Here is a 72,089-nt window from a genome sequence, read left to right as displayed (position 1 = left end):
ATTTTTTCTTTTTGTTTATCTTTATGTAAACTGAAAGATTTCCATTTGCACCATAGAATATCCTAGAAAAACAGTCACTCTGCTTCTCTCACTCTTCTAATCCATTCCAACATTCACAGCCACACTATCTACAACAATTATAACAAAAACAACATTACAATATATACATATCATACAAAAGATTCAACTTTAACAGCCATGGAGTCGTTTTTTAGTAATTTTCATAATTCATGACATTTATAATTAATCCTAAAGCTGTATGGAAAACAGGTCTACGATTTTCGAAATCTCTGGCTTATGGGGAGGTCTCTTCAGTACCAAAAAAGCTTATTATTCATGAGCTCAATTGCTCTAAGAGAAAGAATGTCTTCTAGGGCTGTCATTCAATTATGGATGGAGGGGAGTGGTTTAGATCAGCAAACATTTGTTAGGATGTTTTACTGTGTGTCCAAATGAAGCGGGACAGTCCTGGAGGAGAGGAATGACTACAACGCGTCAGAATCGTAGCTAAAGGTACTGACAGGACGAAGAGAGCACACTGCACCATAATTGAAGCTTGAGAAACTGGCACTGGCAAATTGATTTATTTCAGACTGAACAAAAGGTCTATTTCACATATTGTTTAGTTGTCAATACGTTCCTTTGAAATTACCTTAAATAGAGTGGCAGTACTGGCAGTTATTTTGTTTTGAGAGGTAAGTAAGAGGGGCACGGACTGACCCGAGCCTCGTTGTACTGATCGTGGGGTGCTTTAGGTTAACTTGCAAACAAAACAGGTGATGGACCGAATGTGGATCAATGTCACACATTCAACCCAGTCCAAAGATCTGGGCCCAAATCCATCGTTTTTTTGCACTCCACACCACCCTGGGTTAGACAATGGCGATATGCAAATCAGCTCTGACCCTGTGCCCCATGGGAACAGTCCAGTCCGAACTACAAAAGCCATGTCCTTCCCAGAACGGAATCAAGCATCCGAGGACCGGACCGGTTTCGAGGTAACACCTCTCATCAGCCCGGCTAGCTTGACTCCAGTGGTGTGGAGTGCCTGGGACCCACGTCTGAGCATCCCCAGCGCACTTATGGCGGCAATTGCAAACAAAACAGGTGATGGACCGAATGTGGATCAATGTCACACATTCAACCCAGTCCAAAGATCTGGGCCCAAATCCATCGTTTTTTTGCACTCCACACCACCCTGGGTTAGACAATGGCGATATGCAAATCAGCTCTGACCCTGTGCCCCATGGGAACAGTCCAGTCCGAACTACAAAAGCCATGTCCTTCCCAGAACGGAATCAAGCATCCGAGGACCGGACCGGTTTCGAGGTAACACCTCTCATCAGCCCGGCTAGCTTGACTCCAGTGGTGTGGAGTGCCTGGGACCCACGTCTGAGCATCCCCAGCGCACTTATGGCGGCAATTGCAAACAAAACAGGTGATGGACTGAATGTGGATCAATGTCACACATTCAACCCAGTCCAAAGATCTGGGCCCAAATCCATCATTTTTTTGCACTCCACACCACCCTGGGTTAGACAATGGCGATATGCAAATCAGCTCTGACCCTGTGCCCCATGGGAACAGTCCAGTCCGAACTACAAAAGCCATGTCCTTCCCAGAACGGAATCAAGCATCCGAGGACCGGACCGGTTTCGAGGTAACACCTCTCATCAGCCAGGCTAGCTTGACTTCAGTGGTGTGGAGTGCCTGGGACCCACGTCTGAGCATCCCCAGCGCACTTATGGCGGCAATTGCAAACAAAACAGGTGATGGACCGAATGTGGATCAATGTCACACATTCAACCCAGTCCAAAGATCTGGGCCCAAATCCATTGTTTTTTTGCACTCCACACCACCCTGGGTTAGACAATGGCGATATGCAAATCAGCTCTGACCCTGTGCCCCATGGGAACAGTCCAGTCCGAACTACAAGAGCCATGTCCTTCCCAGAACGGAATCAAGCATCCAAGGACCGGACCGGTTTTGAGGTAACACCTCTCATCAGCCCGGCTAGCTTGACTCCAGTGGTGTGGAGTGCCTGGGACCCACGTCTGAGCATCCCCAGCGCACTTATGGCGGCAATTGCAAACAAAACAGGTGATGGACCGAATGTGGATCAATGTCACACATTCAACCCAGTCCAAAGATCTGGGCCCAAATCCATCGTTTTTTTGCACTCCACACCACCCTGGGTTAGACAATGGCGATATGCAAATCAGCTCTGACCCTGTGCCCCATGGGAACAGTCCAGTCCGAACTACAAAAGCCATGTCCTTCCCAGAACGGAATCAAGCATCCGAAACCTCGAAACCGGTCCGGTCCTCGGATGCTTGATTCCGGTCTGGGAAAGATATGGCTGTGTAGTTCGGACTGGACTGTTCCCATGGGGCACAGGGTCAGAGCTGATTTGCATAAAGCCATTATCTAACCCAGGGTGGTGTGGAGTGCAAAAAACGATGGATTTAGGCCCAGATCCTTGTACTGGGGTGAAGGTAAGACATTGATCCACATTCTGTCCATCAAATTGTTTTTTGTAATTTTCTCCCTTAGGTTAACTTGGCCACGCCTTGTCTGCGTTTAATACCCCCCCTTATTCCTTCCGACCGAACACCTTTTAAGAAGCTCTTATCCTGTCCTCCTTACCTAATGTCATCCACCCTTTCTGCAATTCGTCGCCCACGCCTCTACAGTGTCTTCCCGAAATCCAGCGCTTGGAAAGAGAATGTAAATGCATGGATGGTTGGAGCTATAAAAACCGAACAGAATAGCATGCAGAAAGCCGGCGTCCCGCCGGCAGGAAGTCCTTCCAGGGGAGAGCCATCAAGTGTGTGGTGAGGGGGTACCGTAGCCCAGAGGTGTGGGGTCCCACCCCCTGCCTAGCCAGAGAAGGGAAGATTGAGCGCCTTGGTGCCCAATATTGCAGACTTAAGAAGGAGCACGTGGCCCTATTGACAGAGCTGGCGGGTCAGAGCCACATTCCTGCTGCAGCTGGAGAAACCCGCGAGGTTTGTTGCGGACCAGGGGCGGAGAGCGTGTGCTTGTCTCCGCTTATGTGCAGTCTGTATACTGCAGGGAAGGAAAGCACCTCGCACAGATGAAAGTGAAAGCGTTGCTTCTGCCAGAGGGCGTTTATTGCTGGCGATAATCTGTTGAACACAACCCGCGCTGTTCTCCGCCGCTTCTGTACGCCGCTCCTGATGTCAGCACGCACATCGCGGCCGGCGCTACTTTTAAGGGACTACTTTTTTTTTGTAACTTATATTTTTTAATAACGTATTTATTTTTCATTTATATAGCCTATGTCCATCTACAAACCCTGAGGATTACAACGATGTATCAGGTGTGTGGATTGGCGCTGTGGTTCCCAAGTTTACCTTGCCAAAAGGTTTGTGTTCTCTCTTTATAATAGTAGTATAGATTAAAAATTCAAAATGCTAAAAAATTCATTCTGAATCACACAGACTTTCTAACCCAAATGTATTGCTAATTCCTCACTGCTATTAAGGCCTGCAGGGCTTTTGCACTGTAAGTCAATATTGTAACTTGACTCCAGATGTCTATGTTTTTGTATACGATCTCCCCCTCTATGGCTAACTGGAACACTATCTAAACAGAAGTATGACAATAGATCCCTATTGTGTCAATGAACCTTATTGTAATGCCTAGCTACCGGGTATGCCTCATCTATATTACTGATGGCTCTCATTTGTTCTAATATACATATTTTTCCTGGGTGGATAGTGCTCCCAATATATCTGAGTCCACATGGGCATATTAAACAGTAGATGGCATATGGAGTGGTGCAGGTTAAGAATGTTTTATTTTTCTTAGGTGCCATAAGCCCAGGTACATCATACCCTAGAGTCTGTTTACTTTTTTTACAAGCCTTACATCGGCCACAGGAGAAAAAAACATTCAGGGGTTTAAGAGAGGATTGGTTAGGGATTGCATCATGGTGACTGTGAACCAGATGGTCGTTGAGTGCCCTACCTTTTTTTAAGGTCACAAGAGGATTAGTAGGTAGATCTTCTCCAATAATGTTATCAGTGAGAAGGATATTTACATTTTTTCGTAATATCCTTTTCAACTGTCCATGCATTATCTGAGAAAGTGGTGATCATCCTAAGTGTGCCACTGTCAGAAGATTTCTTCTCTTTCGTGACCAGTAGGTCATTTCTCTTGAGATCATTCACTCTCGATAGGGCATGTGCCAATAATGCCTCGCCTTAGCCTCTAATTCTAAAGCATTGTATGCTCAATTTAGAGGCCTTCTGAAATTCAATGTCACTGGTGGTATTTCTTTTAAGTCTCAATAGTTCTCCATAAGGAATACTATTTATTAGTTTTTTAGGATGATTGCTGGTAGCGAACAGGGTAGAATTCCCTGCTGTAGATTTTCAGAAGAGTTTTGTGTGTATTCATCCTTCTTCAATGTATACTGTGAGGTCCAGATAATTCACAGTAGAGATGCTGATGTCTCCTGAGAACCTCAAATTGAGATCATTTTCATTAAGCCTGTCAATGTATGTGGCTGCCATCTCAATAGGACCATCAAAGATAATGAAAAGGTCATCAATGTAACAAAGCCAGGGTATGATTTTTGTGTTCCATCGTTGATTAGAATCAGCCCATGCCACCTGCTCCTCCCACCAGCCAATGAAAAGATTCACGTAGCTGGGGGCGGAGCAGGTTCCCATCGCCACGCCCGACATTTGCTTAAACATTTGATTTTGGAAGACAAATATATTTTTGTATAAACAAAAGGTCCAAATTCTAATAGCATTTTATTGTGTTCATAGAATCTCACATCTCGTGTTTCGAAGAAACTCTTCACTTGTGCCCCTTTTCGGGATGAAGCCATGTTGGTATTTTGAAACAAGGGATTCCACAACCGAGGAGATGTGGTTTGCCAGTATTTTGGAGAAGAGCTTAGAGTCAGTATTAATAAGTGTTATTGGTCGGTATGAACTCATGTCCAGAGGAGATTTAACTTTTTTAGGGAATATTGCTATCCTGGCATTCGACCATGAAGGAGGAGGTGCACCCCCACTGAAAATAGATGTCATTAATTCCGTTATTATTTTTTGGAGCTGAGGTGCAAAGACCTTATAAATCTCTATGGGGATGCAGTCCACCCCAGCCGCTTTCCCGTCAGTAAGAGAATTAAGGGATGCCCAGATCTCTTCCCAGGAATTAGGTCTAAGGCCTCACTGGAGTCAGTAGAGAGTGTTTGTAGATTGATCCCAGTAAGGTACCTAGTAATGTCATTATTAAGAGAATCTGCCGAGTCTTTATTCTCTTCTGAGTAAAGATTGGCATAATACTCCTGGAAGCCCTTTCTTATACATTCAGAGTCATTTGTCTCTTCTCCTGACTGGAGCTTAATTGCATGTATCTCATTGTTTTAGACCTGCTGTTGTGTCCTCACTGCCAGATGATGTCCAATGCGGTCGCTGCACTCGTAGTTTTTTTGCTGTTTGCTTACCCATTTAGCCGTGGCTTTTTCAGTGAATATAGCTCCTATTTTTGACCTAGCTAGGACCACCTCGTCTTGAGTGTTCTCGATGCTCAGCCCTGCTTGAATGGCTAGGGTTAGCTTAAGTCCAGCCTCCTTGAGCTTTCCCTGTAGATTAATTATAGTAAGCCTCTCCTTCTTTTTTCTACCTGCAGAGAAGCCAAGTGTTTCTCCCCGAATGCCAGCTTTTAGTGTATCCCATACAATTGCCAACGAGGCTGACCCCAAGTTAATATCTAGGAAGTCCTCTAACCAGACCCGCATGTGCGTTTGGTATACTGGATCCTGGAGTAGAGCTTTCTCGAAGCTCCAGGAGAAGGGCATTCTTGGATTTCCCAGCCCCTTAATATTAAGAATAAGGGGGTTGTGGTCGGACAGGAAACATGGAGCAGCCTCGATGGTGCTATTGTTAATAAGGGCAGAGGAGATAAAGAAATAATCTGGCCTAACAAGGGTGCGATGAGGGGCAGAAAAAAAGGTGTCACAGGGGAGTGCGGGATTTAAACAGGCCCATACATCTTTTAGCCTGTGTGTTACAGCCAAATTGCTCAGGGCCTGAAATACCAGTGGTTTCCTTCCGGTATACCACCAGTTATTGACAGTTGCCCATTTACTCTGCAGGTGTAGGTTGAGATCTCCACAAAGAATTATAGGGGTGGGCCAGTGGGCTAATTCTACTGAAATGTAGTTAATGACTCCCGGGTCATCAGTATTGCTGCCATAAATCAAGCACAAAGTAAAGGGAGCACTGCCAGGGAGAAGGCACTCAGTTATAACCCACCTGCCCAGTCTGTCTACTTTAGTCCGGGGAGGGCTAAGAGGGAGTCTTTTTTTCTGCAAGAATGGCAACCCCTCTAGTTTTGGAGCCTTGAGTGGTTGCTCCCAGGACTTTAAATCCCAGAGAATCCAGCAATTGATTCTGTGCGCCTTCAATGTGGGTCTCTTGTAGGCAGTGGATATCCCCCCTCAAAGTTCTGAGCCCCTGAGAAACTTTTTGCCGCTTAGAGCGGTCATTCAATTCGCAAATATTCACACAGACAATACTTAAGGTGTCAACATTAGCCATAAGGAAGGGTTTGTAGGGACCTTCCGTGCCATGCGTAAGAGATAACGAAAGAAAAGAAAAGAAAAAAACTTAAGAAAAGGAAAGTATATTCAATTAGCATATGTAGGTGCCTGTATGTAAAAAAAACAGAAAAGCATTGCGCCAAATTTCTGAGCCCCGTTTTCCCCCAAAAAAGCAAGGTTAAGCCCACCCTCCAACCCCCCTCACCCCCACTTCTTGAGCAATCAGGAATACCCTGAATGATGGAAGTCTACATGAGTCTCGGCCGTCTGTCACGCCGGAGTAAGTCAGGAAGCATAAATCCAGTTTTAGATTCTCTCTCTAAGCGAATCAGCCTCCAAAAATAGTTACTGCGTAAGGCCTTAATAATATAAACATAATAGTGCTAAATAATAAAAGAAAGTGAGTGACAGGTAGCCCGAGACCAGAGGGGAGAAAAGAAGAGATAGGTAGAGAGAAAGAAAAGAAAAAAGCAACATATACAGAGCGGGTATTATTAGTCAAGTCTTAGATCATCTGCTGTTGCCTGTAATCTTCGTCTTAGATAGGTATTCCCCAGCTTTTATTTCTGACAAAAAGATCTTAGTCGTTCCTTTGTAGACAACTTTGAGTCTAGCGGGGTTCATCAGGTATACGTCAGCGCCTTGGTGCTGAAATGGTAGGATTAATTGTCTTAGACGCCATCTGCGTTCCACTGTCTGGTGGCAAAAGTCTGGCTTGGCGAAGAAGGTTATACCGTTGGCACCTTTTTTGGAGTTAAAACGGGCTTTGTCGTAGATCATCTCCCTGAGAAGAAAGTTTCTGAAGTATAGCAAGAACACTCTTGGGTGCCCTCCAGGATTGTGTCGCTTTAGATGGAAGGGGAAGCAGTGGGCCCTCTGTGCCTCGTAATTCCAATCCCAACTGGTCTCCTCTGGGAAGGACTCCTGTAGCAGCTTGACAATGAAGCACCTTGGGTCGTCCCCCTCCTTCCCTTCAGGAATGCCCAGAAAGCCCAAGTTGTTTCAACGCTGGCGATTTTCCTGGTCCTCCATCTCGGTCATTAGATCCACCATGCAGGCAGTGTGGGATTCTCCGACCTGTTTCACAGCCAGGCTTTCTGTCTCTAGGTGCTCAGTGCGTGCATCTACTATTGTTACGCGGTCATTGATCTCAGAGCAAGTTTTCTTTAGCCCACCTTGTAGTTTTTTGGCTGCGTTTTTAGCAGCCCGATTATCAGTTCTGACCTCTTCATAGAACTCCTTTATAGAGGCTAGCATCAAGGCTAGCAAGGGTTAAGGAGGTTCAGCCTAAGTTTATGGCACTCCCCCACTGGGTAGAATTGTGGTCATCCTCCTCAGCTGGATAAGACATTTGGGAGTCAAGAGTAATCCCATTTTAGCTGACTGTGTCGCTTCTTCCTGCTGCTGGGCTTTTTGGGCCTCTGAATGGTGTATGTGTCTTTATGCGAGACCTCGCTTTCTCCCACGCTAGCCCCTTCAGTCAAATCAGTCGCGTCTTCACTCGAAGAGGAGGGGGTAACATCAGAGACAGAGTAGAAGTCCTCTAGGCCAGCTTCGGGTGTCCAGGGGGTTTGAACAGTAGAAGGCATCACCAAGCTTTGAATAACTTTGCTGATCTCCTTAGAGTCGTTCGTAGTCACTTGGTTAGGGGCACAGTGTGGTTGATCAAGGGGGCACTGAAGGTTGCTCTGATAGAAAGAGGAGCTCTGGTGACACTGAGGTCTGAGCAGGGGCAGGGGCTGGGGCCAGGACCGGGGTCAGGGCAGTGGCGACGCCTGGAGGTTCTGCTGACAAGTGTACAGATGTCTCACTGAGACCTTCTGCTGGAGCACCCCCCTCTGTCTGGGCAATTGGTTGTGGTTTGTCAGTCTTTTTCAGACCCAAAAATATCTTCGCGGGGGAATGTGCGTAGTATCAGAGTTTTTAGGGTTCTTGCCCCCCATTCCCCCCTGCCTTAGCTACCGGCTTCCCCAGAGCTTTAAGCCCAACACTGAACTCCGTTTTCAGGCTGGTTGTGCCTCCCCGGGCTACTTCTGAGGTGGCGGCACCTACAGCAGCAATCGCTGAGTTCCTTGAGGCTTGCGCCTCACTGGTGGTGATCGGGGTTTAGTTTTGGAGCCTTTCCGTGCTCCTCTGGCGTTCATGCCGCTCCGGTGCAAGTGTCCTCGATACACCGATCCACTGTTGCCTCTCACCGGGGACTCCACCGGCGTTACAGCAGGGAAGAAGCTGTTGGCTGGAAGAAGCCCTCTCAGGGTCACTCGTGCTCGTGATCCGGCGATCACAAACGCGAAAAGTAATAGCGCTTTGAGCACCGCGCTAAAAGTCTCGAAGTTGCCAGAAATCAGAGTCGGAGCTGTGATTATCCAGCACCTCCGGGGTCTCCTGTGAGTCGGGAATCTTGAGTAACGATTACGTGTCTGACCACGCCGGGTCAGATCTGCCGCTGCCTCGCTCTGCATCGCTCTGGCATCTGTCAGGCTGGCGCAGGGCGGCTGGCCGAGTGCTACGCTTCCGGCGTAGACAGCCAAGCGGCAGCAGACTCACACAGACTCCATCTTGCTCATAGGGCACAACTGAACACATCAAAAGAGTTATCACTCTATTTGACGCCGCACAGGTAGCAGGGGACCCCATGTCTTTAATACTACCTGATGCCGAAAAGGCTTTTGACTGGGTCTCCTGGAAATACCTGTGAGCGGTCATGCATAGGATGAGATTCAGGGCAAATCTGACTCGAGCCATACAATCGCTATATTTAGAACCCTCCGCTTGCATCACAATAAATGGCCAACTAACTGGACAATTTGAGATCTCCCGTGGCACAAGGCAGGGGTGCCCCTGTTCCCCTTAGCTTTTTGCTCTATACCTGGAACCTTTTTCAAACATATTGAAAACAGTCAATATATCTTACCTGTCGACTTCCAAGGATGTACCACTAAAATCTTAGCCTATGCAGACGATCTGGCCATAACTTCACCAGATCCTCTAAATGCCATAACGTGCCTGGAATTAGAAGCAAGCAAATTTGGCATAATATCTGGCTACGCCCTTAATACAAATAAGACTCAGATAATAGTTAACAGTCAAATCACTTTGGCCGATTACAGAATAGTCCCTAAAGCTAAATACCTAGGAGTCTATGTATCCTTTGACCTGGACGAAGTTGTCACCAACAACCTACTACAGCTCGCTACGCAAACTAAAAAAGCACTGAAACAAATTAACAACCTTCATCTCACCTTAGTTGGCAGGTGCAATGTCATCAAAATGACTTTTTTTCCTCAATTGCTATACTTTTTCTGCACAATCCCCCTAGAGTTTAATAAAGCCAGCCTCATGAAATTCCAGCAAATCTACACACAATTTATTTGTGCGTATTCTCAACCCAGGAGGGCTCTCAGACAATTATGTCTACCAAAAGATCGGGGTGGCTGGCCCTTCCCTAATATTACTTTGTACTATTGGGCCTCTGTCATACAATATAGCTCTGAATTATTTAAAGACCAACCCAACTCCTGCCTTCTCCATTCCAACTGTTGGTGGGGGAAAATACCTGGGGATGTCTATTACGAGAAACCACCTTTGGATACTTTAAACGGGCCAGATTCAAAACTCTGCTTAACTCATTTAAGGTTTTCCGAAATATTCGCAGAAGCCTGGGTATAGGCAGGTTTAATTTTTATTCTCCCATCTTAAACAATACCTACCTTCCCGTCATTTTTGGGAAAGCCTACTTCTCTGATTGGTACAGAGCAGGCATCACTAAATTGGGGGACTTAATCACTAACGAGGGAGTTATTCCCTTCTCTGACCTCCTAATTAAGCACAACCTTAAGAGAGAAGATGCTTTGAAATATCTGTCTATGCCTCATGATTCGTGGAGGTGGAATTTTTTAATGGGCTGCCGAAACCACTGACTCCTCAAATTGGTTTTCTCTACAATATTTTAAATATTCAGATGCCTGATGTCCTCCAAAACGTCGCAGACAAGTGGCACGGAAAACTTGGAGTCCCTCAAAATGTTTTTTTAACTCTCTTACCATGTCTCAAAACATCCTACTCTCTGCAAAACTACAAGCACAGCACTTCAAAACATTTTTCTTTTTGTACTTCACTCCAAAACAAAATTGCGAAATGGGGGACAGGCCAAGACACTCTTTGCCCTAGATGCGCTGTATTTGGAGCTGACTCTGTACATATGTTTGCTTCCTGTCCAAAGTTCATACCCATGCTGAACCAAATACAGGGGTCTGTAGCACAAATCTCTTCTCAACCAATCACCCTAAATCCTACCATCATCATCCTAGGAACGCAAGCAGAAAAACCACACATTCAAAGGGAGGGATTCAGTTTTCTAGCCATGGCCATCTGGAGAATCTGCGTTGCTACAGCCTGGCTAGATTTAGAGCCTTCCTCCTATTCACAATGGCTCGCATGATTTGTAGCTACAAACCATCTTGAAAGAGCAGTTTATGCTAGGAAGGGCCGGAAGAAGGGCCGGAAGAAGGGCCTAGAGGTTTGGGGCAAACTAACTGACCGGCTTACTCCGGCGGAGTAAAAAGTGTATTTCTGCTACTGCTGCTGTTTTTTTAAAGCCATCAATCCAAAATGGGTCTATTTTTATTTTTTTGCCTTTTCTTTTCTTTTCTTTTTTTTCTACCAAAATTGTCTTTTTTCTTCTGACTTCCCTTTTTTGTCTTCTATTATTGGACATCTGTGCCCTTTTTTCCCAATCCCTCAATGTAATTCCTGTACTATGGGGGGGGGGGTCACCTTTGGAATTTTTGTTGTTCAGTAATAAATGTACGAATTTTGCAATTTGAAAAAAAAAAGAAACTCTTCACTGCATTTAACCCATCCATATGTTCTATGCATGTGTAGAGACTCATGCAATAGCCATCTTTCCAATCTATCTCATTGATACAGTTCAAAAAATGTTTGGTGTCTTTCAGATATGATTTCAATTTGACTACACACTGAAAAAGAAAGAAGTCAATGTCCATAGAGAGATGTTCAGTCAAGCTCCCCTGAGACGCAACAATAGGCCTCCCAGGAGGATTAATGATGTCCTTGTGGACCTTTGGCAGGTAAAAGAAAGTAGGGATGGTGGGATTTAAGCATTTTAAAAATCGATTTTCCTCAGAGTTCAACATATCCTTTTTGTGCCACATGGAGATCATTTGATGGTAATCCATGATACTTTGACTGTAGATTTTCTCATTAATCTTCATATAACATGTGACATCATTTAGTTGTCGATACGCCTCAGTTTCATACTGTGTTGGAGTTAGTAAGACAATAATATCCCCCTTGTCAGAAGGTTAACATATTAAGGAAGAATCTTGACACAGCTTGTTCAATGCTGTTTGTTGTGCTTTGGAAAAATATCTAGTCTTATTTTGATATTTATTATCATTTCTTAAGCGTATCAATTCCTTAATGTCAGCATCCGAAAACGTATCTATGGCGTCGATCCCCAATTGTGGTACAAATCCTGAAGCAAGTTTAAATGTGCTCAGTCCCCCTTTTTGTGGAACTTCTATTTGGGCTAGTATTTGCGTATTAGCAATATAAATATCCTCTGCCTCAATAGCTGCCCTTCTCAAACTTTACATAGTTTTTAATCCTGCAATGTCTCTACATATCAATTGTTCGGTCTCTCCACTCTCCAATCCACCTGTCTTAGATTTGGTAGACGTAGGTTTGGATTTGAAGAACTTATGTAACTTGAGTTTGCACGTGAATTTAAAGAGATCAATAGAGAGATCAAAGAGATATAGATATATATATTACCTACTGGCAGTCGCCAGTAGGTAGTTATAGTTAGGTCCTATTATGCACAGGAAATCCGCAAAATTCTATTACCAATAACTTTGGCGCCGATTGATGAATCCTCTTGAAATTTTCCAAACTTTTGGCCAGCTCAGTTCTGCTCCTTTCCTGAAAGGTTGGGATTGGTCAAGCAAGGGCTGAGAAAAAATGGGGGTCCCAAAACGTGTTTTTCCCATGCAATTGCCCACAGGACCTTTAGCCACGGCTACAGCCCGAACGACTAAACGGAATTACACCAAATTTGGCAAAGAGGTAGTCCTTGGTTCAGACTTGTGCCTTTTGCTTATTTGGTGCAAATAGTTTCTGAGAAAATGACATTTAAAAGTACTTATATATCTATGGGCGCGATGGATCAGTGCACCCTGCGCATACAGTGAGCGCACCATAAGCGCACCGACGCGATAACGCACTGAATGCTAATTGGTTGTCAAGTGGTTGTCAACATTTGAATTTAGAAACTGTTGGCAGCCATTTTATGTCTCAGTAGAGGCAAGGCTCAAGAAGTCTGTGAAATATGTGTGCAAAATGCAAAAAGGGGGCAGGATAGACACAGCCTGACCCCCTAGGTCTGCTCAGGGGGTCCCATGGCAAAAAATGTATTTATTTATTTTTAATCATGGGATGCGCGTAGGATATGCGCATTTCAATGCTGAAAAAAAAAAGCGAAGGGCAGGCTCCCGCGGTTTAAAGGTTATTAGCCCCGGGGGGGGGCGACCCTAGGGTGCATTTAAAAAAAATAGTGTGGGGGGGCCCCAATACCCCACACGCTGGCCCGGGGACCCCCACCTTGGGGCTGTAACTTAACATATATGGGGGGCTCACGGGACCCCCTGTAGCCCCGGGGACGGCCACCCCCCGGGGCTTGTTAAAAAAGGGGTGTGGGGTCTTATGCCCCCCTCAGCCCCGGGGACCGCCACCCCGGTGGCTTCAAAACATTAATTGAGGGGGGCTCTGAGGCCCCCCATCCCCGGGACCACCACCACCCAGGGCTTCTTTAATGTGTGGTAGGGGGGCCACATGGCCGCCCTCCTGGAGCCCTCGATGGCCCTGGGGACCGCCACACCGGAGGGCTGGCTCCTGCAGTGTCCCAGCGTGCCAACCTCCGGGACACTGCTGTTTGCAATGGCAGGAGGGGAGCCTCACGGCTTCCACCCTGTCATTGCAAACTGCTTTCCTATTTGGAAGAGAGCAGGTGTTGTATTTTCCTAGTGGTTGTTTAAGAACATTATTCTTAGAACCAATGACATCACAAAATGTGATTTTATGCAACATAGAATGTGTTAGAGGCATTTTTACTTTCTGGACTTAGAAGACTGAGGTCTTGTTCGTTGATGCTGAGTAAATATGACCTTACAAATAAACACTACATTTTATCTTTGCTTTGAAGATAGATTCATCTTTATTAGACTGGTGACGAGGGGCCCTGCTTGATTGGGGACAAGCTTTCTCAGCATCAATTCCCCTGCCATGGACTATTCACGAAGGTTTGACCTTTAAACTCTGGATTTACTGGACCTGACATTAATTTTTTTTGTGTTCATTTATTTTTTATTCAAGCTGATTTCAATTCTACTTTTGGGAGTTCAAATTCGATCAACTGGGATTGCTTTGAACCTTGAACTTGATAATTTCTGTGCAGTAACTGGTGGCAAGATATCTGGCAAGATCGCTAAAAAAACAACGAAAGCTTGTAAAACTGGTATTTGTCTCAAGAAATATTTCGGAAGGTCGACACTTCTTCCTAAGGTATTTCATTTTACACTGTCATGTTTTATTAAGAGCAGTTGTCTATTCAGCGTTAAAAAGGCATCTTTCAAAGGCGCATTATTTGACTTGCCTTAACGATCTTGACTCGTGCTCTTGCTCAGGCTGTAGAGCGACGTCACCGCTGAACTCCTCTGAACGTTCCTTGCCAGCTCCTGGATAAACATCCTCACGGAGCTCGTCACGACGCAAGGTCACGCAGCGTGACCTTGCGTGTCAGCCGTTTCCTGATTTATCTTTCTTCTGTGGAGATTTACGGGGGAGCTACAAACTTCTTCTTCGTTCTCCTGATGTATGTGTAAGTTTCAGCGACAAATTCAAAACTCGACTCTTGGCACGCCATCTTCTTTTAATTATATTGGGTTATTTCTTTTTGTGAGTATTTCACTTTGAATAACAATTCTGAATCACTAGCAATTACAGTGCTTTTGGACTATAAACAAAAATTACTTCTGTTTTTTTTGTTGACTTTAGTCAAGATATTTACAGACTACAAACTTTTTTTGTTGACTTTAGTCAAGATATTTATAGACTACAAACTTGGAACTTCACTTTATATTATTGTAACCAACTATCGGACTAAGACTTTCTTCAAAGATTTTATTTATTCTTAGAAGATGACAACAGTGACTACATTCTTTATTTTGACTTTTTTTTTATCAATATTTTGTAGTCTAATCTCAAGCTTCTCATGATCTCTTCCACCAGCATGTCACAACCCCCAGCCTTTCTTTCAGAAAAGAAAGGGTGAACCAATACTTCCCTGGAAGAGGTGGAGAAATGTATTTGATTCATACATTGTAGCCATTGGAGGTGAAAAGTTTTCGGCTTTTAGGAAACAAGCTATACTTTTACATAACCTGGGGGTGGAAGGGCAAAATGTTTACAATAGTATGGACCTTATAACTGTGGGTAGTGGTGAAGGTGAGCCTAGTGATGTTTATGAGATATCCATGTTAATGTTAGAGAGGTATTTTGGCCCTCGCATTAATAAAGTTTCAGAAAGGCATACATTTTTCACTAGAACTTAAGGACTGAATGAGCCAGTTAAAAGTTACGTTGGATCTCTCAAAACACTGGCGAGAACTTGTGATTTTCGAGATCTTTCTGACTCATTGATAAAAGATCAGTTAGTGTGATGCACTAATAGCACCTGGGTTCAGGAAAAGTTTCTATCCAAGAATCCTAGTTTAGTTGAGGCATTTGCTATAGTAGAGGGAATGGAGAATACTTCTAGGATCAAAGAAATGAAAAGAAATCATGAAGATAAGAAAGAATCTTCAGAAGTGTGCAAGCACTCACTGAAAGTGAGAGTTATAAGGAAATTGTAGCCAAAATCTCTCCTGTAGAAAGGTCAAAAAAATTAGATAAAGATCCACGCACGCGGCCATCTAAACCTCCTTTTGCCAAACCTGATCGAGATGTTCGTTATAGTTCTCCCTCTGGAAACAGTGGCAGTGAGAAGAATCTTAAAGATACGCCCAAACCAAGATGTTGAAGTTTTTCTAATTTTTCAAATTAAATATGCATGAATTGTGGCGTAAAGGGTCACTATGCTCGTGTGTGCAAGTCAACACAGAATGTTGGTAAGAATGCAGAAGTTGTACGAACTGTGATTAACAGCATAAGTAATGGTGACAGTGGTATAGACACAGATAAATTGTCCATGCCTGAGTGTGATGTGCTTGTCAATGATTTTGATTTCGTAGTTCTTGCTGACTCAGGGGCTCCATTTACTATGATTGGTAATAAACAATGGTATGAGATAGTAGGTTTGATAGCACTACTTTTAATCCTCCTGACATAAATCCAGTTAGCTACGGGGTGCAAAGATAAAGGTTTTGGATTATGTTGAGGGGTGTATCCGGTTTAAAGACAGGAAGACTGTTGGTAAAATTTATGTAGCGGAAAGAGGTGATAATTTATTGGGATAAACAGTCATCAACGCGACTTGGGAATAATGTTAAATCCTTGTGCTAAGGACCCCAAAGATCAAGTAATGGTAGTCAACACACCGAGTGATCAGCAAGACTTGTACTTTAAAAAATTCCCTGAAGTGGTCACTGATAATCTTGGTTGTCTGAAAGGTTTTGAGCACCGCATAATTCTGAAGAAGAATGCAGTACCATGCAACCATAAGGTGAGAAAGGTACCAAACATAATGATGGAGCCGGATAGGCTATTGAAGTTACAAATTATTAAGGAAATAGAAGCATCAGAATGGTTGGTCCCAATTGTTTTTGCCCCAAAGGATGGTGGGACCAATGTCAGAATGTGTGTGGATTTGAGGAGTGTTGAACAAGTGGATTTGGGTTGACCCGCAACCGCTGCCTAATATTTCAGAGTCGCTCAGCATTCTCAAAGGCGCCTGTGTGTTTAGTGAATTGGATTTGTCATCTGCATACCACCAGATTCCCCTGCACAAGGATTCGAGGCACCTTACTTCTTTAGTTACACCTCTGGGACCATATTGTTTTTTAAGAATGCCATTTGGACTGGCATCAGCAGCAGCATGCTTCCATAGGGTCATGAAGAAGGTGCTGGAGGGTGTTAGAAACATAATTTTCTATCAGGACGACATTCTGGTCTATGGGGAAAATGAGAAGAAGCATAGTGATACCTTGCTAGAAGTTTTAGAAAAGTTAAGAGTCAATGGACTCAATGGAGTACTTTCTCAGATGGTCGATGGTGAGGAGAAAACAGTAACTTTTGCATCAAGAGTAACCGTCGGCGCAAAATCTGTTCCGTTCACAAAATGTGTGCATTTTTGGCAATTCCGTGGTCCGCGAATCCCGTGAATTTGCCCAAAAATCGGCAAATTCGCAAGCTGGGGGATGTTTGTGCTTGGTCGCGCTTGAAAAATACAATATCGTGCGCGCGGCGTTGACTTACTGTGATTCTGTGTTCGCCGAGTTGTTTTTCTCCAAGTTTGCGTGTGCTGTGCCATTTTGGATCTTGCTGCGTGACCGCGCATGAGTTTTTCGACTGCGATTACGTCATCTCGGCCCGCCATCTTGCACAGCGAGCGTTTGACAACGCGAGTACATCATAAGGGCCCGCGATTACGCATCGCTGGAGTAAACAATTGCGAACATGTAGATGCGGCGCAGCTGACTTCCGGCGGGAGATTTGAACAGCTTGCTTTCCCGAACTAGCAAAAATTGCAATTCTGCACAAGAAATCCACCGCAGGCAGCATAAACCTTCTGAAAATGATGATTTTGATCAGAATAACTCCTCAGATTGACATTTGGCAGCACTTTATTTGTGCAAGAAGTCCAATTTTTGGGGGGGTGGGAGGAAGGAAGTGCCCCAGAGTCTCCAACTTCCTGTTCCTGTCCAGCAGGCTCCTCCCAGTGCTTTGTCCATGTCCTGGTCACTTTTGATTTGGATCTGGAGCTGGAAGGATTACTTTTTGTGGCTGCTGCTGGATATTTGTATTTGAGGACTTTTTGGACTTTGGAGTTTAGATCACTTTTGGATTTTAGATTTTACAAGTAAGTTGGTGTTGTTTGTTTGGGGCATTGCAGTTGCTGCAACTACAATTTTAAAACTTTTTCACAACTTTAAAAAAAATATATTGTGGGTAGCCACAGTATCCAGTAGGCCCAGGGTTAGTCATAGGTGCATGATACAACTGTTTCTGTGAGTTTTTTTTTTAACTTAAATCTCATTTATGTCATGGAATTTTAGCTCACTGGTATATGTGGTTTTTTATTTTTTTATTTTGGGGATGCCTGTAAAGCCTCACTAGCCAGTAGGCCCAGGGGTAGTGAGTGGTGCATGGACCAAGTCTTTCTGTGGGGTGTCTTGAATTTAAACATCATTGAGGGCATGGATGGCATTGGGTTGTGGTGATTTCTGTGTGTGTTTCAACTTTTTGGGGTGGTGTTGGGGCCTGGCCATGTGGGTGGGGTCCATTTTGAGGCCTGGTCCAGGCAGGGCCGGGCCATGTGGGTGGGGGTCAAGGGTCCATTTTGAAGGCAGGCAGTGCGCTTTGTGCACTAGGCCTGCACCCAGTCTGCCCTGCTTTCATCCATTATGCCCAAGGGTAGTGAGTGGTGCATGGACAAAGTCTTTCTGTGGGGTGTCTTGTATTTAAACATCATTGAGGGCATGGATGGCATTGTATTGAGGTGATTTTTGTGTGTGTTTTTTTTACTTTTTAGGGTGTTGTTGGGGCATGGCCATGTGGGTGGGGCCATTTTGAGGCCTTGTCGAGGCTGGGTCAGGCCATGTGGTGGGGGTCAAGGGGCCATTTTGAAGACAGGCAGTGTGTTTTGTGCCAAAGGCCTGGACCCAGTCTGCCCTGCTTTCATCCATTATGCCCAGGGGTAGTGAGTGGTGCATGGACCAAGTCTTCCTGTGGGGTTTCTTGAATTTAAACATCATTGAGGGCATGGATGGCATTGGATTGGGGTGATTTTTGTGTGTTTCTTAACTTTTTAGGGTGTTGTAGGGGCCTGGCCGTGTGGGTGGGGCCATTTTGAGGCCTGGTCAAGGCAGGGCCTGGCCATGTGGTGGGGGTCAAGGGGCCATTATGAAACCAGGGAGTGTGCTCAGGCCTGCACCCAGTTTGCATTGCTTTCATCCATTATGCCCAGTGGTAGTGAGTGGTGCATAGACCAAGTCTTTCTGTGGGGTGTCTTGAATTTAAACATCATTGATTGCATGGATGGCATTGGATTGTGGTGATTTTTGTGTGTTTTTCGACTTTTTGGGTGCTGTTGGGGCATGGCCATGTGGGTGGGAGCCATTTTGAGGCCTGGTCCATGCAGGGCCTGGCCATTTGGTGGGGTCAAGGGGTCATTTTGAAGCCAGGCAGTGTGCTTTGTGCCATAGGCCTGCACCCAGTCTGCCCTGCTTTCATCCATTATGCCCAGGGGTAGTGAGTGGTGCATGGACCAAGGCTTTCTGTGGGGTGTCTTGAATTTAAACATCATTGAGGGCATGGATGGTATTGGATTGTGGTGATTTTTGTGTGTTTTTCAACTTTTTGGGGTTGTGTTGGGGCCTGGCCATGGGGGTGGGCGCCATTTTGCGGCCTGGTCCAGGCAGGGCCGGGCCATGTGGGTGGGGGTCAAGGGTCCATTTTGAAGCCAGGCAGTGTGCTTTGTGCAATAGGCCTGCACCCAGTCTGCCCTGCTTTCATCCATTATGCCCAAGGGTAGTGAGTGGTGCATGGACAAAGTCTTTCTGTCGAGTGTCTTGTATTTAAACATCATTAAGGGCATGGATGGCATTGTATTGAGGTGATTTTTGTGTTTTTTTTTACTTTTTAGAGTGGTGTTGGGGCCTGTCCATGTGGGCCGGGCCATTTTGAGGCCTGGTCCAGGCAGGGCCTGGCACTGTGGTGGGGGTCAAGGGGCCATTTTGAAGACAGGCAGTGTGCTTTGAGCCATAGGCCTGCACCCAGTCTGCCCTGCTTTCATCCATTATGCCCAGGGGTAGTGAGCGGTGCATGGACCAAGTCTTTCTGTGGGGTGTCTTGAATTTAAAAATCATTGAGGGCATGGATGACATTGGGTTGTGGTGATTTTTTTTTTTTTTTACTTTTTAGGGTGTTGTTGGGGCCTGGCCATGTGGGTGGGGACCATTTTGAGGCTTTGTCCAGGCTGGGTCTGGCCATGTGGTGGGGGTCAAGGGGCCATTTTGAAGACAGGCAGTGTGCTTTGTGCCAAAGGCCTGCAGCCAGTCTGCCCTGCTTTCATCCATTATTATTTATTTTTTTTTTTTTTAATTTATCAAGCGCACATACGCCCGAAGGCTTCTTGGCGCTGGAAAGAGATAAAAAAACATAACAAGGGGAGAGACTGCAGGAATCTTTATTTCAAGTAAGCCTGTGTGAAGAGGTGAGTCTTAAATGCCTTTCTAAAGGCAAGGAGGTCCTTGCTCTGTCTGAGGGCTAGTGGCAGAGAGTTCCATAGGGTAGCTGCTAAGAAGTGGATACTGCTGCCACCTTGTCGTTTTTTCTTAAAGCGTGGTACTTCAAGTAGGTCTTTGTGGGCTGATCTCAGGTTGCATGAGGGAACATATCTTCCAATCAGCTGCCTGATGAATAGAGGTCCCTTGCCTTGCAAAGCCTTAAAGATGATGCACCCAGCTTTGAATTCGGCTCTTTGAGCCACGGGTAGCCAGTGCAGGGTCTCTAGGCCTGATTTGATCGATTCCCATTTGGGTACATTGCAGATCAGCCTGGCGGCCTGATTCTGCAAGTACTGCAGTCTTCTGAGTTGTCCTACAGGTAGGCCAAGGTATAGACTGTTTGAGAAATCGATGTGGGAGAGGACTAGGGCATTGACCACCTGAATTAAGGCGGAAGGAGTGAGGAAATGGGCGATTTTCCTCAATTGGAAAAATCCAGAGGAAACCACGGTTCCAACTTGGGATTTTAACGAGAGGTCCTCATTGATGGTTATCCCCAGACTTTTTACAGTCAGAGATTTCTTGGGGGGGAGGCCCATATCAGCAGGCCAGAAGTTAGGGCTCCAACTGATTTCGCTCTTGCCGGGCAGGATCAACTCAGTTTTCCCTGGGTTTAATTTAAGGTGATTTGAGGACATCCAACTCTGGATTAAAGTCATATTGGCTTGGAAGTCCTCCACAGCGTTTGGGGAATTAAGAACGAAAACTAGCTGCAAGTCATCTGCGTAATTGTATACAGTGACTTTGTGCTTTCTCAGGGCAAAAAGAAGGGGCCGCATATACAAGTTAAACAATAAGGGAGATAAAGAAGAGCCTTGGGGCACCCCGCAGAAAGACTTGACTTTGGCAGCAGAAAAGGAGCCTAAGCGGACAGACTGAGTACGTTCAAAAATGAACGATTTCAACCAGGCTAGGGCAGAGTCTCTAAGGCCTGCCTGTTCGACACGGTTGACCAGGATAGAATAGTCAACCGTGTCGAATGCGGCGGACAAGTCAAGAAGTACCAGGGCTTGGTGAAGGTTTTTGTCAGCGTTGGACCTCAAGGTGTTCTGGACGGCCAATATTACTGCCTCAGTGGAGTGACCAGGCCGGAATCCTGCTTGGTTGGGTTGGAAATAGTCCGATTCCTCCACGAAATTAGAGAGGCAGTTTGTGACATGCGCCTCCAACATTTTGGATAGGAAGGGCAGCAAGGATATAGGTCGGTAGTTCGTGAGGTCCTGCGGGTCAATACCAGGTTTCTTGGTGAGGGGAATCAGTAAGGCCTGCTTAAAGCTACTAGGCACTATCCCTGAAGTGAGAGAGTCGTTGAGCAAGGGTATCATGCTGTTGGGTATGGCTCGACCGATTTCTTTCATGATTTGGGGGGGGCAGACATCCATAGGGGAGCCTGATTTGACTCTAGACAGTAGTTCCAAGAAAGTTTTCAAATCAATAAGGGGAAAAGAATGTAAAGTTGAGGGATTGAAATAGATGTCATCCACTGGGGCACAAGCTGGAAGTGTGGAGATGTTCTGTTTGATCAATAAAATCTTATCACGGAAAAAGTCATTCAGGGAATTGCATAGCGCTTGTGTGGGAACTACCGGAGGGGAAGTGCTATCGTCATTGCAAAGATCGTTTACTATCCTGAAAATTTCTTTAGACTTGTTGGTGGAGTTTAGGATTTTGGATGAGTAATAGGTAGTTTTATGGTTTTGTAGAGTTTTTTGATATGTCTTCCTAGCTAAACAATATGTGGCCCTGGCTAAAGGGCAGTACTGGGAGCGCCATGTTCTTTCCTTTTGCCTCACTTCCAATTTCAGTTTTTTTAGCTCAGGTGTAAACCATTTATGTGCGTCCGGGCTCCTAGAGCTGCAGAGACGCGTAGGAGTAGCATAGATGTTAATCGCTGCAGTAAGCCATTCATTGAACCGACCATCGGCCTCCTCCACATTAGTGCTGTCAAGGGGAAGGGAGTCACCTAAAAAGTTGAGAAAGGCTGGCATGTCCATAGAAGTCCATTTCCTAATGGTTTTGCTAGTTTGTAACTTGAAATGGGTAGTCATGTCTAACTGGAAGGAGAAACTTATGCTGTGGTGATCGGACCAGCAGCAAGGTTTTATATCTATTGAGGATAGTGGCAAGTTCAGAGACCAGATTTGGTCAAGACTATGGCCCTTCTGGTGAGTCTCAGTGTGGATGTGTTGTGTCAGGTTGAGATCACATAAAAGTTCACTCATCTCTGCAGCTTGGGGATCCAATGATATGTTGTCAAACCAGAAGTTTAAATCCCCAACCAAAAGTAGTTTAGGGTGATTTGTGACCAACGGAGCCAGTAGCTGAGCTAGAGTGGAAGGGAATGTGGCCATGGTTTGGGGAGGGCGATATAGTAGGACCAGTACAAGTGAGCCATTGGGAGTATCTATTTTGGTGACTATGTTTTCGGTATTAGGTAAAGGCAGAGATGGGAGCTGTCTAAGTTGGAATTTCTTATTGACAATTATAGCTACTCCTCCCCCGGTTTTTCCTCCTGGGCGTAATGCTGATAGAATGTAGTAGTCTGCAGGTAGGGCAGCTAAAATGTCCGGTAGTGAGTCCGGAGTAAGCCAGGTCTCTGTCAATAGCAACATATCAGGTTGTTTATCCATAAGTAGCAGAAAAATATCTGACTGGTGTTTAATCATGGAGCGGGTGTTTAGATATATGCACCTGAACATGTAGGTAGAGCTGGGTGTGGTCGTGAGCATCGCGTACTCAGGAGCAGGGGCGTCTGTAAGGGTGGCGGGATTGCCTATGCCCAAGTGAGATATACGTTTAGCCGTATTATGGGGGACAGGTGGACACGTCGTAGTAGTTGGACGCAGCGCTAGTAGGTCAGCAGATGTATACATACGACAGCAGACAAAGTCCTTAGCCCCTAGTCCCGGATGCTCGCGGACGAGCGCAGACGAGCTTGACTCTAGCGCGACTCTGGCGCGCCTCCGTCGCTCCCGCTGCGCTCGTCCGCTGCGCCTCCGGTGGATACACATGTTTATAGGAGGGGTTGGGGCGGGAAGGCGGGGGGGGGGTGGCCTCGTAAGTGGGCGTGTCCCGTGCCTTAGCGAGGAGAATGGCGGCTGAAATTGTCAAGATATTTCCCTTTACAGCGCTTAATCCGCTGTGAAACAAAGAGCCCTGCCCAAGAGTGTCTGGTGCCAGGAAGCGAGTAAGTGCAGTTTTAAAAGCAATTCAGTGATTTAAAAATCGGTAACACAAGCTATTCTACTCCCGGCTGAGCCTCAGGAGGTTCCACGAGTTAATCAAGCGTCGCTTTCTAATCAGCGCGCTTTGTACCTGTAGCGGGGGGCGTGGCCTCGTAAGTGGGCGTGTCCCGTGCCTTAGCGAGGAGAATGGCGGCTGAAATTGTAAAAGATATTTCCCTTTACAGCGCTTAATCCGCTGTGAAACAAAGAGCCCTGCCCAAGAGTGTCTGGTGCCAGGAAGCGAGTAAGTGCAGTTTTAAAAGCAATTCAGTGATTTAAAAATTGGTAACACAAGCTATTCTACTCCCGGCTGAGCCTCAGGAGGTTCCACGAGTTAATCCTATGCCTAGGGGTAGTTAGTGGTGCATGGACCAAGTCTTCCTGTGGGTTTTCTTGAATTTAAACATCATTGAGGGCATGGATGGCATTGGATTGTGGTGATTTTTGTGTGTTTTTTTACTTTTTAGGGTGTTGTAGGGGCCTGGCCATGTGGGTGGGGCCATTTTGAGGCGGGGTCCAGGCAGGGCCTGGCCATGTGGTGGGGGTCAAGGGGCCATTATGAAACCAGGGAGTGTGCTCAGGCCTGCACCAAGTTTGCATTGCTTTTATCCATTATGCCCAATGGTAGAGAGTGGTTCATGGACCAAGGCTTTATGTGGGGTGTCTTGAATTTAAACATCATTGAGGGCTTGGATGGCATTGGAATGTGGTGATTTTTGTGTGTTTTTTGACTTTTTGGGTGCTGTTGGGGCAAGGCCATGTGGGTGGGTGCCATTTTGAGGCCTTGTCCAGGCAGGGCCTGGCCATGTGGTGGGGGTTGAGGGACCATTTGGAAGACAGGCAGTGTGCTTTGTGCCATAGGCCTGCACCCAGTCTGCCCTGCTTTCATCCAATATGCCCAGGGATGGTGAGTGGTGCATGGACCAAGTCTTTCTGTGGGGTGTCTTGAATTTAAACATCATTGAGGGCATAGATGGCATTGGAGTGTGGTGATTTTTGTGTGTTTTTTTACTTTTTAGGGTGTTGTTGGGGCCTGGCCATGTGGTTGGGGCCATTTTGAGGCCTGGTCCAGGCAGGGCCAGGCCATATGGTGGGGGTCAAGGGGCCATTATGAAGCCAGGCAGTGTGCTCATGCCTGCACACAGTTTGCCTTGCTTTCATCAATTATTTCAAGGGGTAGGGAGTGGTGCATGTACCAAGTCTTTCTGTGGGGTGTCTTGAATTTAAATATCATTGAGGGCATGGATGGCATTGGATTGTGGTGATTTTTGTGTGTTTTTCGACTTTTTGGGTGCTGTTGGGGCATGGCATGTGGGTGGGAGCCATTTTGAGGCCTGGTCCAGGCAGGGCCTGGCCATTTGGTGGTGGTCAAGGGGCCATATTGAAGCCAGGCAGTATGCTTTGTGCCATAGCCCTACACCCAGTCTGCCCTGCTTTCATCCATTATGCCCAGGGGTAGTGAGTGGTGCATGGACCAAGTCGTTCTGTGGGATGTCTTGAATTTAAACATCATTGAGGGCATGGATGGCATTGGATTGTGGTGATTTTTGTGTGTTTTTTTACTTTTTAGGGTGTTGTTGGGGCCTGGCCATGTGGGTGGGGCCATTTTGAGGCCTGGTCCAGGCAGGGCCTGGCCATGTGGTCTGGGTAAAGGGGCCATTAACGCCAGGGAGTGTGTTCAGGCCTGCACCCAGTTTGCCTTGCTTTCATCCATTATGCCCAGGGATAGTGAGAGGTGCATGTACCAAGCTTTTCTGTGGGGTGTCTTGAATTTAAACATCATTGAGTGCATGGATGGCATTGGATTGTGGTGATTTTTGTGTGTTTTTCGACTTTTTGGGTGCTGTTGGGGCATGGCCATGTGGGTGGGAGCCATTTGGAGGCCTGGTCGAGGCATGGCCTAGCCATTTTGTGGGGGTCAAGGGGCCATTTTGAAGCCAGGCAGTGTGCTTTGTGCCATAGCCCTGCACCCAGTCTGCCCTGCTTTCATCCATTATGTCCAGGGGTAGTGAGTGGTGCATGGACGAAGTCTTCCTGTGGGGTTTCTTGAATTTAAACATCATAGAGGGCATGGATGGCATTGGATTGTGGTAATTTCTGTGTGTTTTTTTTACTTTTTAGGGTGTTGTTGGGGCCTGGCCATGTGGGTGGGGTCATTGTAAGTCCTGGTCCAGGCAGGGCCTGGCCATGTGGCGGGGGTCAAGGGGGCATTATGAAGACAGGAAGTGTGCTCAGGCCTGCACCCAGTTTGCCTTGCTTTCATCCATTATGCCCAGGGTTAGTGAGTGGTGCATGTACCAAGTCTTTCTGTGGGGTGTCTTGAATTTAAACATCATTGAGGGCATGGATGGCATTGGATTGTGGTGATATTTGTATGTTTTTCGACTTTTTGGGTGCTGTTGGGGCATGGCCATGTGGTTGGGAGTCATTTTGAGGCCTGGTCCAGGCAGGGCCTGGCCATTTGGAGGAGGTCAAGGGGCCATTTTGAAGCCAGGCAGTGTGCTTTGTGCCATAGCCCTGCACCCAGTCTGCCCTGCTTTCATCCATTATGCCCAGGGGTAGTGAGTGGTGCATGGACCAAGTATTTCTGTGGGTTGTCTTGAATTTAAACATCATTGAGGGCATGGATGGCATTGGATTGTGGTGATTTTTGTATGTTTTTTTGACTTTTTGGGTGCTGTTGGGGCATGGCCATGTGGGTGAGGGCTATTTTGAGGCCTTGTCCAGGCAGGGCCTTGCCATGTGGTGGGGGTTAAGTGGCCATTTTGAAGACAGGCATTGAGCTTTGTGCCATAGCCCTGCACCCAGTCTGCCCTTCTTTTATCCATTATGCCCAGGGGTAGTGAGTGGTGCATGGACCAAGTCTTTCTGTGGGGTGTCTTGAATTGAAACAACATTGAGGGAATGGATGGCATTGGATTGTGGTGATTTTTGTGTGTTTTTCGACTTTTTGGATCCTGTTGGGGCATGGCCATGTGGGTGGGAGCCATTTTGAGGCCTGGTCCAGGCAGGGCCTGGCCATTTGGTGGGGGTCAAAGGGACATTTTAAAGCCAGGCAGTGTGCTTTGTGCCATAGGCCTGCACCGAGTCTGCCCTGCTTTCATCCATTATGCCCAGGGGCAGTGAGTGATGCATGGACCAAGTCTTTATGTGGTGTGTCTTGAATTTAAACATCATTGAGGGCATGGATGGCATTGGATTGTGGTGATTTTTGTGTGTTTTTTGACTTTTTGGGGTGTTGATGGGGCCTGGCCATGTGGGTGGGGGCCTTTTTGAGGCCTGGTCCAGGCAGGGCCTGGCCATGTGGGTGGGGGTCAAGGAGCCATTTTGAAGCCAGGCAGTGTGCTCAGGCCTGCACCCAGTTTGCCTCTCTTTCATCCATTATATGCCCAGTGGTAGTGAGTGGTGCAGAGACCAAGTCTTTCTGTGGGGTGTCTTGAATTTGAACATCATTGAGGGCATGGATGGCATTGGATTGTGGTGATTTTGTGTGTTTTTTTACTTTTTGGGGTGGTGTTGGGGCCTTGCCATGTGGGTGGGGCCATTTTGAGGCCTAGTCCAGGCAGGGACTGGCCATTTGGTGGGGGTCAAGGGGCCATTTTGAAGACAGGCAGTGTGCTTTGTGCCATAGGCCTGCACCCAGTCTACCCTGCTTTCATCCATTATGCCCAGGGGTAGTGAGTGGTGCATGGACCAAGTCTTTCTGTGGGGTGTCTTGAATTTAAACATCATTAAGGGCAAGATTGGCATTGGATTGTGGTGATTCTGTGTGGTTTTTTTTTACTTTTTAGGGTGTTGTTGGGGCCTGGCCATGTAGGTCGGGCCATTTGGAGGCCTGGTCTAGGCAGGGTCTGACCATGTGGTGGGGGTCAAGGGGACATTATGAACCCAGGCAGTGTGCTCAGGCCTGCACCCAGTTTGCATTGCTTTCATCCATTATGCCCAATGTTATGTTATGTTATTAGTTCTTGTAATGCGCACAGCTGCCCCAGCAAAGGGGCGTCCTGGCGCCAGGAGAGATAAACACAACATCACAGAACGCAGCAAAGTCAGGAAAAATTATTTAAAAAGAAAAGTTTTGATGGCACGTCTGAATAGCAGTAAATCCTCCATAGCTCGGATTTCACTGGGAAGAGAGTTCCACAATTTGGCCGCCACTACCCGGAAGGAGCGGCCACCCATCCTGCTCAGCAGAAAGCGTGGAACAACAGCCAAATTCTGACCCATCGATCTCAAGGATCGAGAAGGAACATATGGAGTCAGTAAATTCTTCAAAATAGGTGGAGCCATACCTTTCAAAATTTTAAAAGCTAGGCAGAGCACCTTGAACTCGATCCGGCGAGCGACAGGCAGCCAGTGGAGCGATTGCAATGCTCTAGACGCCGAGCAACGACGAGGCAATCCTAGTACCGCTCTTGCGGCGGCATTCTGCACTCGTTGTAGCCGCATGAGTTCTGCCTTGTTCGTACCTGCTAGTAAGACACTGGCATAATCTATCCTGGATAGGATCGAGGCCTGGACTACAAGCTGTCTAGTGGGGGCGTCGAAAAATTTAAGCACCGGCCTGATACCCCTGATTATGCCGAAACAAGAGGCAGCCACCCTCTTAGTTTGGCAGATGAAGCTCAATGTAGGGTCCAGCCATACCCCGGGATTTTTTATCTCGATGGCAGGAGAAGGAATCGTTCCTAGCTCGGGGGGCCACCAGTTGTCATTCCACCATCCAGGTTGCTTACCCACCACCATCACCTCGGTCCTCTTTGTGTTCAATTGGAGGCAGTTTAGGTTCATCCAATTGGCCACGGCACGTAGCCCCTCACAGAAGTTGTGGGCGTCCACAGCTGAGTCCCCACTTAGTGTGACCGCATGGTAGTGAGTGGTGCATGGACAAAGGCTTTATGTGGGGTGTCTTGAATTTAAACATCATTGAGGGCTTGGATGGCATTGGAATGTGGGGATGTTTGTGTGTTTTTTGACTTTTTGGGTGCTGTTGGGGCATGGCCATGTGGGTGGGAGCCATTTTGAGGCCTTGTCCTGGCAGGGCCTGGCCATATGGTGGGGGTCGAGGGGCCATTTTGAAGACAGGCAGTGTGCTTTGTGCCACAGGCCTGCACCCAATCTGCCCTGCTTTCATCCAGTATGCCCAGGGGTAGTGAGTGGTGCATGGACCAAGTCTTTCTGTGGGGTGTCTTGAATTTAAACATCATTGAGGGCATGGATGGCATTGGATTGTAGTGATTTTTGTGTGGTTTTTTTTACTTTTTGGGGTGTTGTTGGGGCCTGGCCATGTGGGTGGGGGCCATTTTGAGGCCTGGTCCAGGCAGGGCCTGGCCATGTGGGTGGGGGTCAAGGGGCCATTTTGAAGCCAGGCAGTATGCTCAGGCCTGCACCCAGTTTGCCTTGCTTTCATCCATTATATGCCCAGAGGTAGTGAGTGGTGCATAGACCAAGTCTTTCTGTGGGGTGTCTTGAATTTGAACATCATTAAGGGCATGGTTGGCATTGGATTGTGGTGATTTATGTGTGTTTTTTTACTTTTTGGGGTGGTGTTGGGGCCTTGCCATGTGGGTGGGGCCATTTTGAGGCCTAGTCCAGGCAGGGTCTGGCCATGTGGGTGTGGGTCAAGGGGCCATTTTGAAGCCTGGCAGTGTGCTCAGGCGTGCACCCAGTTTGCCTTGCTTTCATCCATTATATGCACAGTGTTAGTGAGTGGTGCATGTACCAAGTCTTTCTGTGGGTTTTCCTGGATCTAAAAATCATTGAGGGCATGGATGGCCTTGGATTGTGGTGATTGTTGTCTGTTTTTTTACTTTTTGGGTGCTGTTGGGGCATGGCCATGTGGTTGGGAGCCATTTTGAGGCCTGGTCCAGGCAGGGCCTGGCCATTTGGAGGAGGTCAAGGGGCCATTTTGAAGCCAGGCAGTGTGCTTTGTGCCATAGCCCTGCACCCAGTCTGCCCTGCTTTCATCCATTATGCCCAGGGGTAGTGAGTGGTGCATGGACCAAGTCTTTCTTTGGGGTGTCTTGAATTTAAACATCATTAAGGGCATGGATGCATCGGATTGTGGTGATTTTTGTATGTTTTTTTGACTTTTTGGGTGCTGTTGGGGCATGGCCATGTGGGTGGGGGCCATTTTGAGCCTTGTCCAGGCAGGGCCTGGCCATGTGGTGGGGGTCAAGGGGCCATTTTGAAGCCAGGCAGTGTGCTTTGTGCCACAGGCCTGCACCCAATCTGCCCTGCTTTCATCCAGTATGCCCAGGGGTAGTGAGTGGTGCATGGACCAAGTCTTTCTGTGGGGTGTCTTGAATTTGAACATCATTGAGGGCATGGTTGGCATTGGATTGTGGTGATTTATGTGTGTTTTTTTACTTTTTGGGGTGGTGTTAAGGCCTTGCCATGTGGGTGGGGGCCATTTTGAGGCCTAGTCCAGGCGGGGTCTGGCCATGTGGGTGTGGGTCAAGGGGCCATTTTGAAGCCAGGCAGTGTGCTTTGTGCCATAGCCCTGCACCCAGTCTGCCCTGCATTCATCCATTATGCCCAAGGATAGTGAGTGGTGCATGTACCAAGCTTTTCTCTGGGGTGTCTTGAATTTAAACATCATTGTCTGCATGGATGGCATTGGATTGTGGTGATTTTTTTTTGGTTTTACTTTTTAGGGTGTTGTTGGGGCCTTGGCATGTGGGTCTGGCCATTTTGAGGCCTGGTCCAGGCAGGGCCTGGCCATGTGGTGGGGGTCAAGTGGCCATTATGAAGCCAGGCAGTATGCTCAGTCCTGCACCCAGTTTGCCTTGCTTTCATCCATTATGCCCAGGGGTAGGGAGTGGTGCATGTACCAAGTCTTTCTGTGGGGTGTTTTGAATTGAAACATCATTGAGGGCATGGATGGCATTGGATCGTGGTGATTTTTGTGTGTTTTTTGACTTTTTGGGGTGTTGTTGGGGCCTGGCCATGTGGGTGGGTGCCATTTTGAGGCCTGGTCTGGGCAGGGCCTAGCCATTTGGTGGGGGTCAAGTAGGCATTTTGAAGCCAGGAAGTGTGCTTTGTGCCATAGGCCTGCACCCAATTTGCCCTGCTTTCATCCATTATGCCCAGGGGTAGTGAGTGGTGCATGGACCACGTCTTTCTGTGGGGTGTCTTGAATTTAAACATCATTTAGGGCATGGATGGCATTGGATTGTGGTGATTTTTGTGTGTTTTTTTACTTTTTGGGGTGGTGTTGGGGCCTTGCCATGTGGGTGGGGGCCATTTTGAGGCCCAGTCCAGGCAGGGTGTGGCCATGTGGGGTGGGTTCAAGGGGTCATTTTGAAGCCGGGTAGTGTGCTCATGCCTGCACCCAGTTTGCTTTGCTTTCATCCATTATATGCACAGTGGTAGTGAGTGGTGAATGGACCAAGTCTTTCTGTGGGGTGTCTAGAATTTAAACATCATTGAGGGCATGGATGGCATTGGATTGTGGTGATTTGTGTGTGTTTTTCAATTTTTTGGGGTGGTGTTTGGGCCTGGCCATGTTGGTCGGGGCCATGTTGAGGCCTGGTCCAGGCAGGGCCCGGCCATGTGGGTGGGGTTCAAGAGTCCATTTTGAAGCCAGGCAGTGTGCTTTGTGCAATAGGCCTGCACCCAGTCTGCCCTGCTTTTATCCATTATGCCCAAGGGTAGCGAGTGGTGCATGGACAAAGTCATTCTGTGGGGTGTCTTGAATTTAAACATCATTGAGGGCCTGGATGGCATTGGATTGTGGTGATGATTTTTGTGTGTTTTTTTACTTTTTGGGGTGTTTAACTGATGTTCCTCTGTCTTCCTTTGCTTTTAGGTGCACAAGAGAACCACCAGTGCCAGGAAGAAGTCCTGCAGCGGTATGTGCAGCACAACATCACGTGACGCACATGTGGCCACAGACACCTCTGCAACTCGTGCAACTGTAGCCTGCTGTTCTGACATCTGAAGAAGATGGGCCCAAAGAAAGGTGGCCGTAGCTCCTCTACGAAAAAAGTTGCCACTGCCAGTAAGAAGGAGCAGAAGAAGCAAGTGGCACCACCTACCAAGGAGGCAGGTGTGCCCACAGACACCTTTTTTGGGGAAAAAACGATGCCTGCAGCAGCAGTGGTGTCCGTCGTTTACCAAGGTGGGAGCAGCACCTCCGCTTCATTGGGCTTACTGCCAGCATTCCGCGTTAGGTCCAAGACCATGAGTGCTGCAGATGCAGCCACTTTAATTGTTCAATCACCATCGACCGGTGGTGTTGGCTCATCGCAAGAAAGTAGCATCCAATCAACGCACAGGTGTAACTCAGCTGACGAGTGTTCAACAACCACAGCCGCAACGACAACCACAGGTGCAACTAGTACAAGCGCAAATACATGGGCAAGGAGAGGCGCAAGTACATGCGCAAGGAGCGGCGCAAGTACATGAGCAGGGGGAGGCGCAAGTAGAGGTGCAACAAGAGGCGCAGTAGATGTGCAAGGAGAGGCACCACGGAGAGGTGCATGGAGAAGCGCATGGAGAGGTGCAAATAGAGGGGCATGGAGTGGCACAACTGCCCACAATGCTTGTTCCTCCAGAAGTAGGGGCATATAAGGAAATCGAGATTTAAGCGGAGGAATCATCCGAGGAAGCCACTGCTCCTGATGGTGATACATTGTCTTCCATATCCCCAGCAACAAAAAGATAAAGGAGGGCTACTACCAGTTCTTCTTTAAGCCCCTTCCCTTCTGATGATCTTGATGTTGATTGGAACCCACCAATGCAGTCTGAGAGGGAGGCACGCCATGAGCCGACAAAGGTAGCTCAGCCTAAAAGGAAGGTTCGCGCATTGCTTTCGATTATGGGTGATGATGACGACGAACAGGAAGTGGTGTATTCTGCTGCTGATGAACAGTCTGATGACGACCCAGTCATCACAGTCGTCACACCAGCCCCAGCGGGCATGCAGCTAGACATATTGACCCTATCCCGAAATGCTGCTGAGCGGGATGTGGGCGGTGTGGCATTGGTACCCCCACCAACGCAGTTAACTACTACACCAACACGACCTACAGCTTCCATATTTTCTCATCAGAAGGGCAGGCAGGGACCTCCATTCAGCTGGACCTCCGTTACCTCAAGTAGTGGTGCACAACAGAGTCAAACTCGGCTACGCCCATCCTCCACTTCATCTGGCATTGAAAGTAGCACCTCCACCACCACCACCACCACCACCAGAAATCTCAACTCCCCAGTTTGGGACTTCTTTAGTGTTAGCAAAAAGGTGGAAAACATGGTTGTTTGTTCGATTTGTAAAATAGAAGTTAGTCGGGGTAAGCTTGGTACCAACTATGATACCGGAGGCCAGAGAGGTCATCTCCAAAAACACCACACTTTCCTGTGGGAGGCGCACCTAAGGGAGATCCGGGCAGCCAAAAGTAGAACTGATCCAAATGTATCCATTCACGTTGCATCTGATGATGATGAGGGGCTGATCGTGCAGGGGGGAAATCAAGAACCGACCAACATTTTTTCTGGTACACCCAGTACCCCTGGCAGCAGCACTGCAGTAGTAGCGCCCACACCCTCTACCCCTGCAACATGTATGAGGGACACTAAGAGTCTGGGAGAGACACCAATGCGAAAAAGTACATCAATGAGCCTAACTGGTTTGAAGAAGTCTGCATCATCATCATCATCATCACGTAAAACGGTCCAGACCACCATTATAAGCATGTTTTGGTCGGAGGCGCCATTTGAACGCAACCACCCAACGGCATGTCTGTATAACACAAAGCTGGCTAAAATGCTAGCGCTGGACCTTCTCCCTTTTTCTTTCGTGGAAGGGGTGGGTTTTCTAGAATTTGTGGCAACAGTCTGCCCTAAATGGAAGGTTCTCAGCCGGTCCTATTTTTCCAGAGTTGCTGTTCCAGCACTACATCAAGATGTGCTCAAGATGATGGGCGCAGCTATTCAAAAGAGTGCTGTTCACACTATCCACCTGACAACAGACATGTGGACCAGTTGCCAAGCCCTTGATTAAATGTGCATCACTGCACACTGGGTCTCTTTTGCAGGGATTAAAGACAAGTAAAAAGCAGGTGTTGACACAGACACAGTTTTTCAAGCTATTCGGAAACATGCAACAGTAGCCATGTTTGCCATGGAGAAATCTCATACTGCACCTAACCTTTTGGAGGAGTGTGGCAGGAAGGTCTATGAATGGCTGCATCCAAGAAATCGCATGATTGGTTATGTTTCCACGGATAATGACAGTAATTTAGTTAAGGCCATGCAGCAAGGTAGCTGTTTCAGAGTGCCGCGTTTGGCGCACAGTAATAAATTGTTGTGCAAGATTTCTTGAAAAAAGAAATCACAGTCAGCAAGTTACTGACCACCTGCCGAAGAATCAGCACACATTTCAGCCATTCTTTTTAAGGCCTGGAAGAAGCTGAGGAGCATGCAACATGAACGTAGACTGCCAGTCAAAGGATTCATCCACGAGGTGGCAACATGTTGGAACTCAACCTTCTACATGCTTGAGCGTCTGTCTGAGCATTGGGGGGTAATCAATGAGTATGTCTTTGCACTGGGTTCTACTATGAAAGACATGAGGCTAGAGTTGGAGGAATGGAAGCTAGTTGCAAGCTTGATGGACATGGTTTGTCCTTTTGAGGTCTTCACGCGTGAAGTCAGCAGGGAGGACTGTTCTTTGGGCAAAGCTATCCCATTGTTGTGCATGCCAGAGCACCAACTGAAGGCTGTGTCTTCAACGTTCTGAGATGATGCTGAAAAGCAAGACGCATATCAGTTGGCGGAGTGGTTATTAAGCTGCCTGGTTGAAAATGAAAGGCTTAAAAAAATACATACAGAACAACATTACATTTATGCCACTATTCTGGATCCACGGTACAAAAAGGCCTTGGCCAGCAAAGCATTCATTCCGAGTTTTTTGATATGTCTTCCTAGCTAAACAATATGTGGCCCTGGCTAAAGGGCAGTACTGGGAGCGCCATGTTCTTTCCTTTTGCCTCACTTCCAATTTCAGTTTTTTTAGCTCAGGTGTAAACCATTTATGTGCGTCCGGGCTCCTAGAGCTGCAGAGACGCGTAGGAGTAGCATAGATGTTAATCGCTGCAGTAAGCCATTCATTGAACCGACCATCGGCCTCCTCCACATTAGTGCTGTCAAGGGGAAGGGAGTCACCTAAAAAGTTGAGAAAGGCTGGCATGTCCATAGAAGTCCATTTCCTAATGGTTTTGCTAGTTTGTAACTTGAAATGGGTAGTCTTGTCTAACTGGAAGGAGAAACTTATGCTGTGGTGATCGGACCAGCAGCAAGGTTTTATATCTATTGAGGATAGTGGCAAGTTCAGAGACCAGATTTGGTCAAGACTATGGCCCTTCTGGTGAGTCTCAGTGTGGATGTGTTGTGTCAGGTTGAGATCACATAAAAGTTCACTCATCTCTGCAGCTTGGGGATCCAATGATATGTTGTCAAACCAGAAGTTTAAATCCCCAACCAAAAGTAGTTTAGGGTGATTTGTGACCAACGGAGCCAGTAGCTGAGCTAGAGTGGAAGGGAATGTGGCCATGGTTTGGGGAGGGCGATATAGTAGGACCAGTACAAGTGAGCCATTGGGAGTATCTATTTTGGTGACTATGTTTTCGGTATTAGGTAAAGGCAGAGATGGGAGCTGTCTAAGTTGGAATTTCTTATTGACAATTATAGCTACTCCTCCCCCGGTTTTTCCTCCTGGGCGTAATGCTGATAGAATGTAGTAGTCTGCAGGTAGGGCAGCTAAAATGTCCGGTAGTGAGTCCGGAGTAAGCCAGGTCTCTGTCAATAGCAACATATCAGGTTGTTTATCCATAAGTAGCAGAAAAATATCTGACTGGTGTTTAATCATGGAGCGGGTGTTTAGATATATGCACCTGAACATGTAGGTAGAGCTGGGTGTGGTCGTGAGCATCGCGTACTCAGGAGCAGGGGCGTCTGTAAGGGTGGCGGGATTGCCTATGCCCAAGTGAGATATACGTTTAGCCGTATTATGGGGGACAGGTGGACACGTCGTAGTAGTTGGACGCAGCGCTAGTAGGTCAGCAGATGTATACATACGACAGCAGACAAAGTCCTTAGCCCCTAGTCCCGGACGCTCGCGGACGAGCGCAGACGAGCTTGACTCTAGCGCGACTCTGGCGCGCCTCCGTCGCTCCCGCTGCGCTCGTCCGCTGCGCCTCCGGTGGATACACATGTTTATAGGAGGGGTTGGGGCGGGAAGGCGGGGGGGGGGTGGCCTCGTAAGTGGGCGTGTCCCGTGCCTTAGCGAGGAGAATGGCGGCTGAAATTGTCAAGATATTTCCCTTTACAGCGCTTAATCCGCTGTGAAACAAAGAGCCCTGCCCAAGAGTGTCTGGTGCCAGGAAGCGAGTAAGTGCAGTTTTAAAAGCAATTCAGTGATTTAAAAATCGGTAACACAAGCTATTCTACTCCCGGCTGAGCCTCAGGAGGTTCCACGAGTTAATCAAGCGTCGCTTTCTAATCAGCGCGCTTTGTACCTGTAGCGGGGGGCGTGGCCTCGTAAGTGGGCGTGTCCCGTGCCTTAGCGAGGAGAATGGCGGCTGAAATTGTAAAAGATATTTCCCTTTACAGCGCTTAATCCGCTGTGAAACAAAGAGCCCTGCCCAAGAGTGTCTGGTGCCAGGAAGCGAGTAAGTGCAGTTTTAAAAGCAATTCAGTGATTTAAAAATTGGTAACACAAGCTATTCTACTCCCGGCTGAGCCTCAGGAGGTTCCACGAGTTAATCCTATGCCTAGGGGTAGTTAGTGGTGCATGGACCAAGTCTTCCTGTGGGTTTTCTTGAATTTAAACATCATTGAGGGCATGGATGGCATTGGATTGTGGTGATTTTTGTGTGTTTTTTTACTTTTTAGGGTGTTGTAGGGGCCTGGCCATGTGGGTGGGGCCATTTTGAGGCGTGGTCCAGGCAGGGCCTGGCCATGTGGTGGGGGTCAAGGGGCCATTATGAAACCAGGGAGTGTGCTCAGGCCTGCACCAAGTTTGCATTGCTTTTATCCATTATGCCCAATGGTAGAGAGTGGTTCATGGACCAAGGCTTTATGTGGGGTGTCTTGAATTTAAACATCATTGAGGGCTTGGATGGCATTGGAATGTGGTGATTTTTGTGTGTTTTTTGACTTTTTGGGTGCTGTTGGGGCAAGGCCATGTGGGTGGGTGCCATTTTGAGGCCTTGTCCAGGCAGGGCCTGGCCATGTGGTGGGGGTTGAGGGACCATTTGGAAGACAGGCAGTGTGCTTTGTGCCATAGGCCTGCACCCAGTCTGCCCTGCTTTCATCCAATATGCCCAGGGATGGTGAGTGGTGCATGGACCAAGTCTTTCTGTGGGGTGTCTTGAATTTAAACATCATTGAGGGCATAGATGGCATTGGAGTGTGGTGATTTTTGTGTGTTTTTTTACTTTTTAGGGTGTTGTTGGGGCCTGGCCATGTGGTTGGGGCCATTTTGAGGCCTGGTCCAGGCAGGGCCAGGCCATATGGTGGGGGTCAAGGGGCCATTATGAAGCCAGGCAGTGTGCTCATGCCTGCACACAGTTTGCCTTGCTTTCATCAATTATTTCAAGGGGTAGGGAGTGGTGCATGTACCAAGTCTTTCTGTGGGGTGTCTTGAATTTAAATATCATTGAGGGCATGGATGGCATTGGATTGTGGTGATTTTTGTGTGTTTTTCGACTTTTTGGGTGCTGTTGGGGCATGGCATGTGGGTGGGAGCCATTTTGAGGCCTGGTCCAGGCAGGGCCTGGCCATTTGGTGGTGGTCAAGGGGCCATATTGAAGCCAGGCAGTATGCTTTGTGCCATAGCCCTACACCCAGTCTGCCCTGCTTTCATCCATTATGCCCAGGGGTAGTGAGTGGTGCATGGACCAAGTCGTTCTGTGGGATGTCTTGAATTTAAACATCATTGAGGGCATGGATGGCATTGGATTGTGGTGATTTTTGTGTGTTTTTTTACTTTTTAGGGTGTTGTTGGGGCCTGGCCATGTGGGTGGGGCCATTTTGAGGCCTGGTCCAGGCAGGGCCTGGCCATGTGGTCTGGGTAAAGGGGCCATTAACGCCAGGGAGTGTGTTCAGGCCTGCACCCAGTTTGCCTTGCTTTCATCCATTATGCCCAGGGATAGTGAGAGGTGCATGTACCAAGCTTTTCTGTGGGGTGTCTTGAATTTAAACATCATTGAGTGCATGGATGGCATTGGATTGTGGTGATTTTTGTGTGTTTTTCGACTTTTTGGGTGCTGTTGGGGCATGGCCATGTGGGTGGGAGCCATTTGGAGGCCTGGTCGAGGCATGGCCTAGCCATTTTGTGGGGGTCAAGGGGCCATTTTGAAGCCAGGCAGTGTGCTTTGTGCCATAGCCCTGCACCCAGTCTGCCCTGCTTTCATCCATTATGTCCAGGGGTAGTGAGTGGTGCATGGACGAAGTCTTCCTGTGGGGTTTCTTGAATTTAAACATCATAGAGGGCATGGATGGCATTGGATTGTGGTAATTTCTGTGTGTTTTTTTTACTTTTTAGGGTGTTGTTGGGGCCTGGCCATGTGGGTGGGGTCATTGTAAGTCCTGGTCCAGGCAGGGCCTGGCCATGTGGCGGGGGTCAAGGGGGCATTATGAAGACAGGAAGTGTGCTCAGGCCTGCACCCAGTTTGCCTTGCTTTCATCCATTATGCCCAGGGTTAGTGAGTGGTGCATGTACCAAGTCTTTCTGTGGGGTGTCTTGAATTTAAACATCATTGAGGGCATGGATGGCATTGGATTGTGGTGATATTTGTATGTTTTTCGACTTTTTGGGTGCTGTTGGGGCATGGCCATGTGGTTGGGAGTCATTTTGAGGCCTGGTCCAGGCAGGGCCTGGCCATTTGGAGGAGGTCAAGGGGCCATTTTGAAGCCAGGCAGTGTGCTTTGTGCCATAGCCCTGCACCCAGTCTGCCCTGCTTTCATCCATTATGCCCAGGGGTAGTGAGTGGTGCATGGACCAAGTATTTCTGTGGGTTGTCTTGAATTTAAACATCATTGAGGGCATGGATGGCATTGGATTGTGGTGATTTTTGTATGTTTTTTTGACTTTTTGGGTGCTGTTGGGGCATGGCCATGTGGGTGAGGGCTATTTTGAGGCCTTGTCCAGGCAGGGCCTTGCCATGTGGTGGGGTTAAGTGGCCATTTTGAAGACAGGCATTGAGCTTTGTGCCATAGCCCTGCACCCAGTCTGCCCTTCTTTTATCCATTATGCCCAGGGGTAGTGAGTGGTGCATGGACCAAGTCTTTCTGTGGGGTGTCTTGAATTGAAACAACATTGAGGGAATGGATGGCATTGGATTGTGGTGATTTTTGTGTGTTTTTCGACTTTTTGGATCCTGTTGGGGCATGGCCATGTGGGTGGGAGCCATTTTGAGGCCTGGTCCAGGCAGGGCCTGGCCATTTGGTGGGGGTCAAAGGGACATTTTAAAGCCAGGCAGTGTGCTTTGTGCCATAGGCCTGCACCGAGTCTGCCCTGCTTTCATCCATTATGCCCAGGGGCAGTGAGTGATGCATGGACCAAGTCTTTATGTGGTGTGTCTTGAATTTAAACATCATTGAGGGCATGGATGGCATTGGATTGTGGTGATTTTTGTGTGTTTTTTGACTTTTTGGGGTGTTGATGGGGCCTGGCCATGTGGGTGGGGGCCTTTTTGAGGCCTGGTCCAGGCAGGGCCTGGCCATGTGGGTGGGGGTCAAGGAGCCATTTTGAAGCCAGGCAGTGTGCTCAGGCCTGCACCCAGTTTGCCTCTCTTTCATCCATTATATGCCCAGTGGTAGTGAGTGGTGCAGAGACCAAGTCTTTCTGTGGGGTGTCTTGAATTTGAACATCATTGAGGGCATGGATGGCATTGGATTGTGGTGATTTTGTGTGTTTTTTTACTTTTTGGGGTGGTGTTGGGGCCTTGCCATGTGGGTGGGGCCATTTTGAGGCCTAGTCCAGGCAGGGACTGGCCATTTGGTGGGGGTCAAGGGGCCATTTTGAAGACAGGCAGTGTGCTTTGTGCCATAGGCCTGCACCCAGTCTACCCTGCTTTCATCCATTATGCCCAGGGGTAGTGAGTGGTGCATGGACCAAGTCTTTCTGTGGGGTGTCTTGAATTTAAACATCATTAAGGGCAAGATTGGCATTGGATTGTGGTGATTCTGTGTGTTTTTTTTTTACTTTTTAGGGTGTTGTTGGGGCCTGGCCATGTAGGTCGGGCCATTTGGAGGCCTGGTCTAGGCAGGGTCTGACCATGTGGTGGGGGTCAAGGGGACATTATGAACCCAGGCAGTGTGCTCAGGCCTGCACCCAGTTTGCATTGCTTTCATCCATTATGCCCAATGTTATGTTATGTTATTAGTTCTTGTAATGCGCACAGCTGCCCCAGCAAAGGGGCGTCCTGGCGCCAGGAGAGATAAACACAACATCACAGAACGCAGCAAAGTCAGGAAAAATTAGTTAAAAAGAAAAGTTTTGATGGCACGTCTGAATAGCAGTAAATCCTCCATAGCTCGGATTTCACTGGGAAGAGAGTTCCACAATTTGGCCGCCACTACCCGGAAGGAGCGGCCACCCATCCTGCTCAGCAGAAAGCGTGGAACAACAGCCAAATTCTGACCCATCGATCTCAAGGATCGAGAAGGAACATATGGAGTCAGTAAATTCTTCAAAATAGGTGGAGCCATACCTTTCAAAATTTTAAAAGCTAGGCAGAGCACCTTGAACTCGATCCGGCGAGCGACAGGCAGCCAGTGGAGTGATTGCAATGCTTTAGACGCCGAGCAACGACGAGGCAATCCTAGTACCGCTCTTGCGGCGGCATTCTGCACTCGTTGTAGCCGCATGAGTTCTGCCTTGTTCGTACCTGCTAGTAAGACACTGGCATAATCTATCCTGGATAGGATCGAGGCCTGGACTACAAGCTGTCTAGTGGGGGCGTCGAAAAATTTAAGCACCGGCCTGATACCCCTGATTATGCCGAAACAAGAGGCAGCCACCCTCTTAGTTTGGCAGATGAAGCTCAATGTAGGGTCCAGCCATACCCCGGGATTTTTTATCTCGATGGCAGGAGAAGGAATCGTTCCTAGCTCGGGGGGCCACCAGTTGTCATTCCACCATCCAGGTTGCTTACCCACCACCATCACCTCGGTCCTCTTTGTGTTCAATTGGAGGCAGTTTAGGTTCATCCAATTGGCCACGGCACGTAGCCCCTCACAGAAGTTGTGGGCGTCCACAGCTGAGTCCCCACTTAGTGTGACCGCATGGTAGTGAGTGGTGCATGGACAAAGGCTTTATGTGGGGTGTCTTGAATTTAAACATCATTGAGGGCTTGGATGGCATTGGAATGTGGGGATGTTTGTGTGTTTTTTGACTTTTTGGGTGCTGTTGGGGCATGGCCATGTGGGTGGGAGCCATTTTGAGGCCTTGTCCTGGCAGGGCCTGGCCATATGGTGGGGGTCGAGGGGCCATTTTGAAGACAGGCAGTGTGCTTTGTGCCAAAGGCCTGCACCCAGTCTGCCCTGCTTTCATCCAATATGCCCAGGGATAGTGAGTGGTGCAGGAACCAAGTCTTTCTGTGGGGTGTCTTGAATTTAAACATCATTGAGGGCATGGATGGCATTGGAGTGTGATGATTTGTGTGTGTTTTTTTACATTTTAGGGTGTTGTTGGGGCCTGGCAATGTGGTTGGGGCCATTTTGAGGCCTGGTCCAGGCAGGGCCTGGCCATGTGGTGGGGTCAAGGGGTCATTATCATTATGAAGCCAGGCAGTGTGCGCATGCCTGCACCCAGTTTGCCTTGCTTTCATCAATTATTTCAAGGGGTAGTGAGTGGTGCATGTACCAAGTCTTTCTGTGGGGTGTCTTGAATTTAAACATCATTGAGGGCATGGATGGCATTGGATTGTGGTGATTTTTGTGTGTTTTTCGACTTTTTGGGTGCTGTTGGGGCATGGCATGTGGGTGGGAGCCATTTTGAGGCCTGTTCCAGGCAGGGCCTGGCCATTTGGTGGGGGTCAAGGGGCCATTTTGAAGCCAGGCAGTGTGCTTTGTGCCATAGCCCTACACCCAGTCTGCCCTGCTTTCATCCATTATGCCCAGTGGTAGTGAGTGGTGCATGGACCAAGTCTTTCTGGGGGATGTCTTGAATTTAAACATCATTGAGGGCATGGATGGCATTGGATTGTGGTGATTTTTGTGTTTTTTTCTACTTTTTAGGGTGTTGTTGGGGCCTGGCCATGTGGGTGGGGCCGTTTTGAGGCCTGGTCCAGGCAGGGCCTGGCCATGTGGTCTGGGTCAAGGGGCCATTAAAGCCAGGGAGTGTGCTCAGGCCTGCACCCAGTTTGCCTTGCTTTCATCCATTATGCCCAGGGATAGTGAGTGGTGCATGTACCAAGCTTTTCTGTTGGGTGTCTTGAATTTAAACATCATTGAGTGAATGGATGGCATTGGATTGTGGTGATTTGTGTGTGTTTTTCGACTTTTTGGGTGCTGTTGGGGCATGGCCTTGTGGGTGGGAGCCATTTGGAGGCCTGGTCGAGGCATGGCCTAGCCATTTTGTGGAGGTCAAGGGGCCATTTTGAAGCCAGGCAGTGTGCTTTGTGCCATAGCCCTGCACCCAGTCTGCCCTGCTTTCATCCATTATGTCCAGGGGTAGTGAGTGGTGCATGGACCAAGTCTTCCTGTGGGGTTTCTTGAATTTAAACATCACAGAGGGCATGGATGGCATTGGATTGTGGTAATTTCTGTTTTTTTTTTTACTTTTTAGGGTGTTGTTGGGGCCTGGCCATGTGGTTGTGGTCATTGTGAGGCCTGGTCCAGGCAGGGCCTGGCCATGTGGCGGGGGTCAAGGGGGCATTATGAAGACAGGAAGTGTGCTCAGGCCTGCACCCAGTTTGCCTTGCTTTCATCCATTATGCCCAGGGATAGTGAGTGGTGCATGGACCAAGTTTTTCTGTGGGTTGTCTTGAATTTAAACATCATTGAGGGCATGGATGGCAATGGATTGTGGTGATTTTTGTATGTTTTTTTTTTAACTTTTTGGGTGCTGTTGGGGCATGGCCATGTGGGTGGGGGCCATTTTGAGGCCTTGTCCAGGCAGGGCCTGGCCATGTGGTGGGGGTCAAGTGGCCATTTTGAAGACATGCATTGAGCTTTGTGCCATAGCCCTGCACCCAGTCTGCCCTTCTTTCATCCAATATGCCCAGGGGTAGTGAGTGGTGCATGGACCAAGTCTTTCTGTGGGGTGTCTTGAATTGAAACAACATTGAGGGAATGGATGGCATTGGATTGTGGTGAATTTTGTGTGTTTTTTGACTTTTTGGATCCTGTTGGGGCATGGCCATGTGGGTGGGGGCCATTTTGAGGCCTGGTCCATTTGGTGGGGGTCAAAGGGCCATTTTAAAGCCAGGCAGTGTGCTTTGTGCCATTGGCCTGCACCGAGTCTGCCCTGCTTTCATCCATTATGCCCAGGGGTAGTGAGTGATGCATGGAACAAGTCTTTATGTGGGGTGTCTTGAATTTGAACATCATTGAGGGCATGGATGGCATTGGATTGTGGTGATTTTGTGTGTTTTTTTTACTTTTTGGGGTGGTGTTGGGGCCTTGCCATATAGGTGGGGGCCATTTTGAGGCCTAGTCCAGGCAGGGACTGGCCATTTGGTGGGGGTCAAGGGGCCATTTTGAAGACAGGCAGTGTGCTTTGTGCCATAGGCCTGCACCCAGTCTACCCTGCTTTCATCCATTATGCCCAGTGGAAGTGAGTGGTGCATGGACCAAGTCTTTCTGTGGGGTGTCTTGAATTTAAACATCATTAAGGGCAAGATTGGCATTGGATTGTGGTGATTCTGTGTGTTTTTTGTACTTTTTAGGGTGTTGTTGGGGCCTGGCCATGAAGGTCGGGCCATTTTGAGGCCTGGTCTAGGCAGGGCTTGGCCATGTGTTGGGGGTCAAGGGGACATTATGAACCCAGGCAGGGTGCTCAGGCCTGCACCCAGTTTGCCTTGCTTTCATCCATTATATGCCCAGTGGTATTGAGTGGTGCATGGACCAAGTCTTTCTGTGGGGTGTCTTGGATTTAAACATTTGAGGGCAAGGATGGCATTGGATTGTGGTGATTTCTGTGTGTTTTTTTACTTTTTGGGTGCTGTTGGGGCATGGCCATGTGGTTGGGGGCCATTTTGAGGCAGGACCTGGCCATTTGGTGGGGGTCAAGGGGCCATTTTGAAGACAGGCAGTGTGCTTTGTGCCATAGGCCTGCACCCAGTCTACCCTGCTTTCATCCATTATGCCCAGGGGTAGTGTGTGGTGCATGGGCCAAGACTTGCTGTGGGGTGTCTTGAATTTAAACATCATTGAGGGCATGGATGGCATTGGATTGTGGTGATTGATTTTTGTGTGTTTTCTTTTAGTTTTTAGGGTTTTTTGGGGGCCTGGCCATGTGGGTGGGGCCATTTTGAGGCCTTTTCTAGGTAGGGCCTAGCCATTTTGTGGGGGTCAAGGGACCATTTTGAAGCCGGGCAGTGTGCTTTGGGCCATAGCCCTGCACCCAGTCTGCCCTGCTTTCATCCATTATGCCCAGGGGTAGTGAGTGGTGCATGGACCAAGTCTTCCTGTGGGGTTTCTTGAATTTAAACATCATAGAGGGCATGGATGGCATTGGATAGTGGTAATTTCTGTGTGTTTTTTTTTACTTTTTAGGGTGTTGTTGGGGCCTGGCCATGTGGGTGGGGCCATTGTGAGGCCTGGTCCAGGCAGGGCCTGGCCATGTGGTGGGGGTCAAGGGGCCATTATGAAGCCAGGGAGTGTGCTCAGGCCTGCACCCAGTTTGCCTTGCTTTCATCCATTATTCCCAGGGATAGTGAGTGGTGCATGTACCAAGTCTTTCTGTGGGGTGTCTTGAATTTAAACATCATTGAGGGCATGGATGGCATTGGATTGTGGTGATTGTTGTATGTTTTTCGACTTTTTGGCTGCTGTTGGGGCATGGCCATGTGGTTGGGAGCCATTTTGAGGCCTGGTCCAGGCAGGGCCTGGCCATGTGGTGGGGGTCAAGAGGCCATTTTGAAGACAGGCAGTGTGCTTTGTGCCATAGCCCTGCACCCAGTCTGCCCTTCTTTCATCCATTATGCCCAGGGGTAGTGAGTGGTGCATTGACCAAGTCTTTCTGTTGGGTGTCTTGAATTTAAACTTCATTAAGGGCAAGATTGGCATTGGATTGTGGTGATTCTGTGTGTTTTTTTACTTTTTAGGGTGTTGTTGGGGCCTGGCCATGTAGGTCGGGCCATTTTGAGGCCTGGTCTAGGCAGGGCCTGGCCATGTGATGGGGGTCAAGGGGCCATTATGAACCCAGGCAGTGTGCTCAGGCCTGCACCCAGTTTGCTTTGCTTTCATCCATTATTTCAAAGGGTAGTGAGTGGTGCATGTACCAAGTCTTTCTGTGGGGTGTCTTGAATTGAAACAACATTGAGGGAATGGATGGCATTGGATTGTGGTGAATTTTGTGTGTTTTTCGACTTTTTGGATCCTGTTGGGGCATGGCCATGTGGGTGGGGGCCATTTTGAGGCCTGGTCCAGGCAGGGCCTGGCCATGTGGGTGGGGGTCAAGGAGCCATTTTGAAGCCAGGCAGTGTGCTCAGGCCTGCACCCAGTTTGCCTCTCTTTCATCCATTATATGCCCAGTGGTAGTGAGTGGTGCATAGACCAAGTCTTTCTGTGGGGTGTCTTGAATTTGAACATCATTGACGGCATGGATGGCATTGGATTGTGGTGATTTTGTGTGTGTTTTTTTTACTTTTTGGTGTGGTGTTGGGGCCTTGCCATGTGGGTGGGGGCCATTTTGAGGCCTAGTCCAGGCAGGGACTGGCCATGTGGGTGGGGGTCAAGGGGCCATTTTGAAGCCAGGCAGTGTGCTCAGGCATGCACCCAGTTTGCCTCTCTTTCATCCATTATATGCCCAGTGGTAGTGAGTGGTGCATGGACCAAGTCTTTCTGTGGGGTGTCTTGGATTTAAACATTTGAAAGCATGGATGGCATTGGATTGTGGTGATTTGTGTGTGTTTTTTTTTACTTTTTGGGTGCTGTTGGGGCATGGCCATGTGGATGGGGGGCATTTTGAGGCCTTGTCTAGGCAGGGCCTGGCAATGTGGTGGGGGTCAAGGGGCCATTTTGAAGCCAGGCAGTGTGCTTTGTGCCATAGGCCTGCACCCAGTCTGCCCTGCTTTCACCCATTATGCCCAGGGGTAGTGAGTGGTGCATGGACCAAGTCTTTCTGTGGGGTGTCTTGGATTTAAACATCATTGAGGGCATGGATGGCATTGGATTGTGGTGATTTTTGTGTGTTTTTTTACTTTTTAGGGTGTTGTTGGGGCCTGGCCATGTGGGTGGGGCCATTTTGAGGCCTTGTCCAGGCAGGGCATGGCCATGTGGTGGGGGTCAAGGGGCCATTATGAAGCCAGGCAGTGTGCTCAGGCCTGCACCCCGTTTGCCTTGCTTTTATCCATTATGCCCAGGGGTAGTGAGTGGTGCATGTACCAAGCCTTTCTGTGGGGTGTCTTGAATTGAAACATCATTGAGGGCATGGATGGCATTGGATTGTGGTGATTTTTGTGTTTTTCGACTTTTAGGTGCTGTTGGGGCATGGCCATGTGGGTGGGGGCCATTTTGAGGCCTGGTCCAGGCAGGGCCTATCCATTTGGTGGGGGTCAAGGGGCCTATTTGAAGCCAGGCAGTGTGCTTTGTTCCATAGGCCTGCACCCAATCTGCCCTGCTTTCATCCAGTATGCCCAGGGGTAGTGATTGGTGCATGGACCAAGTCTTTCTGTGGGGTGTCATGAATTTAAACATCATTGACGGCATGGATGGCATTGGATTGTGGTGATTTTCGTGTGTTTTTTGACTTTTTGGGTGCTGTTGGGGCATGGCCATGTGGGTGGGGGCCATTTTGAGGCCTTGTCAAGGCAGGGCCTGGCCATGTGGTGGGGGTCAAGGAGCCATTTTGAAGACAGGCAGTGTGCTTTGTGCCACAGGCCTGCACCCAATCTGCCCTGCTTTCATCCAGTATGCCCAGGGGTAGTGAGTGGTGCATGGACCAAGTCTTTCTGTGGGGTGTCTTGAATTTAAACATCATTGAGGGCATGGATGGCATTGGATTGTAGTGATTTTTGTGTGTTTTTTTTTACTTTTTGGGGTGTTGTTGGGGCCTGGCCATGTGGGTGGGGGCCATTTTGAGGCCTGGTCCAGGCAGGGCCTGGCCATGTGGGTGGGGGTCAAGGGGCCATTTTGAAGCCAGGCAGTATGCTCAGGCCTGCACCCAGTTTGCCTTGCTTTCATCCATTATATGCCCAGAGGTAGTGAGTGGTGCATAGACCAAGTCTTTCTGTGGGGTGTCTTGAATTTGAACATCATTAAGGGCATGGTTGGCATTGGATTGTGGTGATTTATGTGTGTTTTTTTACTTTTTGGGGTGGTGTTGGGGCCTTGCCATGTGGGTGGGGCCATTTTGAGGCCTAGTCCAGGCAGGGTCTGGCCATGTGGGTGTGGGTCAAGGGGCCATTTTGAAGCCTGGCAGTGTGCTCAGGCGTGCACCCAGTTTGCCTTGCTTTCATCCATTATATGCACAGTGTTAGTGAGTGGTGCATGTACCAAGTCTTTCTGTGGGTTTTCCTGGATCTAAAAATCATTGAGGGCATGGATGGCCTTGGATTGTGGTGATTGTTGTCTGTTTTTTTACTTTTTGGGTGCTGTTGGGGCATGGCCATGTGGTTGGGAGCCATTTTGAGGCCTGGTCCAGGCAGGGCCTGGCCATTTGGAGGAGGTCAAGGGGCCATTTTGAAGCCAGGCAGTGTGCTTTGTGCCATAGCCCTGCACCCAGTCTGCCCTGCTTTCATCCATTATGCCCAGGGGTAGTGAGTGGTGCATGGACCAAGTCTTTCTTTGGGGTGTCTTGAATTTAAACATCATTAAGGGCATGGATGCATCGGATTGTGGTGATTTTTGTATGTTTTTTTGACTTTTTGGGTGCTGTTGGGGCATGGCCATGTGGGTGGGGGCCATTTTGAGCCTTGTCCAGGCAGGGCCTGGCCATGTGGTGGGGGTCAAGGGGCCATTTTGAAGCCAGGCAGTGTGCTTTGTGCCACAGGCCTGCACCCAATCTGCCCTGCTTTCATCCAGTATGCCCAGGGGTAGTGAGTGGTGCATGGACCAAGTCTTTCTGTGGGGTGTCTTGAATTTGAACATCATTGAGGGCATGGTTGGCATTGGATTGTGGTGATTTATGTGTGTTTTTTTACTTTTTGGGGTGGTGTTAAGGCCTTGCCATGTGGGTGGGGGCCATTTTGAGGCCTAGTCCAGGCGGGGTCTGGCCATGTGGGTGTGGGTCAAGGGGCCATTTTGAAGCCAGGCAGTGTGCTTTGTGCCATAGCCCTGCACCCAGTCTGCCCTGCATTCATCCATTATGCCCAAGGATAGTGAGTGGTGCATGTACCAAGCTTTTCTCTGGGGTGTCTTGAATTTAAACATCATTGTCTGCATGGATGGCATTGGATTGTGGTGATTTTTTTTTGGTTTTACTTTTTAGGGTGTTGTTGGGGCCTGGCATGTGGGTCTGGCCATTTTGAGGCCTGGTCCAGGCAGGGCCTGGCCATGTGGTGGGGGTCAAGTGGCCATTATGAAGCCAGGCAGTATGCTCAGTCCTGCACCCAGTTTGCCTTGCTTTCATCCATTATGCCCAGGGGTAGGGAGTGGTGCATGTACCAAGTCTTTCTGTGGGGTGTTTTGAATTGAAACATCATTGAGGGCATGGATGGCATTGGATCGTGGTGATTTTTGTGTGTTTTTTGACTTTTTGGGGTGTTGTTGGGGCCTGGCCATGTGGGTGGGTGCCATTTTGAGGCCTGGTCTGGGCAGGGCCTAGCCATTTGGTGGGGGTCAAGTAGGCATTTTGAAGCCAGGAAGTGTGCTTTGTGCCATAGGCCTGCACCCAATTTGCCCTGCTTTCATCCATTATGCCCAGGGGTAGTGAGTGGTGCATGGACCACGTCTTTCTGTGGGGTGTCTTGAATTTAAACATCATTTAGGGCATGGATGGCATTGGATTGTGGTGATTTTTGTGTGTTTTTTTACTTTTTGGGGTGGTGTTGGGGCCTTGCCATGTGGGTGGGGGCCATTTTGAGGCCCAGTCCAGGCAGGGTGTGGCCATGTGGGGTGGGTTCAAGGGGTCATTTTGAAGCCGGGTAGTGTGCTCATGCCTGCACCCAGTTTGCTTTGCTTTCATCCATTATATGCACAGTGGTAGTGAGTGGTGAATGGACCAAGTCTTTCTGTGGGGTGTCTAGAATTTAAACATCATTGAGGGCATGGATGGCATTGGATTGTGGTGATTTGTGTGTGTTTTTCAATTTTTTGGGGTGGTGTTTGGGCCTGGCCATGTTGGTCGGGGCCATGTTGAGGCCTGGTCCAGGCAGGGCCCGGCCATGTGGGTGGGGTTCAAGAGTCCATTTTGAAGCCAGGCAGTGTGCTTTGTGCAATAGGCCTGCACCCAGTCTGCCCTGCTTTTATCCATTATGCCCAAGGGTAGCGAGTGGTGCATGGACAAAGTCATTCTGTGGGGTGTCTTGAATTTAAACATCATTGAGGGCCTGGATGGCATTGGATTGTGGTGATGATTTTTGTGTGTTTTTTTACTTTTTGGGGTGTTTAACTGATGTTCCTCTGTCTTCCTTTGCTTTTAGGTGCACAAGAGAACCACCAGTGCCAGGAAGAAGTCCTGCAGCGGTATGTGCAGCACAACATCACGTGACGCACATGTGGCCACAGACACCTCTGCAACTCGTGCAACTGTAGCCTGCTGTTCTGACATCTGAAGAAGATGGGCCCAAAGAAAGGTGGCCGTAGCTCCTCTACGAAAAAAGTTGCCACTGCCAGTAAGAAGGAGCAGAAGAAGCAAGTGGCACCACCTACCAAGGAGGCAGGTGTGCCCACAGACACCTTTTTTGGGGAAAAAACGATGCCTGCAGCAGCAGTGGTGTCCGTCGTTTACCAAGGTGGGAGCAGCACCTCCGCTTCATTGGGCTTACTGCCAGCATTCCGCGTTAGGTCCAAGACCATGAGTGCTGCAGATGCAGCCACTTTAATTGTTCAATCACCATCGACCGGTGGTGTTGGCTCATCGCAAGAAAGTAGCATCCAATCAACGCACAGGTGTAACTCAGCTGACGAGTGTTCAACAACCACAGCCGCAACGACAACCACAGGTGCAACTAGTACAAGCGCAAATACATGGGCAAGGAGAGGCGCAAGTACATGCGCAAGGAGCGGCGCAAGTACATGAGCAGGGGGAGGCGCAAGTAGAGGTGCAACAAGAGGCGCAGTAGATGTGCAAGGAGAGGCACCACGGAGAGGTGCATGGAGAAGCGCATGGAGAGGTGCAAATAGAGGGGCATGGAGTGGCACAACTGCCCACAATGCTTGTTCCTCCAGAAGTAGGGGCATATAAGGAAATCGAGATTTAAGCGGAGGAATCATCCGAGGAAGCCACTGCTCCTGATGGTGATACATTGTCTTCCATATCCCCAGCAACAAAAAGATAAAGGAGGGCTACTACCAGTTCTTCTTTAAGCCCCTTCCCTTCTGATGATCTTGATGTTGATTGGAACCCACCAATGCAGTCTGAGAGGGAGGCACGCCATGAGCCGACAAAGGTAGCTCAGCCTAAAAGGAAGGTTCGCGCATTGCTTTCGATTATGGGTGATGATGACAACGAACAGGAAGTGGTGTATTCTGCTGCTGATGAACAGTCTGATGACGACCCAGTCATCACAGTCGTCACACCAGCCCCAGCGGGCATGCAGCTAGACATATTGACCCTATCCCGAAATGCTGCTGAGCGGGATGTGGGCGGTGTGGCATTGGTACCCCCACCAACGCAGTTAACTACTACACCAACACGACCTACAGCTTCCATATTTTCTCATCAGAAGGGCAGGCAGGGACCTCCATTCAGCTGGACCTCCGTTACCTCAAGTAGTGGTGCACAACAGAGTCAAACTCGGCTACGCCCATCCTCCACTTCATCTGGCATTGAAAGTAGCACCTCCACCACCACCACCACCACCACCAGAAATCTCAACTCCCCAGTTTGGGACTTCTTTAGTGTTAGCAAAAAGGTGGAAAACATGGTTGTTTGTTCGATTTGTAAAATAGAAGTTAGTTGGGGTAAGCTTGGTACCAACTATGATACCGGAGGCCAGAGAGGTCATCTCCAAAAACACCACACTTTCCTGTGGGAGGCGCACCTAAGGGAGATCCGGGCAGCCAAAAGTAGAACTGATCCAAATGTATCCATTCACGTTGCATCTGATGATGATGAGGGGCTGATCGTGCAGGGGGGAAATCAAGAACCGACCAACATTTTTTCTGGTACACCCAGTACCCCTGGCAGCAGCACTGCAGTAGTAGCGCCCACACCCTCTACCCCTGCAACATGTATGAGGGACACTAAGAGTCTGGGAGAGACACCAATGCGAAAAAGTACATCAATGAGCCTAACTGGTTTGAAGAAGTCTGCATCATCATCATCATCATCACGTAAAACGGTCCAGACCACCATTATAAGCATGTTTTGGTCGGAGGCGCCATTTGAACGCAACCACCCAACGGCATGTCTGTATAACACAAAGCTGGCTAAAATGCTAGCGCTGGACCTTCTCCCTTTTTCTTTCGTGGAAGGGGTGGGTTTTCTAGAATTTGTGGCAACAGTCTGCCCTAAATGGAAGGTTCTCAGCCGGTCCTATTTTTCCAGAGTTGCTGTTCCAGCACTACATCAAGATGTGCTCAAGATGATGGGCGCAGCTATTCAAAAGAGTGCTGTTCACACTATCCACCTGACAACAGACATGTGGACCAGTTGCCAAGCCCTTGATTAAATGTGCATCACTGCACACTGGGTCTCTTTTGCAGGGATTAAAGACAAGTAAAAAGCAGGTGTTGACACAGACACAGTTTTTCAAGCTATTCGGAAACATGCAACAGTAGCCATGTTTGCCATGGAGAAATCTCATACTGCACCTAACCTTTTGGAGGAGTGTGGCAGGAAGGTCTATGAATGGCTGCATCCAAGAAATCGCATGATTGGTTATGTTTCCACGGATAATGACAGTAATTTAGTTAAGGCCATGCAGCAAGGTAGCTGTTTCAGAGTGCCACGTTTGGCGCACAGTAATAAATTGTTGTGCAAGATTTCTTGAAAAAAGAAATCACAGTCAGCAAGTTACTGACCACCTGCCGAAGAATCAGCACACATTTCAGCCATTCTTTTTAAGGCCTGGAAGAAGCTGAGGAGCATGCAACATGAACGTAGACTGCCAGTCAAAGGATTCATCCACGAGGTGGCAACATGTTGGAACTCAACCTTCTACATGCTTGAGCGTCTGTCTGAGCATTGGGGGGTAATCAATGAGTATGTCTTTGCACTGGGTTCTACTATGAAAGACATGAGGCTAGAGTTGGAGGAATGGAAGCTAGTTGCAAGCTTGATGGACATGGTTTGTCCTTTTGAGGTCTTCACGCGTGAAGTCAGCAGGGAGGACTGTTCTTTGGGCAAAGCTATCCCATTGTTGTGCATGCCAGAGCACCAACTGAAGGCTGTGTCTTCAACGTTCTGAGATGATGCTGAAAAGCAAGACGCATATCAGTTGGCGGAGTGGTTATTAAGCTGCCTGGTTGAAAATGAAAGGCTTAAAAAAATACATACAGAACAACATTACATTTATGCCACTATTCTGGATCCACGGTACAAAAAGGCCTTGGCCAGCAAAGCATTCATTCCGTGTGGCAGGGCCATGCAGACGGTCAAGGCAGGCACCACTGAGTGAAGCAACCTGATGTAGCATACCTAGGCTCTTTGACACAGACAGACAAAGCATATCTAGGGTTTAGGGCTGTTTCGGGGGTTCAGTGCGGTTTACTAAGGTTTTTGGGTTTAATTTGGTAGGGTTCCCGGAGTCTAGGGCTCAGGGCCCGATGCAGGCACATTCATAATGATGTTGACAAAGTTTTAGGGGGGGTTTGGCTTTTTTTGGTACAGAATTGGCCGAATTATGTCCTTTTTTGTTATTTTGCGGGCGCGTGTGTTTGAGTGAAAAGTCGTACACCTTTCAGTGGATCGTGAGAGCTGTGAATGTCTAATTTTGATTGCAAGTGGTTTGAAGAAAATCCAAGGCGGAAAAGGGGGGTTTGGGCCTAGTTGCAGGGAGCGTTTTGGCACGATTTTAACTTAGGCCTCTTTGGGGATAGCAGTATTGCATGTTTTGGGGGGCTATTTGGGGGTGTTCTAAATTTTTGGGAGTGGGTTTAGGGGTCCGGGAGCACTGCTGGGAAGGTCTAATTTTGTATCCATACAGCAGTTTGGTCGTAGGTTGAGGGGAAAGGTGATTTGGCCCTGTTTCTAAGGTGCATTTCGGCACCGGTAATGCGTTATTGCAGATGTCACTGGAGACAACTCTTCTGGCACTTTACACAGCTTTAGTGTAGGAAAAGCTCTATACATTTACCCAATGAGGTAGCACTTATTGGATTAGCCAGTTTGTGGGAAAATCAGCAAATTCGCATTTTTTTTTAGATTTCGCGCAAATTCGCGGACCGCAGATCCGAATAATTCGCCCATACTTACTAAATGCTATCCTTGAAAAGGAGACTCAGAGTATGCACTTTCGAAATGATGCTTGTATGTAATACTGTCGCCTCTGAAACTGAAAGTTTTATTTTTGCACTTCACTGCGTACCTTATATTTTTTTCTCTGTGGTGTTTTATATCCCTTCCTTTTTTCATCAATAATTACAGGACAGCTTTTACCCTGTGCGATTGGAAAAACGATTAACTCAGGCTTACCATTAGCGATCCGCAATTCCGCATCCGTCAGGCAGGCACTGGACAGTGTGTCTGGTCACCAAGATTGATCGACGGAGCGTCCGATGGAATGGAGGAGTACCGCGAATAAGAGGAATGGCTGGATGCACGCAACTTCCCAAATTTAACAGGACAACTACAACAGTACAGTTACAGTATCCTCTTCACTTCTCCTTATCTTTTAAATAATGTTATTGTTGTGAACTTCTATGAGGGTGACTCTGTGCATTTGTTTGCTCTCTGCTTCAAATTCATCCCTCCAGCCATTGTATACGTTTTTGTTTGCTATTTTTAAAACTAATTTCATGTACTAAGTGTTGTTTATTCTCTCCGAGGGCAGATAGGCAAGTGAAATTGCGTAATTACTACAGCCCTGTACGGTCACATTGTTTCTTCATAGTTAGTAAGTTGTAGAAAGTACTACTTAGTTTAAATAACCTAACCATCCATTTAGCTATCAACTTCATGCATGCAGTAGTGCATGCACTTCCTTTATGTCCCTTAAAAGATTTATGGATATCTTCGTATCCAAAGATTTGTTTATCTTCATTAGTTGTTTGTCCATGCTGTGTTTTTTTTCCTCTCTCCACAAAACTTTCCCAAAAAAATCCATTCCCATCCAATTTTCAAACCCTAACCCTCTTCCCCCGGGCTGTGTGGTTTTCATTGAGGTGTGACTAAATGACAACAATAATTCCACATACTTGCTGGGGAGGATAAGGTCAAAGCAACAGAAAATCGATTTCAAGGCTGGTGAAGAAATCTGAGGATGTATTTTTACTCAGCTTGACTCAGACCCATGACTATATGCACATCAAATCGGATTTTCATGGGCGCCATCAACTGGATTGATCATCAAGAACCTCCTCCTCCTGCACATGATGAATGATTACGCTGCTGTGTCCTTCACCTTCAGTACTATTTCTTGTAGTAGCCAAAGCCAAACTCCACGCAACTAGTAGTTATACTTTGAATACTTTAGCATTTGTTAGGCTAAATTATGGCACTGTTCTTTGTGTACTGTGCTATCTATCGTACTGTTCTAATGCTACGCTCAGGCCACTCAAGGTTTCATTTTCTTTTTTTTCATGTGCTGCTACTGCCACTGTGTACCACGACTACTACCACCACAAAGATGCCATTTCATCCGCCCAGGATTGCCAACCTTAATCGACATTTACCATGCAGCCAGCCCTGTGCCTAGCCCTATTCTCAAACACGAATCACAGGTAAGATAAGCGTTTGGGGGAGGAAAAATAATGGAGTAGGAGGAGAGAGGAGAGACTAACGGTATTACTAGTAAAGTAGTAGAACAATTGAATTCACTAACTCTGTGAGTGGCACTTACTTTTGTAAACATTTGGGAAATTACTTAGACAATTTGAATCAAGCTGCCAGTTAAGTTTCAGGAAAACAAACGTACAGTGAACCCCCCCGCCTCCCCCGCAAAACAGTAAAAACGCTATGCTGTGTTTAAGTTGAAAGTAAATAATTATTTTGATCCCTAACAAAAATAAACTATCCAGCAAGACCTGACCCACCCCCTAACCCCAAAGAATGTCCTTGAAATAAAAAGTCCCCAAAGTAAAAAAAAAAAAACTTCCAATTCCCACCCCCCCCCCCAAAAGTCTTTAAAAAAGGGGCAAGGGACAGTGGCTTGCCCTTTTTGTGAAATACCACTATAGTTGCTTCTTGCGATGTTTTGGGAGCTGAGCCTTTCTGTGCCACTAGCATTGTTGTCAAGAGGTCTTTTTTTTAAAAGCATAAAAAACGTTTTGTATATTTCCAAAGGTAAGTTATCTGGACCGGCAGCCTTTCCCAGAGCCAGCCCGTTTACCGCTAGTTCTAGTTCTTCCAAAGTAATGGGCTGGTCCAGCATTGCCCTTTCATCTTCCGAAAGATCCTTCAGACAGCATTGACTAATCAATAATGCAGCATTATCACCATTATACTCATCACTCTGATATAACGTCTCATAAAACTGCCTGAATACCTCCAGGATACACTGCTCGTCCTTAACAGAGTCACCCTTCTGGTCTAGTACCTCATCGATATGCTGGGCTGCCATTTTTGCTCTTACTCTTTGGGCGAGACATCTGCCACTTGCCTCGCCGTATTCATAATGGGTTTTAGCAAAAACATTTTTGGCTGCTTCCTGGGACCACCTCAGATTTACCCTTGCCTTCAGATGCGCTACTTCATTAATCTCATCATCTATAATAATCCCTGTCTGTATCCCCACTATGAGCGCCTCTTCGGCCGTGATCAACTCCTGGTAGAGCGCCTTTATTTCAGCTGCTTGCTTTTTTTGGTTATACAGACCCAAACTCAGTACCTCCCACGAAAGGCAGTCTTGAAACAGTCCCACACACAACCCTCATTACTGCTCCCCCTATTAATGTTAAAAAAAGATACAATCCACTCATTCATATGTTCAAAAAAAAAATGTTCATTCAATATTTTGCGATCAAAAGAGAACTGTTGTGGACGTTCATTAGAAATGATACTGTCGCGTTCTAATCTAGGACCCCGATCAATACTGTGACCTTATGCCCCTATACGGCTATAATCCATTTATTCCCCTATAATGGCATTAACGATCAAGAGTAATATTTCAGAAACTCGTCTCTGGCCTAACACGAACAGAGCCACATTTCAAAATCTCTTCCTCTGCAGCTTCCTCTGCAGCTCATTAGAGCAAATGACACAGCAGAAGCCACTATCTAAGATTCCTAGATTACACTCCGAGTTCTTCAACAAGATAAAAACTCAGCAACCTGGGAAAACCCCGCTTGCTATGTTTTGATTAGTAATAGAACTCTAATGAGCACTGAGAGACGATCACTTCCTAGTGACATCTTTATTGTCCAAAAACTTACGTCAAACCAGGCACCTTTCAGGTATAAATATTACCAACGTTGCCTTAAGCAAACGCTGCCTCAACGACATCGATGATAGCGACGGTGTGGTGAACATAGGAGCAGAACAGCTGTCCCCTGCAGAGCCCAGCAGATACAAGCTGCCCACGACGCTGCCCCTCCTCCTGCTCGACGCGCTGAGAGAGACGCTGTCTTTTCTCCTGCCGAGAAAATCCAGCTCCAGCGTTTCCAGCCTACTCTTGCGAGTGACTGGGATATCGAGTCCTGGAAGGAGATACAAGACCTCCAACATTGTATTCCAGAGGCATGGTGTTGACTAAACCCTTAGAGAGAATTCTTGAAGCAAACCTTGTCTAAACCAACTTAACTAAAACTGCTTGTTACTTACTCCCTTCCAAGTATTAGGCTTAGGTCAGGTACACTAGGGTAGGCGTAGTTAGAAGCACCAGTTGAGTACGTTAGTCAAATGTATATAAGAATGTATATATTCTATTCATTTTAAACCATTGTATGGCTAAGAAACTATATCAATGCTTTTACAGTATTATTTCGCAATCCTCATTTTACTGTACGCACTTTTTATAATAACTAGTCTTGCAATTGTGGCAATTCATTTCTCTTGCACGAGAAGAAAGACTGTTCAATAAATAATACCTTTTTTATTGAAAATGCCCGTCTCTCTATTCTCTGCATCTTGGTGAAAGTAATCTGCACAGCTGACTGAGTAAAATATCTGTCTATTGTTTCACATGACTCTAGAGATTGACTCTTATTCTAAGGAGCAAAGTTGTCATGTTTATGTGGTTGTTGGAAAACTGAATCCCTTCTTTTCTGTACCAGGGAAGCTGATCACTTCCTATTCAGTCAAGAAAGTTTCCAGTGACCTCTGAGCTAGTTTGGTAACAAACCCAATTGAGTTTAGCATAGTCAGTGGAGACCTGGAAGATCCGCACTACTACTGTTTATGTTATTCCAATGAGCAGGGCCTATTGGGAAAATAGAAACTACACTACATGGTGTCCAACGTTTGGTAAGGCGATAAAACTAACGCAAGACGCTAGAGTAACTCAGTCGTGCATTTTTCACACAGACCCCTTTCTACCGTAAATACTCCAATAGACGTCTGAGTGGGTGAAAGGTTAAAATCCGCCCGAACTTAGTAGGAAGAGATTCCTATGTAAAGCTCTGGTTTATTCAACATTGAAGGATACAGTGTTCCAAAATATTGTGCACCTAATCTTTGTCTCCATGGAGACCTGCTCTGCAAACCTTGCATTTATACAATGCCCGGAGAAAACGGAACCGCTGCACCCGCAGTAAATGCGACGCAGCAGGGTCCCGATGGTGTTAATGAACCGGGTGCAATACTCATCCCGGCACATTTAAGAAAATCTATAATGTCAAAACTTATAGAAAATGGACTGACCACACAAGGTGGCACAGTCGTCTTCGTGATAGAGGCACATGAATATCGGCAGACAGAGGTATTCTATTCATGGATAAAATTTCCAGCGGCAAACGCTGCAACACATGAGTTCCACTATTATAAAATAGGGGATCCACCGGAAGAGTACGCTCCTTTCGAGGAGATTGAAATCCCATTAAAATTCCAAGAGCACCTGCTCTGGTTTAAAGGCGCCCTAAAACACAATGATCATACTACCAGGCTCGGTCCACTAGGTAGACCAGGAGCAACATGGCCGGTTCTAGCCAGCTACACACCACATCCGGACATTGCAAAATTTTCAAAAGACGAACTGCTAGTACAGCTAAAAACATTTATTAAAATACATAGACATTTAGTCCAATATGTAATGCGGACTGCTACAGTCCAAACAGCTGTTAATGTTCCACACCTGACCCCTCATCAGGGAAACACCAATAAAATTACACCACAGAACATACAGTCATGTCTTGGAAAAACACCCATAAAACGGGAACAAATTCCTTTCTGGTTAGTGCAGAAAATTACTCAAATAGAGGCAGTATTTCCGAACACTACCCCTATTGAGAAACACAGGATTCTGACCATCTGCCTTCCAATGGGGGTCGCACCACACGTGGAGTACTGTGACACTTGGGGTACAGTCTTTGCTTCCTTTTACACAAAAACACATGGTGTTCCATCATTGGCGGTAATACCAGAAGTGCTAAAACAGATTCATAATGAATACGGTCCAGAACCTGCTTTAACTCTTGGTATGAAATTACTGAAAGACTTCAAGCAGGTCTCGGCTATATTACTACCCAATATAAAAGGAGAAGCAGCATCTGTGGCGATCAGCCAGAAGTTGAAGGAAACAGACATAACAGATCAACCAATTGAGCTTGCCAGAATTATAGAAAAATGTTATGAAGAACTAGGTAGAGACAGCTTGGGTGGAAAACCAGCAATGCCCCAACTGCTCGAAAATCCTGAAAAATAATTTATTAAAAATAATTCAAACACTCCTAAAAAGAGCTGGTATGGAAATAAACAATCCACTCCCAAAGAAAAAGTTTTCCAGTCCAGAGGAAGGTCTCCTCGACGGAGGGAAAGAACTCCGACTCGAGAACACCAGTCTCTCCAGAGCGAGCCCTCTGAGAAAAGATATAACCTTAGAAATAGGGATGATTTGAAGAAGCCTGATAGATATCAAAGTATTAATATACGTCCCTCTCGATCTTTTTCGCAGAAATCGGAAAGAAGAGGACGGTCAGACCCAGGAGAGCACACCAAGTCCAAAGACAAGGAACCTGCTCAGAGTAAAAAACCTCAATTTCCAAGAAAGAAGGTAGCCAGTATTAGAGTAATCGAACATGCCGAGAATACTGAGGACACAGTTGAAAAATGGGGAGTGGGCACAGACAATGCTAGACAGTGCATCAGAAATCACCATAGCTTGCAAGATCCTGATGAGTCATCGGGAGACAGTGGACATGAATGAATACATTCAAGTAAAAACTGCCGACACCAGAGTTAGCGAGCCCCATAAGATATACGAAATAACACTGCGTATAGAGGGTGATAAGACTAGGAAAATAAGGGGTGTATTTTTGGATAAACTCTCAAAAGGCTATGACATTCTGTTAGCTGAAAAAGATTGGCCCCCGGAGTTTGTCAGGGAGTGCCCTTGTGGCGAAGAAATGATTATGCCTGCCTTCTCGAATCACATTCCGATTCACAAAAAATATACTTATGCAAGGAAATGGGCAGTAGCCCAGGCACCAGCATTATATAAAAATCATGTAGGATGGGATGAGGACTCTCCTCCTCACAAAATCCAGTTAAAAAATCAACCAACTGCACAAAGGCAGTGTCCCATTAAGAAAGAAGCTAAAAAACAAGTCAGGGAGATTTTAGATCAACTTGAATACCAGGGGGTGATTGAAACATGCACCTCTCAAATGGACAATCCTTTGTTTCCTGTCTCCAAGCCAGACAATTCATATCGTCTAGTTTTGGACTACAGACACCTTAACGCATGTTGCAAAACATTTGCAGTGCAAAATTCGCATAGTGCTGCACTAATGAATAGCATAGTTAGGAAAAAATATAAAACAACATTAGACATATCAAATGGTTTCTTTTGTCAAAATATTGCACCAGAAAGCAGATATTTGACCGCTTTCTCAGTAATAAGATCACAGAAAATTTCTGTAGGCTCCCACAGGGATTCAAGAACAGCCCAGGACTATTCTCAGCCAGAGTAACAGAGTTACTACAAATATATGATGATGAGGCATTATCTTATGTAGATGATATCTATCTCACAGACGACGACTTGGAGACTCACTTGAAAAGAGTGAACACCATTATACTTGGATTCGCAGCAGAGGGTTATAAATTCAACTTTAAAAAGTCAAGAATTGCCCATCTGACAGTATTATTTTTAGGATACGAATTATCAAGTGAAGGAAAAAGCCTAGCGAACAACTTCTTAGAGAAGTGCGCTGTGCTCCAAGCTCCAAAAACGCTAAGAACTTACAATCGATTCTAGGCTTCCTGAATTTCGGTAGAACTTACACTCTAAATTATGGGGAGAGGGTTAAACCTCTCTACGAAGTAATTAAACCTGATTTTAAACCAATCACCTGGACTCAAAAACACACAGAAATTTTGAGATCACTGCAAACAGACATGTTAGCAAAACAAAATTAGATACACGTGACAACACACGCGATCTTGTAATCCGAGTCATCCCAGGAGGATGCGGATTCATGTACCTGACCTCTAATGAGGGAGAAAAGGTACCAATTTCAATTAAATCTCATTTGTACACACAAGCAGAAAAAACATTCAGTCCAACAGAAAATACTGTGAAAGCAGTAGAAACTGCATTAGCAAATGAACGAGAACTAGCACATGGTAGAAGGATCAATATCCTCACAGCGTAATCCGCCTTTGAGGCGCTATTCAGCCCAGTAAACCTGCCTACAGTGTCACTGGATCCGAAATGGATACAGTGTGTAGATTCTCTTGGAGCAGAAGACGTGAAATACTATTTCGCCCCGCAATTCGAAAAACTGAATGATTTGACATATGAAGAAGAATATCCTCTGCCAATCAAACTTCTGCCTCTCCCACAGTACGCCTGTATAATCTATACAGATAGATTTGTACAGCATTTCAACGTAGAGAGCAAATCCTACGATGCAGCCTGCGCGATTGTTAATGGTCGCTGGCTGTGCGGTAAATTCAGACCGAAAATAACAAAACTGAATCAGTTAGAAACTGTTCGGCTCAGCGAGCTGAAATCAGATCTTTAAAGATGGCGCTTGAAAATGCAGAACGTGAATTCCCGACACTAATCGTGTGCAATTCGCATTTTTGCGTCAACTCTTACAATAAGAAGTTGCAGAGCTGGATTAAAAATGATTACAAAGATGACACAGGTGCCACAATAAAGCATAACATGCTTTGGAAACATGTAGCTCTTTTACAGAAAGAACTACAAAAGACTCACGTGATACACACTCTGAGTCATCAACATGATGGCGTTCACATTGCAGGGAATTCATTGGCTAATACAGCCACAGCGGAAGCAACTAAACTGGCTTCCGTAGCCACAAAAAAGCGTTCAGAAAAATACATAGACGGGGAAACCATGCTGGCAGTAAAAACGTCCGTAAAAGGCGACTGTGCAGCACTACCCGTGAACTATCCACTCAATTATGCATACGTAATTGATGCAAACTCCGTTCCTTTTGCTCGAATCCCTGGAGTGGGGGATAAGGTAATTCCAAACATGAACAGGAGAAGATTCCTTATACAGGAGGCACATATGTGGTTGGGTCTGAGACACCAAACAATAATGGACTCTCTGAGAGAATTGCAATCAGAGTACTGGTGGCCGGAAATGAGTGTAGGTATTCATGAATTTGCAAAAAACTGTGAAGACTGTAACAGAGATCGCAGTGGAGAACCGGCCAGTGTAGTGTCAGAAACCCTAATAGAAAGCATAAGGTGATCTATCCGCGCAATCAAACAAGAGAAACGTGTCCGATTGTATATCATTAAGGCTAAACACACTTAAAAAATGTGGCCCCAGCGCTCGGCTGACGCCAGAACGGTTATAAAAGATCTACGAGTCCTTATCGGCACATATGCAATTTCCATGTTCCATTCTGACCAGGGTCCTGCTTTTAGCTCTCAAGCTTATAAGGAGGCCATGGCCAGCATGGGCGTTGGCTTGCGGTATTCTTGTCCATCACACCCCGAAGGGAACAGTGTGGTAGAAAGAAAAAACCGGGACATAAAGCAATTTATAACAGCGAAGGTATTAGGTTCGGGTGATGGGTGGGTCAAACATTTAATAAGTGTCCAGTTAAGCCTAAACAACTTGCCAAGAAATTCTCTAAAAGGTTTCAGCCCATATGAACTATTGTTCAGAAATAGAATGCACATTCAGGACTTAGATAGTCAGGTATCAGTGGTAAAAGATAAGAAAACAGACTTTGACATCAAAGACCGTTTGGCTGTTGTACAGGACTTGAATAAAACAAGAAAATCCTTAAGCAACATAAAGTTAAAGCAACAGCCAGCTACCACTGACGAGGCACCACCAGCCCCAGCAAGGCCTGTCTGGATTCCAAAGATTGGGGATCTAGTCAGAGAAAAAATAGCGGTGAAGAAGGAATTTGGGCCTTCTTACAGAAAAGCAGTACCTGTCTTAGCAATCAACGGAACAAGATTAGTAGTACTACCGCCCCTTGCTGGTAAAAAGGAGAACAGAGTTGTATCAATCGACCTGGTAAAACCACAAGCATGTGGCCTATAATCAACAGTAGGCCCAGTGGACTCCCGAGAAACAACAGAATACCCAAACTTGCAACAATTCAAGAGGTTCAAACTGAAAGACTAATCATATTCGATAAGCCTGCAGTGCACAGAGAGGGACTGTGCAATAATGCCATGGAACTCGTGCCTCTTGAAACACAGATTGAAACAGTTCGTCGAGAAACACCACTCTACAATGATGTGGCATCAGAATGTGCTACCGAAAGACAAATTGAAAGAACAATCCCAAAAATTGACAGAACTGCCTCTGGCTACTTCATCAACTTCGATAACTTTTCTGAGGATCAAAGCAACCCCAAAGTGATGCCAGAACCAAAGACTTTTAAAGAAAAAGCAACAGAACTCTTTCATCAACTCAAGGAAATTTACCTTATATCTCCATGGTTAGAGTTCTGGTTTGGTCTAGGTATATTTTTCCTTCTGCTTTGGCTCATCATGGTACTTTGTTTGGGAAAATTCATTGAAGTAAAATACAGTTCAATGGACACAGCAAGTCAGAACATCAACTTAGCCCTCAAACCACACAGATCATCCCACGTGAAGAAAAGAGAACTGTCAACAGTAAATGTCACAGCCATTCCAATCCCCGGCGGGGTAGTATGGGACAAAACTGACTATGAAGTATATGGTCATGTCGAAATCCTGAAATATCCTCACCAGTTCAAGGTTTCCTTAAGTGACTTTGTAAAGCCAAGTACATTTTCTGATGATTGGGATTTTGAAAGTATTAATAATAGGATGTCTGATTTAGTGTTGTCAGCAAGATTTACAGAACATGATTATTTACAAGGTTCGTCTAGTTATGAACAGATGTACTGTTTCTCACATTATGGTGATCATTACTTGCATAAATCTGCACAACCTAGAAATGTTTTTAAGTATAACCAATGGGAACATTGTGCTACTCAACCTAAAAGCAGTTCTAAAACATTCTATGAGAAATTTCAGTACTTCTCAGGGTTTAACACCAGTGATGCAGAAACGTTTTATTATAAACTGTTAGATAAAACAGGGTTGAAAACAATGCTGACAAATACTAAATTGATATATTCAGAAGCATTTTATGAAAAAATTATGACATTTGGTTTTGATTATTGGAAAAATAACATTGAAACAAAAACAATCTGGGGTACAAAAGATTGGCATGTACAAGGCCTAGAAGCATTATTTCAAGCCTGCATGATCCCAGAACAAATAATGTTCTTAAATGAAACAGTTCAACAAACATCCTGTCTTGGCCTAGCTAAGATCAAAGACCTTAACAAACCGTCTATTCCAAAGCCAATACCTGATAATGCAACAACAGATATTGAGATAGACGTATCTAAAATTTTACATCTAAACAGAACACATCCTGATTGGAAAAAGTGGTTAATCTGGCCTACTGACACGAATAACTGTCAAGATAGATTCCTGAATAAAACACAGGGGTTAACAATGACCAGACAAGACCCTAGATACTCCCAGAGACAACATCCAGGGATAGTAACAACATACAGTGTAGGGAAGCTGTGCCTTGAATGGCTAGAATCATCCACACTGGATGAAATTAAGCAACACTTATCTTTACTTAAAGATGGTGCTGATTTGCGCAATTTTATTATGGGACCACGCAAACAGCGTCAGAAACACTTCATAGCGGCCAGCATCTATGCGGCATACAACGAGGCTTGGAAAGTCACACAAATTGAAACAGCTGAAAAAATACGAGAAATTGATCGTATTAATTTGGAAAAATCACTTTCTTTAGTGGACAATGGGTTAATGACTCTGTCTTCCAGAATATATTCACTGGACAGTATTGTATCATCTGCCATAGATATAATAGACAAAGACTTGCTAATGTTACAGCATGGCCAGTCACAATTGTGTTCTATTGTACAGTTAGGCTGGACGCTGCAAAATCTTCGTTCAGGCTATGTGCCTTGGCGTTTAATCAACACAACGTCATTGTTTTCCTTCTTTAACCTTACTGATAAACAAATCAGCTTGGCACAGAAAGGAGCAGACTATACAATCCTGAGCATCTAAAAACTTGAGAGATTACCTTTGACAATGTCAGAAAGTCCTGTCATTGAATGGATAATACACGGGATTATCACAATTCCGATAACAACTTTCCGATTTAAAAATTTCCTTGAATACATACCTACTGGCCAGTATGAACGATTGGGTAAAGGATACATTAAGTCAGCATGGAAATTACCATACACACACACATGCTATAGTGACAGCAACAAAAATGTATTTCTTAGTGGTGAAAACTGTACACATTCACTGAGCGGTATACTTTTGTGCCAGGGTATTAATTTAAACGGAGCCTGTGAAGGAAATTCTAACAACCTTTCATGCCACCAACATGTCACACCTGCAACGCAGATAGAGCCTTTCTTTAAGCAGCTCTCGAATGGGAGTTACATTCTAAGAACGGATCGCAGCTATTGTGGCCTTATTCCAGGGAAAGCCTATCTCGTAAGCGTAACTTCCATGGTCTAATGCTGTATGCAAGCATTGTTTCCAAACGGCCCTGGAGACACTGAGACTCCCATATGGCCTCGTTTGAATGTCTCTTCTATACGAATTGATACTTTAAGCAGAATGAAGTCTGTGCTTTTGCAGACAACAGTGCCCATCACGTCATCAAAAGAGACGTATGATCTCCAAGTTGCAAGGACAACATCTGAGATTCATGACCTTTTATCAACAAATTGCCCCGTGCATTTCACAGAAATGCTTAGCCAACTCCTTAACATGTCTAGTGCCTCAGGCATCCCAGGCATATTTAAGACAATTTTTACGGGACTGCTAACACCATTCAAAGCAATTCTAGGAATCATTCCTAATTTTGTCCATTCAGTCTTTGGCGGCATACCCCTATTCTTGGGACTTGTAGCAGGCATTTTATTTTTGACCCTCCTGCTCCGATATGGCAAGCCAAAACTCAGACATGACTCCTACAAGGATGGAAGAAACGATCCTAGCAATACGCTACCGGGACCGAATAACTAGAGTCCTTGGATTGGCCAGGCTGAGAGATCTGAACATGACCTGGTTTCTTTCATTCAGACCGATATGGCAGACCTGCATCTTACCTGTGCTTCGATGTATGCTATGCGGAGATGAGTGCATGTTGGACATCTGTCTTGCACTTCCATCAGCAGTACTAATGGATATCGATACTTTGCTAAGTCCTATAACGGCTCACGCATTGTGTTGTCCCCAGCGGTTACCAATCCTGATGACGGCATTCGTTGAGACTCCTGTGCTATGACTAGGTGGTGACAGTGGAGCGAGAAATAAAAGCAACATCACCTAGGTACGACCTTCTGTGAGCATTGCTGATCCAGACTTTGATGACAGCAATCACTCTCACACCTGCCAAGTTACAACACTATTGAACTTGGTCAAACTGTCACCTGATTTTGTAGACCAATTCTTTGAGAGCCTGACTGATATGATGTTCTCCCCTGAACAGAAACAATAATTTAGAGAAGCATTCCGACACACAGCGTTCCCATGAACTCTGAATTTGGCCTTCAGTTTTGATCAACAAAAACTGCTGAAAAGCGTTGGAACTCTATTCTCCCGTTCACCAAGAATTTTTTTTTTAATTGAACACATTTTTCAAAATATTTACCTTTTTCTGGCACAAAATTCTTTGCTTAAAATAGACCTATTCATAAAGAACATAGAACAGAAGCTTCTATTTTTAGGTAAATTTAGAGACATAATAAATTTACATCAGCCTCTAGCACATTTTACAGCAACGCATTTATATGTGATGAAATTATCTTGCACTTCTTTTCTGTATTAAGAGATATTTCATGTGTAAATTTTTTCTCAAAATCGTTCACTGATTGCATATGCTATCATTTTGAATGATTTCTATGCTTAAAGACGTACAGTACATCCATGTATTTCAAATACGCCATTTCAAATGCAAATATGTATTTTGGGGTGGGTAATATTACACATGCATCTGTTGCTATAGTTTTTAGTAAATTGATGGACATGAATTCGTGGAGTGGGTGTCGCTTTCTATTCTAGGACCCCGATCAATACTGTGACCTTATGCCCCTATACGTCTATAATCCATTTATTCCCCTGTAATGGCATAAACGATCAAGAGTAATATTTCAGAAACTCGTCTCTGGCCTAACACGAACAGAGCCACATTTCAGAATCTCTTCCTCTGCAGCTCGTTAAAGCAAATGACACAGCAGAAGCCACTATCTAAGATTCCTAGATTACACTCCGAGTTCTTCAACAAGATAAAAACTCAGCAACCTGGGAAAACCCTGCTTGCTATATTTTGATTAGTAATAGAACTCTAATGAGCACTGAGAGATGATCACTTCCTAGTGACATCTTTATTGACGTCTTATGTCCAAAAACTTACGTCAAACCAGGCACCTTTCAGGTATAAATATTACCAACGTTGCCTTAATCAAACGCTGCCTCAACGACATCGATGAATGCGATGGTGTGGTGAACATAGGAGCAGAACAGCTGTCCCCTGCAAAGCCCAGCAGATACAAGCTGCCCACGGACGCTGCCCCAACTCCTCCTCGACCCGCTGAGAGAGACGCTGTCTTTTCTCCTGCCGAGAAAATCCAGCTCCGGCGTTTCCAGCCTACTCTTGCGAGTGACTGGGATATCGAGTCCTGGAAGGAGATACAAGACCTCCAACATTCTATTCCAGAGGTATGGTGTTGACTAAACCCTTAGAGAGAATTCTTGAAGCAAACCTTGGCAAAACCAACTTAACTAAAACTGCTACTTACTTACTACCTTCCAAGTATTAAGCTTAGGTCAGGTACACTGGGGTAGGCGTAGTTAGAAGCACCAGTTGAGTACGTTAGTCAAAGGTATATATGAATGTATATATTTTATTCATTTTAAACCATTGTATGGCTAAGAAACCATATCAATGCTTTTACAGTATTATTTCGCAATCCTCATTTTACTGTACGCACTTTTTATAATAACTAGTCTTGCAATTGTGGCAATTCATTTTTCTTGCACGAGAAGAAAGACTGTTCAATAAATAATACCTTTTTATTGAAAACGCCCGTCTCTCTATTCTCTGCATCTTGGTGAAAGTAATCTGCACAACTGACTGAGAAAAATAACTGTCTATTGTTTCACACGACTCTACAGATTGACCTTTATTCTAAGGAGCAAAGTTGTCATGTTTATGCGGTTGTTGGAAAACTGAATCCCTTCTTGTCTGTACCAGGGAAGCTGATCACTTCCTATTCAGTCAAGAAAGTTTCCAGTGACCTCTGAGCTATTTTTTTAACAAACCCAATTAAGTTTAGCATAGTCAGTGGAGACCTGGAAGATCCGCACTTCTACGTCCATACTACTGTTTATGTTATTCCAATGCGCAGGGCCCTTTTGAGAAAATAGGAACTACACTACAGAGTACAAATGGCCCGTGGTCTGATGTCACTCTAGGATATATTTGGATTGCAGAATTATTTAACATCAATATAGAAACAAAAAAATAGTCTAATCGAACCAAAGTGCGATGTTGGAAAAGAAAAAAAAGTGTACCCAGGTGACCCACCCCTTAAAACCGACCAAGCATCCACCAATCCATGAGCTCCCAAGAGTTCCAGTAGGGCTTTGAATACTCTCGGCTTCCTGCCAGTATATCTCACCTTCTCATTATTTAACACGTTGGGTGCTAGGTTTATATTGAAATCACCGGACATGATCAATGGTGTGGGCCAAGCTGCTAATTCCACATTTAGAAAATTGAGAGTTTCTGCTTCATCTAGATTTGCCCCATATACCACACACACAGTAACTTTAGTGTTGCCCACAACACATTCTGCTATCGCCCAGTGTCCCAACCTATCATATTGTATCCTCCCTGTAGTAGCTATATGACTCTTACAAAGAATTGCCACTCCTCTGGCCGCCCCTGAATATTTAGTGCATACTATTAAATTGAACCCCAGTTCTGTTAACAGATGTCCCTTAGACCAAACCACGTGGGTCTCTTGTAGGCATATGATATCACATTGCAAAGCCCGTATTTCCTGTGTAACTCTTCGTCTTTTCTCCACTGAGTTCAGCCCCTAACATTCAGCGTGCCCACCCTTAAACCCCTACCTGCCATTTAGCCACTTCAAATTTTGCATCTTTGATCCAGATAAATTTTGCAAATTGCTTCCCGACCGCAACAAAATACAAGTTTCTTCCCAACCCTAGCTCATGTGCCGTTTTCTTTTTCTACCACACTTCCCCACTCCCACCCTTGCCCCCTCCCCTCCCAACCCCACCCTCGCCACCACCCCTCAAGAGGCTTAAGGACAATGTCCTCTGCGATGCAGAAGTGCCTTCACTGCGTATCATGACTCCCCTTCTCCCCCCACAAATGTAATCATTCCACACTCAACAGCCTTGCTTCAGGCTAATTATATCCTCTTCAGGGTGTCTCCTATAAATTCTACTTCAAGAGCCAGCAAATCAGCATTACATCATGCATATAGTATTTCTCTCATACATAGATAGTCAGAGGGATCAGGCCTCTATCTACGACTAAGTCGAACATTACATCATATTTGTAGAAATTCAGGCCCTTGACCCCAGGACACCGATTGCCTACTCAATACTCCTGTACTAAGTTTCCAATGCTGACTCCAGGATTGAATTTGCCTAAAAGAAAATTAGATGGGGGAAAACAAGCCCATAATGTGCTATAGCCTATAGTCTAAGAACAAAACAAAGTTGCAACTCCTACACCCCTTAACACCCATAGTCACCCTCTTAGATTACAACTCAAATCCAACGCCCTCTCAAAAGTGCAGCGTGTCCATTATAGCCTATTTCTAAGAGTTCAGTAGTTGAAATTAAATGTTCGCCTGTTTGTCCATTTGATTCAAATATAGCTGAGCCTCAGACCCAGAAGTGAAGTATTGAGTCTGACTTTTGAATATAGTCTTTAGTTTGGCCGGATTGAGTAGAAAACATTGAGCGCCTTTTGCCTGGAACGGTACAATTAATTTCCGCATTTGCCACCTCTCATCCATTGTTGTAGGGCAAAAGTCTGTTCGAACAAAAAACTCTCACCCACCCCCGTTCCTCCTTTTCCCTGGGACTTGTAGCAGGCATTTTATTTTTGACCCTCCTGCTCCGATATGGCAAGCCAAAACTCAGACATGACTCCTACAAGGATGGAAGAAACGATCCTAGCAATACGCTACCGGGACCGAATAACTAGAGTCCTTGGATTGGCCAGGCTGAGAGATCTGAACATGACCTGGTTTCTTTCATTCAGACCGATATGGCAGACCTGCATCTTACCTGTGCTTCGATGTATGCTATGCGGAGATGAGTGCATGTTGGACATCTGTCTTGCACTTCCATCAGCAGTACTAATGGATATCGATACTTTGCTAAGTCCTATAACGGCTCACGCATTGTGTTGTCCCCAGCGGTTACCAATCCTGATGACGGCATTCGTTGAGACTCCTGTGCTATGACTAGGTGGTGACAGTGGAGCGAGAAATAAAAGCAACATCACCTAGGTACGACCTTCTGTGAGCATTGCTGATCCAGACTTTGATGACAGCAATCACTCTCACACCTGCCTCTAATGAGCACTGAGAGATGATCACTTCCTAGTGACATCTTTATTGACGTCTTATGTCCAAAAACTTACGTCAAACCAGGCACCTTTCAGGTATAAATATTACCAACGTTGCCTTAATCAAACGCTGCCTCAACGACATCGATGAATGCGATGGTGTGGTGAACATAGGAGCAGAACAGCTGTCCCCTGCAAAGCCCAGCAGATACAAGCTGCCCACGGACGCTGCCCCAACTCCTCCTCGACCCGCTGAGAGAGACGCTGTCTTTTCTCCTGCCGAGAAAATCCAGCTCCGGCGTTTCCAGCCTACTCTTGCGAGTGACTGGGATATCGAGTCCTGGAAGGAGATACAAGACCTCCAACATTCTATTCCAGAGGTATGGTGTTGACTAAACCCTTAGAGAGAATTCTTGAAGCAAACCTTGGCAAAACCAACTTAACTAAAACTGCTACTTACTTACTACCTTCCAAGTATTAAGCTTAGGTCAGGTACACTGGGGTAGGCGTAGTTAGAAGCACCAGTTGAGTACGTTAGTCAAAGGTATATATGAATGTATATATTTTATTCATTTTAAACCATTGTATGGCTAAGAAACCATATCAATGCTTTTACAGTATTATTTCGCAATCCTCATAAATAAATAACAATAATAAATAATACCTTTTTATTGAAAACGCCTGTCTCTCTATTCTCTGCATCTTGGTGAAAGTAATCTGCACAACTGACTGAGAAAAATAACTGTCTATTGTTTCACACGACTCTACAGATTGACCTTTATTCTAAGGAGCAAAGTTGTCATGTTTATGCGGTTGTTGGAAAACTGAATCCCTTCTTGTCTGTACCAGGGAAGCTGATCACTTCCTATTCAGTCAAGAAAGTTTCCAGTGACCTCTGAGCTATTTTTTTAACAAACCCAATTAAGTTTAGCATAGTCAGTGGAGACCTGGAAGATCCGCACTTCTACGTCCATACTACTGTTTATGTTATTCCAATGCGCAGGGCCCTTTTGAGAAAATAGGAACTACACTACAGAGTACAAATGGCCCGTGGTCTGATGTCACTCTAGGATATATTTGGATTGCAGAATTATTTAACATCAATATAGAAACAAAAAAATAGTCTAATCGAACCAAAGTGCGATGTTGGAAAAGAAAAAAAAGTGTACCCAGGTGACCCACCCCTTAAAACCGACCAAGCATCCACCAATCCATGAGCTCCCAAGAGTTCCAGTAGGGCTTTGAATACTCTCGGCTTCCTGCCAGTATATCTCACCTTCTCATTATTTAACACGTTGGGTGCTAGGTTTATATTGAAATCACCGGACATGATCAATGGTGTGGGCCAAGCTGCTAATTCCACATTTAGAAAATTGAGAGTTTCTGCTTCATCTAGATTTGCCCCATATACCACACACACAGTAACTTTAGTGTTGCCCACAACACATTCTGCTATCGCCCAGTGTCCCAACCTATCATATTGTATCCTCCCTGTAGTAGCTATATGACTCTTACAAAGAATTGCCACTCCTCTGGCCGCCCCTGAATATTTAGTGCATACTATTAAATTGAACCCCAGTTCTGTTAACAGATGTCCCTTAGACCAAACCACGTGGGTCTCTTGTAGGCATATGATATCACATTGCAAAGCCCGTATTTCCTGTGTAACTCTTCGTCTTTTCTCCACTGAGTTCAGCCCCTAACATTCAGCGTGCCCACCCTTAAACCCCTACCTGCCATTTAGCCACTTCAAATTTTGCATCTTTGATCCAGATAAATTTTGCAAATTGCTTCCCGACCGCAACAAAATACAAGTTTCTTCCCAACCCTAGCTCATGTGCCGTTTTCTTTTTCTACCACACTTCCCCACTCCCACCCTTGCCCCCTCCCCTCCCAACCCCACCCTCGCCACCACCCCTCAAGAGGCTTAAGGACAATGTCCTCTGCGATGCAGAAGTGCCTTCGCTGCGTATCATGACTCCCCTTCTCCCCCCACAAATGTAATCATTCCACACTCAACAGCCTTGCTTCAGGCTAATTATATCCTCTTCAGGGTGTCTCCTAT

Source organism: Lissotriton vulgaris, unplaced genomic scaffold (genome assembly GCF_964263255.1).
Source record: "Lissotriton vulgaris unplaced genomic scaffold, aLisVul1.2 SCAFFOLD_999, whole genome shotgun sequence".
NCBI lineage: Eukaryota > Metazoa > Chordata > Amphibia > Caudata > Salamandridae > Lissotriton > Lissotriton vulgaris.
This window is presented reverse-complemented; position numbering follows the sequence as displayed.